Genomic DNA, 72,089 nt, shown 5'->3' on the forward strand with positions numbered 1-72,089 from the left:
GTCGTCAGTCCTGGTGTGTCAGAGAGTGGTGATAAAATCAACAACCAGTTTGTAAACAGTGGGATGAGAGAGCTTAAAGGGATAGTTCACCCAAAATTCAAATTTCACTCATTATCTACTCACCCTCATGTCAACTAAGAGCTGTGAGAATTTTCAGAGTCCAGAGGCAGTATTTGTCCATATAATGGTTGTCAATGGATATCAACTTTCTTCGTCCAAAAAGACACACCAAAAAACATTCAAATACCTCCATACTGCTCGTCTGTAATGTCCCTCTTCCTATTGAAGCCCCAACATGAGAAATTGTTCTGAAAAAAATTAAATAAGTATATATTTTAAGCTTGTTTGTAGCAGAAGCTCCCAGTGTCTCGGTTCACTGCTCTTCCTGTGTCAGTGCAAATCTCTCGTGATTTGCACTGACCGGCGGAACAATTTCTCATGTTGGGGCTTCAATACAAGAGGGACATTACAGACGAGCAGTATGGAGGTATTTGGATGTTTTTTGGTGTGTCTTTTTGGACGAAGAAAGTTGGTATCCATTCACAACCATATACTATATACCAAATACTGCTGCACGGACCCCCCCCCCCCCCGTAACTCAGAGAAGGGACGGAGGACTCTGAAAATTCTCACAGCTCTTAGTCGACATGAGGGTGAGTAGATAATGAGTGAAATTTGAATTTTGGGTGAACTATCCCTTTAAAACTGCCTATTCACATTCAAAACTGCTCAATAAAGTCCAGTAGTGTTGGTGGAAATGCTTTGACAGCTGAGTTTTCTGCAGTGCCAGGATAAGGCGACCAACGTATTGCCCAGAGAGGAGCAGCAGAGACACCAGCGTGTCAGTACCATTTCCCTCCAGCCCCGGGGTCAGGTGTCAAATGTCTATTCACTACGTGTGCGTCAGAGTGTGTTCAACAGAGGCAGGGCTTGTCATAGCAGAGTGTCCACACAAACAACCGCGGCTACGGAGATGCACTCAAATGTCTGGTATATGGCCGGTGATTCTGTGATATGAGAACGATGACAAGTGCAATAAGTTAAACACAAGGGAAATGGCAGCCTTGATGAGTGTCAATCAAAAATGTGACAGCCTGGCAGGAGTGGCTGCAGGATTCCTCAGAGGCAAAATGTCACTCCTGCTTTTCGAGTTAATCGTTTTGAGTTATTCAAATTGTAACCGCCGTCATCATGTTCTCCACTTCGCGGCACCTCCGGCTCAAAGCTGTGTCTTCCAGTGGCCCAACAGTGGCCAGCTGTGCCATATGGCCCTACGATCTGAGCCAGGGAGTCAAGGAACACCAAATTAATTCTATGAACTGAAGGATTAAATCGCTCGGCCTCTATCACACTAAAGCCAGCGGAAAATGTGTTGCTTTCTTACAGTCTCCCAGAAACACACAGCTCCCACTGCACTGCATGCACACACTCATCAAATCTGCTGCAGATGAGATGTAAATGCACCCAAATATAGCCTACAGATGGTGCTCAAAAAGACACACAAAGACAAGAGCAACTATGTTCATTGTTTTGATCAATTCTGCTCAGGCAAATGCATACGCAGCTGTGCCTTAAGAAAATACAACAATCCACATTGTAGTTATTTGTTCAACTCCTGTTTTACAGAAACTACAGTTAGAGGCTAACCACAAACAACTACTGAGGTGTTGAGTTTTTTGTTGTGGCGGGCCAATTGATGATCAGCAATGTTTTTCATGTTGTTGAAAGAAAGTATCCCCAAGCATTAACCTGCAGAACAAACAGTGAGCTGCATGTCGGGCTGTTTTTAGTTATGTCCTGAAGGAGATACAGCAGCAAAAACCTGTTAGAGCACCCTCAAAGTTATGTGACCTACGTTGAGTGAACAACTCTATCCTCAGGCAGGGTACACACACACTACGAGTGAAACCAGAGGTGTCAGTAAACAAGAGTGGAACCAATAAACGCAGCGCAGACTCATCAATCACTCCTCCGTATAGGCCTTACAGGTGAAAATATAACGACTTGCTCTGTGATGACGTAGCAGGCTCCTGTCTGTCTGGTGACAGGATTTTATTAGGTGTGAATAACAACATATTCAGTTCATTTGTGTTCTGCTAAATATGCACAAGTGACACAGAGATATGATGATGAATATCTAAGAGCCTGGAACCTTTAAGCAATTGTTGATGCTTTCAATTGTATCATATCATTAGCAGAGGATAATTTGACATAGGAATGGAGAGGATCAGGCGAGCATCAGAGCCAATCATTTCTCTAAAGAGGAACATCAGTCATAATTCTGCAAAACCGCAGGGGATATACAGTAAAATAATATCTGCTACTTTGAACTTCTACACAACTACATTTCAGAGACAAATATGTACTTTCTGTTACATTTATTTGACATGTGTAGTTAAACAAGCAAGATACAATAAATATTATCTAAGTCACATTCTGTTGATGCGTACATCAAAGAACACTTTTACAGTTCACTTAGGCCCAAACATCTGCAGATTGTGTAATTTGATTGCTGTTAAAAAGCCAGCTCTGAACAACTACTTTGCAGCTGTTCGGGGCCTAAAAGCATAACACGGCTCATGTGAGTCCATCTTTTCCCGCTTAGACAGTGATTTGCAGCTTGTGCCCTACATCAGAGCCAGGTCACTGAGGGAGCTCTGCAGAAGGTGCAGATGGTATTTCTCCTCCTCTGGCAGAAAGAGTGGGCCAGAAATTTAATAACAAATTCTCAAAGAGTTAGCTCCCAGAGCACGCCCGCCAGCCAATCAGCGTAATCCAACCCAGCGGACGGTTATAACCAAGTGTTATTTGTTTTTCATTGCATCGTGTAATTACTCCCCTACTCCCTAAAGAGAGCTGGGGCCAAGACAGCTGTGGATGCAAGGAGATCAAAAAGAGGTAGGTAGGTAGGTAGGTAGGTAGGTAGGTAGGACTGGCCATAGGGCAATATGGGCAAATGCCACAACAGCCACGTGAAGACGTGACTGAGGTGGAGACGCAGCCGTGCTGATGTGACGGCATACTTACGTTTTCAAATTAAAAGTCAGTCGGAGCCATCTGGTTTATGGCTGGCCAGTCCGTCACTGGCTTGGTAGGTAGGTAGGTAATAACTAGGTAGGTAGGTAAGTATAGGTAGGTAGGTAGGTAGTTAAGTAGGTAGGTAGGTAATAGCTTGGTAGGCAGGTATGTAGGTAATAACTTGGTAGGTATAGGTAGGTAGGTAATAACCAAGGGGGCAGTTGTCGGTCTGAGAAGTGAAGCTCACTTCCGTGTTAAAAAACTGCAACCCCCTCGGCTTCCTCTGGGGGCTGGTGTCAGAAGGGAGCATTCTCCATAGACCCCCATGTTAAAATCGCTGACTTTACATCCTCAATAGACATGATCAAAGCCTGGTGTCAGAATGTTTTTTGGTCTCAATCGATAGTTTCTACCCCCGCACACACTCTGAGGGGGGTGAATTTTTTTTAACTCTACCGTTTTACTATTATTAGGTTAAAACTCTGGCCAATTAGGGCGCGGAAACGTTGAGTGACAGGTCCGGAGCGGTCCGGAGACAGGCTGCTTCGAGGCCAGTGGGCGGGTTCTCGGTTAGCCAATCCAACATGGCGCTGTTCAGGCCGCCATATTTGAGTCACAAAAACGACTCCCCAAAACCAATGGGTGACGTCACGGATGCTACATCCATTCTTATGGTAATAACTAGGTAGGTAGGTAGGTAGGTAGGTAATAACTAGGTAGGTAGGTAGGTAGGTGATAACTAGGTAGGTAGGTAGGTAGGTGATAACTAGATAGGTAGGTAGGTAATAACTAGGTAGGTAGGTAGGTAGGTAATAACTTGGTAGGTAGGTAGGTATGTAGGTAATAACTAGGTAGGTAGGTAGGTAGATAAGTAATAACTTGGTAGGTAGGTAGGTAGGTAGGTAAGTAGGTAGGTAGGTAGGTAATAGTTTGAAAGTTAGGTAGGTGAGTAGATGGGTGTGTTGAGACTGGGTGTGCACATTTAACTGATGATATCACATCTGTTATCTCAACAGGGGAACATTTGGTGAGGGGCCAGTGTTTAGAGATGAGGGAGTTGGAGAGAAAGATGGAGGGATTGAAGGTGGGGTTAATCTACTGCGAGAGAGTCTTCCTGTGCACATTGGAGAGGACTCATTACTCACAGTCGATAAAGCCATCCAAGTCACCTTCTGCACTCTCCGTGGGCCATCCCTCCTGCTCATCTCAGCTGCGTACATCAGCCCGCAAGCCAAGCATGGAACAGGGTGTGTAGGGCCTTCTGAGAGTACAGTATCACTAACAGCATGAGACACTTTGGCTCGAGTCTCCCTGACACATTAATACTCCTTCTCTTCCATTAGAAAAGCCCAGAGTAAAATCATGTTAAATAAACTTTGTTTGTCTGACGTGGGTGGATGTGCAAGGTCACACTGATCAACTGGTTTGCGAGGAGAAGCAGTCCATCCACAGCGCTTCAGAGGCTGGAGGACATGACACGTGCTCTCTCTCCAGCGCTGGAAAACAAACTAAAGGTCATCTGAGCTAATCAGTCGCACCATTCCAGCGATCTCGGTTCAGTAATGAGATCATGGAGATTCCCCGTGAAGAATGCCACTTTCAGTCAAGGCTGAGACGAGCCAGGCTGAATGTGAAAAATCACAGGTTCAACAGGAAGCGTGTGGACAGCTGAATAATGTAACTGCAGCTGATGTGACTGGAGGCCGAGACCTCTCTCTTCAGCCGGCATCGGGGATTTCAGGCCTGCTGAGGGGGAATCCAGATTGCACCGATAAGTGAAGGGTTTCTCTCCTCACTATATAACACACAATGAGGACAGGTCTTTTCATTCAGCAAGAAGGACTTGGAGATAAGCGTCTCCTTTCTGCAAACTGTGCAAGGGGTGAATGATGGAGAAACAAAGGATGAAGAGGGGGAGTGTGAAGAGGTGAAATGTAGATAAATTTCTCAGGTTTGTCATCACAATGGTCATGGATTAGCACATACCAGGTGGTGAGCAATGCAAGGGAAAATGAGGGGTTAAAGGGTGGTTGTAATGCAGAACATATGCAAGTCAAGGGACGTGGTCAGAGGGGAGGTTTGTCTTTACGAGGACACCATTCCATCATTTCTGGAGCGAGTGTTAAAAAATGCAGCTTTTTCCACCGTCCCACATCCAATCCCATGGCCTCGGATGGCTCAGATCCCAAATCAGTTTTTCTGTCGATGTAAACACTTCCATATGTGTGTAAAGTATGTTAAGGTGTGGACCTCAGGAGCAGCCTCAATTCTCCAAAGTATGGACGTCCAACAAAACATCTGTGATGATTCATAATCCAAGTCGTCATTACGCATGCAGGACTGTGCACATGGGGATGGATGGTTTGTAAGTGAGGAGAGAAAGAGAGGGGTGCGCTAAAGGGATGGGGGAGTGCTGGAATGAAAACTGTCTTGTCGACAAAAGTGAAATGTCTGAGGCTTGGCCCAGGACCAGAGTTTGGGGTGGGGAAGTTTATTGTGATATTCTGCTGTAGAGCTACAGCACTCGCTCTTTGCTCTGGAGCGTTAAGTGGTCATGGAGGTGAGGCCCTGGTTGTCTAAGGGCTTCATGACCAAAGGGTTTTTACTAAAGAGCGCTTTGTGTCGGCAAATGCGGAATGTGATAGTGGGTAGCGTTGCTTTGATGATTTCCGTCTTGTGGATTGAGACAGCTGGGTGGACATTAAGCTGTGGGATGCAGTTTGATCTGGTCAAGGCTGTCTGTGGAGGAACTGGCAGGTGTAGGTGGTGGTCTGACACGGTCTAATATTATATGGTCCGGAAATGTCCAGCCCCCTCACTGACTTCAATGCAGATACTACACTGGCACAGCTAGGGTGTCAACATCCAGCTCCAGTGGGGAAAAAAAGTTTCTTACATCTGGCAAAGAATCTGAATCAAATTTCACCAGTACCTGAAACAACATGCCCCCTCTAATGCAATCCCATATATGTTGTTAATTCAGCACTGCTTTCAGTCTAAATGGGCTATGAAGCCTGAGAAACCTGAACACACCCTCCAGCCAACCTATTCAGTATTGCTGGAGGAAAAACAACGATAATTATGACACGTTTGTTATGACATGTTACATTGACACCAAATATTCTGCACAAACTTGAAAGTTTGACTTGAAAGTTTGTTTCATCTTTGATAAACATAGTTTTTAAAACTCCCACAACGCTTGGATTGGAGTTTATTAGTTGCTGCCATATTTTGTTAGTCATTACTAGTCTGAGTACAACGGTCTGAGAGGCTCTGAAGGGATTAGACACCTATCGATCAAGCTGACAGATCCCTGAATGTATCCTCCGTTTGTTTTTTTTTAATGGAAAAATATTCAATTTTACTGTTCATCAGTAAAAATGGAGGATTTCTCATCGATTTGGAGCCAGCAATTGTAAGAGGATCTAACTTCTAGACTGCCTGCAGTACCGAGCCTTGTCTTTGATTGGTGTGATTACAGTTATATCCAGTTATCAAACTCTTATTTTATGAGTGTGAGTGTGTGAACATTTTTTGTGTGTGTGAGGACTGATAATGTGCTTGCGTGTGTGTATAATGGTTTGGTATGTGAGTTCTGATGACAGGAAACCCCTGGCTGCCATCACTCTCCAGTTTTTCTCCTCAACTTTATCTGCCTCCATGAAATCTCACCACTTTAAGAGGAGCAAGGAGAGACTCCAGCCTCAATGGTGAAACATAAAAACATAACATCTGGAACATGGGATGCATTCAATCCCTCCCTCGGCCAATAGAGTAAGAGTGTAATACCCAACCTGTGACAGCAGACTAAGTCTGGTTTCACTTAGCAGTGTTTCCCAACCAGGTGTAGCTACTTTTACACAAGGGAACTTCAACAGTTGCCAGAAACTACTTGGACACATTGTAGAATTCCTTCCATGAAAAAATAGAAATGATTTGATTTAAAAAGAATGATAAATAGCATGCTGACTAACGAACAACACCTGAATGCCACATGATGTGAAAGCAGTTATTCAAGAAAAGTTAAAATAGTTCCAATAATATTAGCCAGAGGTCATAATGTGAAAATTGAGCACTAAAAATGAGTAGATTCTTAACTTAATTCAAGCAAACAATTGATATAAATTGCTTAAAGTAATGAATAAATTGTCGAAACAGATTATGTGAATGGATGAATGGTTGGAATAAACAGCTGGGATTAAACCAAACCAACCCCCATTATGATAAGAATTTTCTAACAATATCAAACTATTATGCGTAACATTTTATATCATATTATTATTAGGAGGAATAAGTATTTAAAGGGATAGTTCGCCCAAAATTGAAATTTCACTCATTATCTACTCACCCTCATGTCGACTAAGGGCTGGGAAAAGTTTCAGAGTTATCCGTGGCTTCTCTGAGTTACAGGGGGTCTCGGTGTAGCAGTGCATGTCCATACAATGGTTGCAAATGGATACCACTTTTCTTCATAACAAAAAGACACACCAAAAAACATCCAAATACCTCCATGCTGCTCGTATGTAATGTCTGTCTTGTATTGAAGCCCCGAAATGCGAAATTGTCCCGAAAAAAATGTAATAAGTCTATATTTCACACCTTCAGCTCCTCTTCCCAGTTCGTCCAAATTTGACGAACCGGGAAGAGGAGCTTTGAGGAGCTTCCGCTACAAACAAGCTTGAAATATAGACTTATTTAATTTTTTTCGGGACAATTTCGCATTTCGGGGCTTCAATACAAGACGGACATTACATACGAGCAGCATGGAGGTATTTGGATGTTTTTTGGTGTGTCTTTTTGTTACGAAGACAGTTGGTATCCATTTGCAACCATTATATGGACATGCACTGCTATGCCGAGACCCCCTGTAACTCAGAGAAGCCACGGATAACTCTGAAACTTCTCCCAGCCCTTAGTCGACATGAGGGTGAGTAGATAATGAGTGAAATTTCAATTTTGGGTGAACTATCCCTTTAAGTGTTTAAATAAATTCAAACTAACAAATGTGGAACATGATTGGTGGTGCCTGACAGGGTTGTGGGGGACATCAGACAAAAATGGATTGTTGAACATTTCCACAGAGCAAAATCAAATCAGGCATGCAGCAGGGCTTGGGGGGGGGGGGGGCAGATAGTGGCAGGAAAATGCAAAAAGAAAGGTCGTATTTCATGCTGTCATCCATCATTTTTACAGTTGGGGTTGCAGATTTGGGGTTTTGCTATGTTTCAGCAGTGTTGAGGGGCTGGTAAAGGGGCGGGTGAGCTGTCAGTGAAGTGTAAGTTTGTGTGTGTGTGTGTGCGCACCAGGGGAGTGTGCACTGTTAAGATAAACCGGACTGATGAAAGAGGAGCCCTCGGCCTTGCAGTGGCCCCCATCATCCATCTGGTGATGTCACCTGCGAGTGTGTGTGTGTTGATGAGCGTGTGCGTGTCCCTGTGTATGTCTGTTGCTGTGTGGAATTTCAGTCCATTAAGTGACCCTGCAGTAAGGCCTGTGGGAAGTGAGGAGGGTGGTTATGGGTTGTCATGTGGAAGGATGATGTTTTTCATCTCTCCTCTGCCCCAAACCCATTTGTGTGAATACGTGCACGCTCCCACGTGCACACTGAAAGCATGAGGGTATTGTGATACGAAGCATTTATCGAAGAGCGACTCCACCCATGTCCAGCGGCAACCTGGAACATGGCGAGAGGAAAGGAGCGGAAAAGAGGAAAAAAAGTGGAGGAGACATTTAGGGGCCCAAAGTGGCAAAGGTGTCATTATGTTTCCATTTCAGTTGATGAAAGCCATTTGGCTGGATTAGTTTCACACTCTCAATGGGACCCCGAGGTGAAGGGAGCCTCCAACCAGGATTAGCAAACTGCTGGGTCGCAGACAGACAGAATGGATGAAGAGGAAGAAGAGCCTCTGTGTACTGGCTCCACCTTCCTCCACAACAATGGGACGCTGCTTGTTTCTGCCGACTGGCAGAGGCGGAGCTTCGTGCTTGGCAGGCTACAGGCTAGTGTGTGTGTGTGTGTGTGTGTGTGTGTGTGTGTTTGTGTGCGTGCATTAAAAAGAGAAAGTGTATCTGCACCAAGAGCCAGCCAAGTTGCCAGTCTGAATGAGAGTGAAGGACGATGATTGGACTTGCCAAATTGGAGGGGATATTAAATCTAGGAAGCAAAACCACTTGATAATGAGTTTTTGCTGGAGTCTGTGTGTGTGTGTGTCTGTGTGTCTATGTATTGTGTGTGACGATGTATGTGAGTATACATAAGTGTGTGTGTATGTGTGTTTATGTTCACACCTGTGCGCTGTCATCTTTGCTCCTAATTATCTGCAGCATAAATCAACGGTGGGTGCGTTGCCATGGCAGCCGGGGGTAGGCTGGGTGCTGATGATGGTAGCAGGAGAGCGCCAGAGCTATTTCATTAACCTTTAAAGTACTTGGTATTTATTTTAGTAGGAGCACTATGAATATAAATTTGTCATTTTGAAAAGGGAAATGACCAGGTAATAAAAAGTCTAAAGACCCTGCTGAGGTCTCTCTCTCTCACTCTCTCTCTCTCTCTCTCTCACTCCTCTTTCTGTGTCAGTGTGTTGGTTGTGTGGTCAGACTGCCACTTTGGTTCAGACTCAAATATATCATCAGATATCTGATGAATTGCCATGTAATTTTGGTGCAGACATCCATCATGTTCACAGGATGGATGCTAATGACTAATTTGACTTTTCCTCTTGCACTGCCCTGAGGTTGACATATGCTGGTTTGAGTGAAATGTCTCGACAACCATTGTATGCAGTGCCATGAAGTGTGGTCCACATATTCATGTTCCCCTTTGGACTTTTTACCTGGCTCAATATTTTGCCCAGTACTTCAGTTTATTACCAAATTTTACTTTGCTATTTGCTATTTAATTTAATTGTGTAAAAAAGTGAATTATTTGCTAATTAGCAAATATTAGCATGCTGACACACATGGCCAGGATATGGTAATATTGCCACATTAACAATGTTTAGCATTTAGCTCAAAGCACTGCTGTATTGTGAATGTTTTCACTTTTACAGTTGATAAAAAGGTCATACGCTGCTTATTCTCTTTTGATTAGTGCAATATTTATTACTCAAGAACTCCTTGTGCTGCTTTAGCTAGCCTATTAGCTGCATGTTACCCACAATGCAAATGTAACAGTAAATCCTAACATTGTAGAGGCAGATCTATTGAAATCTTGTGGGAGGGCCTTCAGTATCTTGGAGCGGCAGTGGCTCAGGTGGGAGAGCAGGTTGTCCAATGGTCAGAGGGGTTGGCGGTTCGAGTCCTGCTCTGTCCCAGTCGCTGTCGTCGTGTCTGCTGGGTAAGATACGTCTCCTTACCTCATGTGAATGAATGTTTGGTGGTCGGAAGAGCCGTTTGACACTTCCGTCAGTCTGCCCTGGGGCAACTGTGGCTACCATCATAGCTTACCACCACTGGTGTGAATGTGGTATGAATGAATAATGGTTTCTGTAAAGCCTTTGAGTGCCATTAAAAATGCTATATAAATCCAAGCCATTCAAAACAAACTGAACTGAACAAACAAATAAGCCAATAACCAAAACAATTAGTTTGTTTGTTCAGTTCAAGCAACTTCTACGGAAGTCTGCTCAAAGCTCTTGGTGCAAAGAGCACATTACCTAGACTAGAGCATTCAAAGAATGAAGGAAGTGAAATTGAAAGCAACATTAGGCTTGTGCTGAAATACAAAAGTACACTTTTGTATTGACCTTTGACTTTTGATAAATATGTGCAGTGAAATAATTTATATCTCTTCACAACAGTGGCAATGCATTCCATTTACAAAGAGATAAGAAGATCCAAACAACCAGGAGCCAATGTCAGACAAATGACTGGTCTGAGAGTCCAGAGAAGATATTGTTTTCACTGCAGTAGTATATTTTCTAATTTATGTCAACTGCCTGACATGCCCTGATACCATGCCACTCTTATAAATAAGATTCATTTTAGTAAAAAAAAAAAAAAAAAAAAAAAAAATCAACAGAATTAGTCTATTCAAATTTAGAGAGGCACTCTCATAGTAAGGTACATTTTTCTCCACCTTTAAATTGTATTTATCTGGTTTATGTTAATTTTCTGCTTTGTATGAACTGTTATAAAATAAACAGTTGCTGCATTGGGATCTTAGAAAAATTGCCAGGACTGCCACAGAGATGTGTGTCTTTGTGCTTGCAAATGATGAATAGTTTTGTCAAGACTGAACGAGGAATCAATAAGACAGCACTGCAAACAAGAGCAGCCTTTAAGTCCTCTGAGTAAAATAATGGAAAAGATTAGAGGATGGAGTCTACAAATCTTTTGAATGATAACATACAACCACCATGAGACAAATAGGATGAAACTTAAAGTGTGGAATACTCGTTCAGTGCAGATATCAGAGTTGCATGAAATCTTTGTTGGAATCCATCAGACTGAACATCTGCTAAGCCATGGATGGAGGCCAGTCAGCCATCACTGCATCCTGAACTGTAAAGGAAAAGAGAGGAAGTCAGACAAAAACAGCCTTATAAAAGACACCTGAGATCCATCATTGAATGTATTAAAGTAAAAATGTAGTATCATTAAAAAAGCAATAGGAGCCATTACACGTTGACTGCGCTCTCTGTAGATTCCTCTTGTGCACATATTCGATCATCCTGTCGAGGAAGAACATCACCAGCAGGAGACAAAAAGCCACCATTTGCAGAAGCGCCTCAGGGGCAACAAGGGCAATGGAGAAGGGTCTCTTTGTGTGCTGAGGTCATGGACATTTTAGCTGTGATTGGCTGGTTAAAAAGAGCATTCTCCAGATGCCTCTGCAGTAACTGAAGCCTCTGTAACCACTGGTAATTCAATTGTGCCACATGATTTCTTGGTGAGTAATCCACAAATAGGCACTCAGCGAAAACAGCATGGCATCCAGGCTTAATGAGCCAGAGGTAGTGAGGAAGAAGGAGCATAGGGATGGGGGGGTTGGTGTGTCGGGAGGACAGGGAGGGGGCAAAAGAGGAGAGAAGACTAAAAAAAGAGAGGAGAAATTTTGTGCAGAGCAAGTTGACAGAGAAGAAAAGGAAATGAATGAGGCAAAATAAATTTAAAAAAGACAGATGAATCAGATCATCCATGCCTGTGGGAGGAACTGCATCAATGGCCAGCGTGCAGAACTAAAAAAGAACCAAGTAATAAATGGGTATGATCAAAGTGTGCCATTGTTTTTATGTGATGTGACAGTCAGATCATTGAAAATCTGAGCTGCTTATTCGCCAGGCCTGATACTTTAACTGACAAAAAGCATGCACACACACACCTATACACACACTCTCCTTCAACTGCAGCCGTGTGTAGAGCTGCAGAGCTCTGACTGGGAGGGTTATGGTTGTGTGGATCTGGATTGTTTCAAGCTAAGTGAAGAAAGTCCTTTCTGAGGCAGCCAAGAGATGACACCCTCCTCCCTTCACGGCTCCTCTCCAGGCCCATTCAGAGCCTGACGAGGACTCTCATTCATACAACCGGTAGAAGAAACACAATAAACGAGCCGTGGAATCCCATGGAAATGCTTAATGTTGATGGCTCTTGGCCTACTTCAAATTGGCCATGATTGCTGCCATACTACATTGATTTCCAAAGTGATCCAAAGACTAGATTCTTTCCCACGAAAAAGAGACAGAGATCTGTGAAGAGAGCGAGTTCTGACATTGACTGACCTTTAACAGATCTTTAAGGCTGTGCTGGCAGGGTTCCCAGTCATCATTATTTCAAAACAACATTTTTAAGTGATCGCTCCAGGGCTGTATGGAGGAACATGGGGCAAGGGGTGGTGTTAATTTGTACCCACTGTTACACGAAAATGTGCGACTCCAAATGGACAAGTGGAGAGGAAAGAAAGGCACAGTTTCCATAGTAACCATTTTTAGACTAAGTGGCTGTCTTTGCTTGCTCACAGTTTTCTGTAGATTTGTTTTTCTTTTTCTCAATTCCTCTCACAGTTTCCTCTGTTTTTTGGTGGTGGTGGTGGTGGTGGTGTTGAGGGGGGATAAATCAACCACCAATGAGTTTAGGAAGTAAAGAGTGCAAAGGTGGGAATTTATTTAAACTTAAACAAAGGAGATGAGAGGAGGGAGAGGTGTGTTGCTTCTGAGAAAATTAAAAAGAAAAGGAAACATTGACAAAATGACCAACTCAAGCAAATAAAGACAAATATAGGCACACCTAGGGGGGGAGCTTCCAGTGGCACAGATATGGAGACGCAACATGGCACAACTAAATCTAGACATGCAGTGGCACAACTACCACTGCCCTATATTTCATATTTAATCTACTGTGCTGGAGGATTTCTTGGCCCAGTGCACTGTGTAATCTTGTCATGGGGCAGATGGCACTCTCACACTGTCAATCGGATCCTCTGGATTGAAACGGTGGAGGAGGAGAGTTCTCCAGGGGCCGCTAGCAGACGCGCCAGGATCAGCAGGTTTGGCTGACCAGAGGCAGCATCAGCAGCTAGAAGCAGAGAGACCCTTCACCTTTTTTCCCCAGACTAAGCCTAGACCTAGAAATGACTTTCAGCCGAGGGGTTGACAGTGGACACAATTGCAGGCTTGGATTAGGATTAGCTCAGGATCCTGTGTAACAGGCCTGTCTTATTCCCTCTTACTTCTTACATGAACACATAGCCTACACAGTTCTTCCACACACATTTAGACCGCCGTTTTGCGTGCTTGCCTGGGCACAGATGCATCATCCGCCCCAGACAGCAGAGGTAATGAAGTCCTAGTGGCCACTTGCCATCACCTCGTGCCAGCTAGAGTTCTTGTTATGAGAAAGGAGTTAGTTACAACTATTTGCCTGCTGCAAAAGTCGGCAGTCTGAAAAGTGATAAACACATTCACACTCACACACATTTTTGGGCTGTTTCTGGAACACTAGAGGTTGAAGATGGTTTTCAGCCAATAGCAGCTCACTGCTGTTGTTTAAAGCAGTGTTTACTATGTTTACCATCTTAGTTGAGTGTGTGGTCTCGCTAACATTTGCCACGTTTTTTGATAATGTCAAAAACGGATTATTGGACTCACTATTGGACTTCCCCATTTTATATGCAAACAATATGTTCTGTTGTTTTTAGCCAATGTCCAGAAGGGTCTGTTACAGTAATTGTCAACTGTGTGATGTGTCACATGTGGCCCCATCACCTCCAAATGTAGTCTGAATTGGAAATGGTTTTGGGTACGTTGGAGCTGTCCACTTGTAATCAGATAACCTGAGACAGATGTTAATGGTACAATATGTAAGAATGTGGCCAAAAACGGTTACTGCAGTCAAATTCAAAACACAGTGATCTGTTTTTTTCTCCCAGCCGTAGTGGCAGCTCAGTGGAAGCAGACCGGAGGCTGAAACGCCACTGACACCGCCGTGACTAGGAGAGAGGGCTAGGTGGCGCAACATGTAAACACGTAAATTCAAAACATAAACATGATTTGCAGTCTGCAAAAAAAGATTTTTAATGGAAATACTCTGGCTGTACTATTGTTGTTGGTGAGTTCATCATGTTATATGAACATTATTCCTGAGTCTCTGTGACATATTAGGAGGATTTTATGGCCAGTTGCTTTAGATTTCTTACATACTGTACCTTTAATATCAGGTCTGAATGAGGTCCTGAATAGTATCTTGTCAAAATTTCATGATAACCCATTCAGTAGCTGTGAAAGAACACATTTGTCATTTTGAGAAGAAGAATCAGAACTGCTACCACACTCATGTTTGCAGGCTAAATATGTAGCTGTTGGCTTCATGTAGCTAACGTAGTCGCTGTGGAATGGGGAGAAATGTGCCAGACAGACTACTTCTTGGTCAGCAGCACCAAGAAAGACTTAAGGAAATTCCTGCTCCCTACTAAGATGCATTTAACAAATGAGATGGGACATAGAGAGACCAACTCAGTCAAACTGTCATTGATATTGCCCAGAGCCACAGCCACAAACATGGCTGAAAAGTAGCAAAAGTAGAGAATCACATCAGGAAACCAAAGAAGGGGAACAGTAGCCTATGCCTTGAAAAACATTAAAATAAATAAATAAAATATAGAAAATTGGGCAGAAAAATCACATTACTAACAAAGTGTAAGAGGTTGGTCTTTTCTTAACGAATAAACATTAGTCAAACAGAAGTCCTCACCAGACCCTTAGCCTTGTCTCAAGGGAGCATTCGCAGTGGTCTCCCTCTTGGATTCTGTAATTTACAAGGCAGATTTATGTAACAGGCTAGCTAGTGTCAGCTTTTATTCATAGAATAATGGAGACTACCATGAAGTTTTGACAGTCTAATTTGCATGGCTGCACACAGTCAAACTCAGCTCGGCCTCGCCTCTTCCCCCACCACCAAAACAATCTCACCTTCAATTACCAGACATCAGATGAGAGGAGGGAGTGTGTGGTCCTCTGATTAGACCAGGGAGGGAGGGAGGAAAAGAGGGACAGAGGGAGAGAGAGAGAGATGAATGGGTCCGTTGGTGTCCTGGAGCAGCAGAGAAGACTGAGAATAAATGAATGAAGGAATGAATGGGACAGTAATGAAAAGGGGGGGAGGTGGAGGGGAGAAGGGACGGAGGGGAACAGAACATTCAGAGTGGTTGGTCTTCCTGCTAAAAGATTGGAGACAAGGATAAAAATGAACTAGTCTGGGTCGGAGGATGAGGGCTGTATATGTTGTGTCTGTGGGGTTCATCTGGAAATAGGTGTTTTGAAGACTTTTCAGAGTTTCAAAAAAGAGTTTGTTTTTTTTATTCTACCCTACTCTGAAACAACTCACACATCAGAAAAAAATGCTGGAAACCCACTGAATGAATTAAAGCACTCCTACACTGAATACTGCTCTATGAGTGCTCTCCACATTGTCAAATATTAATGCAATGAGACATTTAAGAATGCTATCCAAAAAAAATACAGTCTGATATGTAATAAATTGATATAATTTGACAGTCCACCAGTATAGAGAGCTAGATTCATTCAAAGCTTTACAAACTATTGTACTTTCCTATGGTCCATCAGGCATACGTATATCATAGGCAAGTCTGGATTTTTTTTTATTTTTTTTTCATCTCAACCTCCCCTGATTGGATTTTGTTCTGTGCCTCTTTTGAAATTCCACATACCGATTATTAAAAAAGAGTCTTTTCAATTGAGAGAAATTTGTGTGCTTGCTTTGTTTTTAAGAGTTCAGTCCTCATATAAGCTTCCGTCAGATGCTGGTTAGCTTACTTTAGTACAGAGAGCAGGGACAGGAGGGAGCTGGTTGGTGGAGTTACCTTTACACAGAGCCAGGTTTCCTCCCATTTTCAGTATACTAAACTAATCCAACTGGCTGCCAGCTTGACCTTCGTATTTCACACTCAGACACAGGAGTGGCATCAACAGATATCACAGCATTGCTTTAATGGAAGTGAAAAGGCTGATCACCAATGTCTTTAAAGGACCTGAGGGACCTGAACTGAACTGTACCAAATTATAGGCCCAGGCTATGTGTGCAGGTTCGGACTCAACACAATCTTTCAAATAAGTTTAAACAAAAACTTAAAATCACATACCACTGCAGCTCCCGTTCACACAAAGTGCAGATTGAAATTGGCAGACGGTGTGCTGTGTAAGAATTTCACAGGGCAACCAGGCTCACTTTCCCATATGATGGAGAAAGACACACAGAAGAGAAAGACAGAGAAGGATGTAAAGAATAGCAAGGGGCTGTTCGACTAAACATTTGCCTTGGCAGGCCTGGAGTGGAGGGGCGGTGTTCTACTAGTCCCCTGACATGCATCCAGAGGAGCCCCTCTGTCTTGACCATAAATCTGAATGGAGTGGGAGTTATCATGCTTTTCCCCCTGCCGTCCCCTCTCTGGCTAAACCCTGCATTCCTCCCAGACACCGCTTCATACAAACAAAGTGGCCAGTTCCCACCGTCGACATTGGGAAAGGCGATGGTTTGTCATGGAAAAATCCTGAGGCATCTCAAGAGCCCTTTAGAAGTTTTTTTCTTCTTCTTCTTTCCCCCCACATGGATCAACACTTAGCCTGGTGGCTGCATTTTTCTGTTTTTGTGGTAAAGATGAAACTATATTGGAGATGGTAGCTAGTTCACACGTAGATGTCAGCTATCAGACAGACAGTAGGCTAGAACTAACTGTCAGGGTGAGTCAAGTCCTCGCATATAAACATTTTATGGACAAAATGTGGCACTAATTTTGAAGATGAATGAAACACAGAGCATAACTCATGCCAAACACACACACACACACACACACTGCATGAAAGGGCAAAGATGCAGGGATGCACACACACACACTCGCTTATGAAATGGGTGTGAATTCAGAGGCCAGTTGTATAGAAAACCCTGGTAACACATTCCATAAGAGTCTGCCTCCTCCCTCAAAGGGAGTCTTTTGTGCTTATTGAAAGGCAGAGGGGGTTACAGGGTTTCTCCCTTTAGGGTGCCGAGAATAATACTCGCTCTCAAGACAATGACCTCACCCTGACTCTGTGTGTGTAGGAATCTGTGTGTGTGTGTGTGTTTGAGTCACACACATGTAGAGGTGCATGTGTGTAACTTGGTTTTCATGTATGACAGTATGTGTGTGGATTAGGATAGGAATGAGAGAAAGTCAACGGGGCAAAAAGAGAAGGAGGAAGTGTTCGGTCAAGGATGGATTATAAGAGGAATGGAGGGGAGGGCACGGCACAGATATCCCCAGGAGGGAAGTATTTCTCTCCCCAGTCTGATTGACTTCCACCTCACTCATTGTCCGTCTAAGGTGAAATGATCTGTATACACGACATTGGCGGGAGCCGGTGGTAATGTAAAGCACACACACACACACATACACACACATGCAGAGCTGCGGGCCCAGGGAGCGTTGGGCTTCAACAGGAAATTCCTTTACAGCCTTTCTGCTGACTAAGGCCTCAGAGTGGGAGCAGAGTGAGAAAGAATGTAATGTATATGGTGTGTGTGTGTGTGTGTTATTTGGGGTCCGCTTAGAGCAGCATAGAGCAGCATATGTGCAAGTCATTAACACATGCATGAGAGGGTGTAGGTTTCAGAATAAAAGAGCATTAGTATCATAAACATAAACATTACAACGACACATGGGACAGTTTTGTCCACAGGAGACGACTGTAAAGTGTCAGTAGCTGTTAAGACATGGATCTTGTTTTTAGTGCAGCCAATTTTATTCAGCCCGCTTAATATTATATGATTTATAACCATCAATATACTAGCAGGAGGTCAAGGTTCAAGGTTGTGTTTATTCATCCTTACAAATGCCAGAAATCTTAAATGGAGATGGGTATCGTAAATGTTCTTTTATATTGGTGCTATGTTAGTCCTGACATTGGCAGAGTGGACCGATGATCATGCATCAGAATAATAATCACCTTGTCTCTCTGTATTGTCATCAATTCGTCTTCTGACCACACCCACCATACACCCCCACTACTGTGCATGTGTAGACAGTAGCCATCTTTACAGACAGCGTCCATGTTGCAGAGGTACAGGTGTCCCTCCGCTGTGACCTACATTAGCCCCGGCTGATAGCAACACAAAGACCCCCATCAAGATTTGAGTGGCTCCTCTCTGGAGGTGGCCAGTGAGGGCAAATAAACTGAGATTCTGCATGAAAATGAACAAAAACAGCAGAAATGAGATTATAAATTCGACTGGTGATGAACAATGGTGTGTGAGAGACACATGTGGCCAATCCATGTCTGTGAGATGGATGCTGCAGCTGAAAGAAAAGGAGTGGCAGGTCGGTGACTCGGTCCGTCTTAATGGAGCAACATCGCCACCAGGTGACACGTTGTTTGTACTGCAGACATTTCAACCTTTTTTTTTTTTTTTTAATATGCAGATGCTGCTTTTGCGAACAAACTAAATAAATCTTAACATGAAATCCCAAAGGAATCTTGGACACACGCACTTGAGACATTTGGTATAACCTCACTCACCACTAGCGGTGGTACCAAAGTTTCCAAAGATAGCACAAAATGCCACGCTGGGTTATGGGGGAATGTGCTGAAAGTGAATATTTCCATATGATGATATGGTGTAGTCATAAAGACAAAGTTTTGGGTTTGAATACTTAACTCAGTGTGAACAATGCATCAGCTTCAATGAAAAGCTGGAAGAGCTGATTCAGAATACATGATACTATCAAACAGGGCCGCACTGGACTTTTCCAAACACAGCAGCTTAAAGAGGCTACAATTCAGCACACAGTTTGAGACAGAGAGAGACCAGGATTTTCCTTCAGCATTTTTTCCCCATATATGGATTCATGCACTATCTTGAATTCATAAAAACAAGGTGTTAGTGACTCTTATTCCTCTGTGAACTCCCAGCAATGTAATTCTGAATGGAGGCAGATACAGAAATAAACACCTCCTCTCAGGTAGTGCCTGAGAAAATACTCACAAAAACTAGGTAAACTAGTCTTTCTAAAGGTTTTACTTAAATCGTGACATTCCTGCTTATTTTTAAATTCAATAGTCCTGTTGTCCAGCAGCCAAACAACGCGGTTGCCGTGCACTCATTAGCTGGTGGTATGAGCAAACAGTTCTGGTATGATTGTTGGTTTCCTGTGCACTGCTCACACTGTAATTGAAGATACTCAGTGCTCCACTAATGACTATAATGCCCCTGTAGCCCAGCGTGGTTTAAATAGACTTGTTTTTCCTCTCTGACAGCAGAAATGGCAAAAGTGGACTATTTTGAGAGGCAAGACACTAAAGTCCATTAGCCATGAATCCTTTAATGACAACGATCATTTGAAAAATATAGTGAAGTACTTAGACTTAAAAAAAAAAAAAAAAAAACTTGGACAGTTTTGAAAACAGACATGTAGAACAGCTCTGATTAGTTTGATGTGGGAATCTGAGGGAAATACACAGCCAAGAATTATAGACATGCAACACATTGTCAGAACACAAAGAAGCTGAAGACCAAGCCAATGTCTTTACCAAAAAAAAAGAAACCATACAACTCAACAGTAACTATCTGCACAATGTTTTGCATAATGTTATTGCACAGACATGCAATCCAAAGCACATAATACAATAATTAAGCATTTATTTTAGTATAAATATTACACCTCTAGGCTTTTTTTCTCAGCTACATTACAGTTGATGGAAAAGGAAATCATAAAAGCATGGAGCGTGCTCACGTTGCTCTTTCGTCTACTTGGCACACTGTCTGCTGAGCTATTTTGTTCCAAAAATGGGCCGACAGAGAAACAGAAGAACATCACAAATTTGACGCTACTCGCCAAAGAGTCCGGTGCCGTGACACCGGGGCCAGTTAAGTCAAATATGACTTCTCTCCTACTAAGCAGTAATGAACTCCCTCTAACCAAAATAAGACAGACCAAAGTGAAACATTTAAATATGACAGAAATAGAACAACATGTAGCCTGCAACAAGCTCATATATTCAAATCAATCACCATATGACAAAGAGAGGGGGAGAGAGAACTAATAATGAAACGTTTGCTGGTTGTGTTTCAGATGACTGACTTGTTACAAAAACATTTGGATAACATTGTCACACTACTGTGTGTTTTACAAGGCCATATATCTACATTTGGGAGTGAATCCAAAATGAAAAGTGCTCCGTGAATGAAGGCCAAAATATACTTTTTTTCCATTTTGAAGATTCACTTGCATATTAAAGACAGAAAGAAAGAAAGCAGGGCACAGGTAGAATCAAATTAATTACCATCATTCAGAGAATCACTTGCGAAGTATTTCATCTTAGAAAGGTTTTGAAGCAGCATTACAGTTTATGGCTATTGTGCAGCCTGCAGTTAAGTCATTGCCCATCTTGAAATACACTCGCAACGCATGATGTGTTTAATGGCATAAAGAAAAAAGGGAAAACAGCTCCTCCCCTGCTGCTGTGAAGCATTCCACATTCTGACTTGTCGCTGCATGTCCTTTAACCTCTAAGGTCAGAATGATTATAACCTTTGCCTGTTCCTAGTGTCATAGTCCCTAAGCCAGAAGTTACTCCAAGAAATAACCAAGACCCAAGTCTTTACCCTCGCGAGCGGCCAATCTGTACTAAACTGACAGCTGACGGAGCAGTCTAATTCTTATTGCCTTGGTCTTCCCGTTGCTCTTTTCAACAGGTTTACCAATAAGGTCCAAACCCGCCAGCGAAATCCCCTACTGACAATCATGACATGGTGACAGTGTGGACAAAGAGTTAAAAGACGTTAAGCATGGTTCATCTGCCGAGAACTAGCTTTAATGGCGGAACAGAGTCCGTGTAGCTGTGGCCTCTCAGTCCCAGTTCTCCCAGTCTTCATCCAGCTGGTAAAAGATTGGGAAATAGGGGTTAGTGACATATCCACAATTTTCACACACTGACTTAATATACAAAGGTTTGATACTGTGTAAAGTGAGATGTTTATGTGTTTCTTGATTATAAAGAAGGTTGAGGTTCTGAATCAACGTACTCCATCCACAGAGAAATGCACAGACTGTATTCAGAAACTGAGCCCTAAAATGAGCTGCCAGGGGTTCTGTGACTTTGTGATATCACAACAAAGCAAGTAATGGATCACCACCCTGCTCCAAGCCCATCCTACCCTGATCCATGATCCAGTTGTTCACGGTTTAGTTTGCCTGTGTTAACCTGAAATCAACTATATTTTTATTCAATCTCTCACAAAAACAGTCAGCCAATCAGAAGAGATGGCTGGCTCTTCTGCTTTTACTAGAGCTTCATAGAGAAGAGGTAAATCTAGAGTTAACTTAAAATAACAACAAACGTACCGTCTTATGGATATCGAAACTTCAAATAAAATACAGGAAAAGTGTAAATTATGGTACCTTTAAGGTCAAAATCAACACTAACCTCTCCAGAATCTTCTATTTTTGAGAGTGCCAGCTGAACTTCCTCCTCCGTCATGTCCAGGTCAAAGTCTTTCTCCCAGTCCTCACTCACATCGGTGCTGGAACCTGGAGAAGGGAAAGACACATTTGGACCTTTCTATGACCTCCTTACTGCTGCTGCATCTGAGACTACGTAGTGGAAAATCATATTACTGAACGGTAAAACTCTCACTGCTAACAGATGTCCTTAAGTCATGTACCTTTCTTTCCATTGTTAGAAGGCGTAGACTTCCCGCTATCAGAGTTCAGCTCAAACACCCTCAGGTCCTGCGGTCCCTCTTCCTTGGCTCCTTCTGGTTTAGGAGCAGTGGTCCTCACCGACGGCCCGTCTACAGCGACTTCAGGCTGGGTGACAGCTTCCACTTGAGCTTCACGAGGCGAGTCACTCTTCCCGGGCTTCTGCTCTTCTTGTGTCTTATCTACGGCGTCTTCCAAGCTAGCCTCTGTTAGTTTCTCAGCCAGCTGTGCGGGGACAGGCTGTGGCCGCACCTCCACCTGCGTCGGCAGGCTGACGCTGTCACTGCTGACCGAGAGGGTGGCGTCACGCTCTTCACTCGGAGACAGGACAGGACTCAGCAGAGCGGGAGCTGTTGAGGTCGTGGCCAGCAGAGTTGAGGTGTTGTCCAGAGGGGGTGTAAAGTTAAGTTGAGATGATGATGAAGCCCCAAGGAAGTCATCTGACAGCAAGAATATCCAAACAGCAGAGTAAGTGAATGATTCGAAAGTTTATCAGTTTATCGTTCATACTGCATATTTGATTAAAATTGAGATCAACATACCCTCCTCTTCCTCTTCCCAGCCCAGGGTCTCTGTGTGTGTCGTCTGTTCTGCTCTCTGCTTTAATGCTATTCTCCTTGCCTCCTCCTAAAAAGGCACAATCAGAATCAATTTTTACCCCCTGCAATGATGCAGCATCATCAACTTGTTCTTGCATCATTGTTCATAAGAGCTGAAGTATGTTAACATCTGTTACTATACTTCTTGTACCTCTAGTATTACGAAGGGTGGAAAATCCTCATCATGTCTTTGCCCTGCAGGGCTCCAGACTGCCCCTAAGTGGGGGCATTTTGCCCCTAAAATTTGAAACAGTACAAGTAAAAAAAAATGTATCTACTTGTGCATGTGCAACCAGTAAATTTGCTGTTTTTTTTAACACCATTTAAACATGGAAGGGGGAAGTCAAAGAATCTGGTATCTGTCATTACAGGTGGCAGGCCAATATGTGTGAGGATCATGAATGAAAAGGAAATGTGAATATTTGCTGTGTCCATTTATGGTGTGCGCCCCTAAATTTTCTGCTTGTACTCCTAAAATTTTAAGTTAGAGGCCTCTGTGCTCTGAGTAAAAAATGTTAGTCTGGAGCCCTGCCCTGCAATTAAAAAGCTAAAGCAAGTGTCCAGCAGGTGGCACCAAAGATAATATCGGACAACAGTCTGCAGAAAACAAAAAGCTTACCTGGTCCAACTGGAAGACTTTGTAGAAATACCTCTGCCAAAATTCTGAGTGGGCTACAGCTGCTGGCACCTGTGGATAAAATAACAGGAATATAAAACACTCCTTATCTGTTTTATTGATTCAAAGCAAGCTCAGAGGCCAAACGCCATAATAATAAATGTTGATACATGAAAAAACAGATACCATTTTGGTATATAGCGCTCGTATAGAGGGACTGTTGACCAAAAGCTCTGAGATCTCCCCTTTCTTTTCTTCCAAACTGAAACTTGACAGCCAGTTGTCGAACTGCTCTGGGGGTCCTACACAAAAAAATACAACAGAAATGGATAAATAAGTAAGCATGCATCACCCCACCTCTGTTTACAGCCATCTCAAATGTACCACATTTTCCACACAAACATCAATGGTACTTTTTAAATATTTCTGAATGAAATAAAGACATCACACAACTCCAGCAAAGGCTCTGGCTAAAAAATCTCATTAGCATAAAACTCTTGTTGATGCTTTATAAAATGGTTGAGGAAGAAAAATGAATAAAAGGGCAGCTTTTAAAGTCAGCACCGATTTAAGTCACTTTTTTCTAAGACTTTAAATGTCATCACAGATGGAGGAAGTACAAAACAAAGTACAATACAGCTTCCTGTGGATACAGAGGAACTTAAAAAGCTAGACTACTTAAAGTGTCAGCATCATCCAACTCCTTGGATGTGTACTGTCTTACCATCAGGTTCATTGCAGTATGTAGCAGGGTCAGCTTGCAAACTGTAGAGACGTGCCTGCAGAGAAAACAAATGCTCAGCAGGGCTTGTTTTGTCTCTTCAAGCACATCATGTGTTTTTTCAGTCTTACAGGCTCTGATAACACTAAGATCAGCCCTGAAGCATCACATTGTTAATTGTTTTCAATGAGATTAACCAATAAGAATTCAAGTGGCCCATCTCACAGAGTCAGAGTCATTTAGAAACTTGTAATTCTGTGGTTCTGTTACAAAAGTTGGTAACTCCTCATGTCAGCTCACCTTGGAACTGTCGTAAACCTCGGTAGTTCCCGCCGGTGTCGCCACCAATGTGATGACATCACAGTCAATGGTTTTATCAGGGGGTGGAGCAAGTGTGTCTGTTATGACTCCCAAGAAACTTGAGAGGCTCTTCTTCACCTTTTCCGTGGTCTCCGAGGAACCTTCCACCTTGAAAGCAGAAGAAACACACACATCAGATTCATGCTACTGTGTGTACATGACACTAACACTGATACACGGTCAGGAGCCATTTAGAGGACAAAAACAAAAAACATTTCCCCCATAAGGGCTGCAACTTACTGCAAGCTTGTTTCTGACAGCAGTGGCTGTTGCCACAATTGAGCAGGTTGTGTCATGCTGCACCACAGTGGAAAACTCTGTCAGGTCTCTCTTTATGAATTCTAAGGCCTCAGTCGACTGTAAAGAAGAAGAGAGTACGCAATCAAGAGCAAAACCTAGATTCATCAACTTATAATAAAATTATTGTTTTTTACGAAGCAAGGATAAAAGCCAAAAGTCAAGAATTAAAAGCAGCTATATACAAGTTAGTTTTGAGTGAATTAAACTGGGATGAGTCAGCATGCCTGATTACCTCAGGCAGGGCAAAGTCTGCAGCTCTGATATTAAATGCTTTAGACAGATAACAGTTTAGCCTGAGGAGCTCAGGCAGCATGTTTGGTCATAAGGAGATAGCAGCTCTGACATACAGGATGGCGTCAAACCAGAAAGAGCCTAACAAGTAATTCAAGTATTCCAGAATATCTTTTAAATTTTACAGGTTGTAAATGCCACTTTGATCAGAACCAATTAAGCGTTTGCTGCTATTTGTTTCAAAGAGCAAAGAGATTATTGAGAGAGATGTATGTAAGTGGAGTGCTTGTCAAGGCATGATGAGATAAACGCATGAACAACCTTTCCAGATCATTGACTGACACAAATGATTTGAGTGACATTACAAAGCTGTTAAAAAAAAGGTTAGCCACCCTTTCACAGGAGGTCCAGTAAAATCACAATGAAATATTCCACACCAGCATTTCTGGAGGTGAGATTTAGACAGCTCTATAAAGTTGATGAAATACAACTCTGAGGAAACATTGTAAATACTGACAGATGAATGAAGAAGTGTTTATTTCCACGCTGTGGACGTGGATTACCTTCTCTTTGACGGCCTGGATGCTCTGCTGAAACCAGCCTCCCCACCAGCCTTCTCTGTTAGCACACACAATGACACGTTAGCTAACTTATTTGGTTCAACAAAATCAAACAGACTAACGTTAAAGCACAAACATGACACCACAACTACTGGACCGCCGCATATTTACCAAATGTACAAATTGACCTGTCAGTGTGGCGATACCCCAGACTCACTGGCTGTCAGCTGTGGACTTTCTCATGCTATCCTCCTTAGCTAACTTACATACACAGAGCCTAGCGAGCCAAACCAGTTTGCTAACGCCAGCTGCCAGTGCGGTACAAGCACAGAAGCTGATTTAACGAACCGAGCCGCACGGTTACGGTTGCTTAGGCAACACAGAAATGCTAATCACACAAACAAGCTGCGTGTACAGTTCACTGTTGATTACTACGTTATTTCAGCTGCTCCACACCACAGCTAATCAGGCTAGGCTAACGCTAGCACTGGCTATGTTTTGGTAAACAAATGCACTTCCTGAACGGATTCCGGAGGCTTGTTTGAACGACGCCCGAGGTAAATAAATCCACTAAATACAGACGCGCATCACAACGAGGAACACGAAATGTGTACGGTGTCGGCGCGCTGTCTTACATTATATTTTAAAACTAAAACAAAAACTGCGAGTTCACTCTTACCCTTCAGCCATCTTCAGACGATGACATCATCAGTATTTACTCAACTCAAGCCCTGCCTGCATGGTTTTAGAAAACGCACACGTGATGCAATATGACTTCCGTACTGTTGTAAACAGACAGTCACAATCACAAATGCACAATTATTTTCTTTTCAATGTAAAAGCAGCAAAATGTTTAATTGTGTTCGAGGTGTCTACGGTGGCTGTAGGAGACCAAATAGGACAGCAACGCTCCAGACTGAAGCCAGTGTTGATCTGAGAGCAACAGGCTGGTCTCAATAGAGGTGGTGAGTTTTTCTCCATTGTTTTGTTTTATTTATATATACTATAGGCTATAATGTTATATTATGTTATGTCGCGCACACACACACACACACACACACACACACACACACACGCGCACACACACACACACACACACACACACACACACACACACACACACATTCAGGAAAAGAGGGCTCCACATTTGAAAGCCAACTTTAAATTAAATCAAATGTGGCATGAAAACACTAAAGCAATCATTCTTCAGTTGTTAATAGCCTAACTGATAATTGAACAATAACTGAATTGATTGCTCCAGCCATACCTGTAAAAAAAATTTTAAAGAAAATGTACAAGCTCTGTGTTTGTATGCAAAAATTTGTAGGCCTAATAATGAAGAATCTGTCATTTCTGTTGTGAAATAAATATTGAGGTTTACCTCATTTACACAGTAATGAGCCAAACACAACAGAAATATCCTATTTCTCTACAGGCTACCATTTGTGCCAGAAAAAAATCTGCCCAACTGAACATGTGACAAAAAGTTGTCTGTGTCTATTAACCTTTGAACTGTAGCCTACTTCAGTTGACCAGATGTGTCCAACGCTCTGGTGTCCCTTTTTCCAGCTTCTCCCAGCTTGCCTGGGGCAGTAAGGCCAGGCAGCCTCCATCCACGCACTGCTTCATTATTGTCCATGTCCTTCCAATATACCCTGCAGTTACTATTAGGCCCTACACTACATTTGTAAGGGAACCTTATCAGTATCATACAGTCAATCAGAAAACATAGTGGTATACATCGATAAAGGTAACTAGTGAAAGTTATCTGAATCTATATATATAGGTCCTATTTTATACTAATTTTTTACAAAAGACATTCCATAGTGTTGTATAATGCAAAAGTTGTTATGTGGATGATTCTACCAGTACAGCACAAATTTTGAGCTATGATGATATTTGGTTCCAGACATACATTGGTGAATGATCCTCAACTACAGCTGAGCTATCTGTTGATGGAACACAAGTAAACAAGACCAAGTTACTTGGAATAGTCTTAGGGTAGGATTAATAAACTTTCATGGTCAGAACATATTGATCGCATTATGAAGAAAATGGGTAAAAATATTGCCATGACAAGGAAATGTTCTAAGTATGTAGAATCATATGTAGAATCAGATACACTGAATCAAGAAATCAAGGCTTTAGTGTTGTCCCACCTGGATTATTCCCCGATTATTGGTCATCTGCAGCCACTAAAGACATTAGAAAACTTCAAATTGCACAGAACAAAGCAGTTACCGTTGCTCTCAACTGTTCACTGCAATACAAATATCTTAACAATGCACCAGAATTGATAATGTCTTCTGGTTGAAAAGAGACTCAAATGAAGTCTTCTAACTTTCATTAGAAATGTAATTAATGATAAAAAAAACCCACAATATTTCTTAGATCAGGTGGTGTACACCAGGATGTAAACAAATATGTAACCAGACAATCAAGATATGATAACTTACACCTAAACCCACCTAAACAAACTTTTACAATCATACTGTAATGTACAGAGCCAGGATGGAACACATTACCCAATAACATCAAAAATATTTACTCAAAACACATTTTTAAAAAGGTAGTAAAACACATTTTTAAAAAGGTAGTAGACCATTTAAATAAATCGTAAATTAAATGAATGAGAAACATACCGTGGAATAGGAAATTTTTGTGGGGTGACTGTTCTGGTAATGTGATTAAAGTGGACTTGCATATCTCTGGGGAAAGTACTGAAAAAGTACTTAGATTTATTTAAAACTTGTGTTCAAAGCTCTGCAAGTCATGTTTTCTATGTAAATGAATGTGTGAAAAGTAAAAAAGGAAACTGTGAAAAGAACCTGCAGTCATCAAGTGATGCACATCTTCACCTGCTACGCACATAAAGTGACCTACGCACATAAAGGTTTTCTTTTTAGTTAAACCCTTACATTTAACCAATAAGACGCGCATCAAACCAAAGAAATGTATCCTGCACAAACCTTTGCTTTTTGGCCCATTATGTTGGCTAATCAGTGTTTAGTAATTCCAACCTGAATCCCCACATCAGCCTCCTCCTTGGTGCATCTGTGGACGACGTGCATGTGAGCGTATAGCATATGCACATGGAGCACCAGCAGCTGTGCTTTCTCCTCATCAGTATTCTGGGTGAAAAGGGGGCTGTGGGCTTTACTGAGCACAAAATGAAAAAGAACAGGCAACAAGCCCCTGGAAGTGTGTTGTCTCTTAATTGAAGTTCCCCTTTATCCAGACGCTGCACAATGTGTGCGTATGTCCTGCAATATGTCTCCCCTGTCCAGCCCCTCAATCCTCTTAATTGGGTCTTTCAGGCCCCTAATTAACTCTGTTAATGCAGGTTGTGCCGAGCCAAGTTAGTACAAGTGCTCTTCATTGATCAGTATCTGAAGCAGTTAACTTATCCATCTGCCTACATGTGCATGGTGTGACAGCGTTTGCATGATATTCAAGTCACCAGAATGTGTGTTATCATCAGTGTGTCTTTTGTGCTGTTGATGACTTTAGTGGTCAGCCTACTGATGGGACATTTGGGCTGGGCGCTTTTATTTGTTAGATATTTTTTTATTGAAATTATACCATTATTTTTTATTCAAACAACTTTTTCTGTACAACATTGAGCTTTTGTATATTAAACTGCCAATAATGATTGAAGCAGTTAAAACCATCATCTGGGCCAGTAATGAAAAATGCTGGTCGCACATTAATGATAATAATCCTGTGATAATTTAAAAAACAATACTATGAAAAAGTGCTTTTAGTTTAGTTATGCAGGACATTTATTTGTGGTAAGCCTTTTAACATCATGTTGCCACGTTTATTTAGTACATGAATATTTCGTCCAGCCCTGCTGAAATGACCCTTTTCTGTATCATTGTGTTTAATCTTCAGAGTTAATTGTGCACAACATTGTGACTAAAACCAGTGCTGCCACTGCTGGTTAGCGTATGCTAAAGAGCATCATGATGACAGCAGCGGCTGACCATAATGGCACACAGAGGACCTGCCCATATTGTATGATTTAAGAAGCATATCCATTACACACCACACTCATCACACACACACACACACACACACTCACACACACACTCCAGACTGCTGATGCCATACCGTGGGTTAACACCATCTGGTGCCGATCAGGAAACACCAGCTTTGCACAAGTCAGTGTCTCTAATTATCTACCTTGAGCAAAGGGAGGCAGATCCCCACTAATCTCCACAATGTGTTCTGCTTCCCATTCCCACCTGTGCCCAAATAAAAGGGGGGGTCTTGTGGGAGGACCAGAGGTCTCTGTGTCAAGGGACCAGGGACCAGGTGACGCTGCAACGCCGGTCCCCATGACAGAAGCTCTACTGCTTGGTTTGGCTGGCAGCTGCCTCCCCCCACTGAGACATCCCACAGCTGACAATCCCCCCGTACTGACAGGGGCTCTTTACAGTGTCAATAGCCTCATATATTAGAGCTAACCGCCTTTGTGGCGAGCGAGGGTGTCAGGCCTTTTGGCCCGACAGCGCTTGTTACCATGATGAAATGTAGATTGAATGGAGGGGGTCTGTGTCCCAGGCACGAGAGCTTGGACTCCCCCAGCCTTTGTGTCCCACGCATGGCTATTGTTCAGACCCATTCAGGGCTCTCAGGAGGAGCAGGAGGAGGGGCAGGAGGGAGGTGGGTGAGAATGAGTGTTACATCTCTTCATTTCTCCCCTGATCTCCAGCTCATCTGTCAGCCGTGGGAGGATAAGCATGTATTTTACACGCTTGATTTGTTGCTAAGTGAAGGCCAGCCATTGTTGGGTCGTTTGACTAAATCATGTTCATGGCAATCACTGTGTACAATAGTTGTGTTTGTGGTTTAGTTGAGTAAGCATTGTTATCAGTCAACTAGAAGTTGATTTTTAACACCAATGCAACAAAATGTGACTGCAAGTTTCTGCTGCTAATATGCAGATATAATCATTTCCAGGGAAAGTGTAGCTCTTCCAGAACTTGTGTTAAACTGCCCACATTATGTGCTCTGCTTTAGATCTGCCCTTTGTCCGTGTTCTTATGAGACATTGACAAATCGTTGGCGTGGAGCTAGGGACATGGCCATGTCTGCGTCAGACAAAAGTGACGGGCCTTCCTGGCGCCTGTGTCGCCCTTTCATCTCCTACACCCTGTTGAGGTGAAGATGGATGGTTCCCCTGGCTCAAGAGCACCACATTCAACCTCTGTGCCGGCGCATTGTCTCGCCCTTCTGTCCCTTCCTAGCTCTTTAGAGGTTGCTCTGTCCAAAGCTGGTTAGCAACCAATGACACCCTTTCCTAATCATCCATTCTTGCACAGGTCCCTTGTCTCTCAGCACCCATAAAACCCCTTCTGTTTAGTTAAGATGTTGCTACATTGTTCTCACACAGCTGATGTGTATTTGTGAGTAGATGTGTAAAATCCTTCCAAAAGACTGCCTTGTAAAGAGAAAAGAAAAACACCTGACAGAAATTGTTCAGCTATATGACTTGTTGTTCAGACTGAACAATCACCAACTAGAGAAATAAACTTCAGTATAAATAGTTTGGGCTTATATCAATGAAAAAAAGAAGGCAAACAACAGTTGTTATTATAAAAAAGAAATTTTAATTTAAGAAAATAGAAATCCTGCACAATAGGACACACCAGTTCCTTTTTCAGTCAGTTTTCATCATCACAAATATCAGATAAATTACAGTCTTTGCTCCTCTCATAAAAATCCCTTGTGCATTTAGAATATTTCTGTATCAACAAGAGACAACTGATCAACAATAGCAGCATTTTGCATGGCAGAGGATATATACAATATGTACAAATTGTGGCACAAGCCATTATTTTTCAGAAGTTTGTTCAACAATATTCTCTGTTTGGGTCAAACAGCAGAGGTCAGTTCTGAGGAAGCCCTGCTCACTTGTTCATAGCCAGGCTGTGTAATGTGGAGGTAGTGGTGGGCAGAGGCTGGCAGAGCGAGCAGGGGCAGGGCATGCCGGGGAAGTGCCTGTAGGAGCCGGTCAGGTGGAGGGGATCCTTCAGCAGACCCTGCACTGGAGCATGAAAACCCAGGAAACTGGCGGATGGAGGGGAGTGCGGGGCCGGCGCTGAGGATGGAGTGGATGAGTGATGCTGCAGAGGCGCACTGCCCACCAGAGAGTGCAGGGACTGGGCCAGAGGATGCAGAGGGAGATGGGCTGTGGGGGCTGCAGGGGTGATGGAAGGGTGGGTAGCAGTGCGGCTCTGGACGGCAGCACTGCCTCCATAAACATCCCCCACCAGCTTCTTCATCTCTTCCAAAGAGCTGGACAGCATGAGGATGTAGTTGCGGGCTAGCAGCAGGGTGGAGATCTTTGACAGCTTGCGGACCGAGGGGCCATGAGCATAGGGCATGACCTCTCTCAGGCCGTCCATCGCCTGGTTCAGATCATGCATCCTCTTCCTCTCCCGACTGTTAACTTTCAACCTCAGGTCTTGCACCTCTTCCTTGCTGGGCTCAGACCTGGTTTTGGTCTTACCGACCTCGTCGCAGTGCTCCATCCTTCTCTTGCTGGCCTCGCTGCCTCTGTTTTCTTGGCAGTACGTCTGGAACATCTTGTTGGAGAAGAAGGTCTCAGCTGAGTCATCCACCACCAGGTCTGGGGATGAAGAGCGGCTGCAGGTGGAGCCAGCATCAGAATCCATCTTGGTTTTCAGTAAGAGAAATGAAAAAAAAAAAGATCCAAAAATTAAATTTGAACTCTAAACAGCGAGCTTGAGCTGAGGACTCAAATTCTACAGATGCTTCCTAGTTCTCAGTTTTCAGGCTTCCTCAATTCCCTGTAGTGTCGCCACAGTCTCACTTCTCTCAGTCTGTGCTGTTCAGTGTGAGGAGGAGTCTGTCCACAGGAGTGAGTCTGTCTAAACTGTCACCCTCTGGGCCCACTGGGGTGTATTTATACCGCAGACACAACAAAGGAACAATAAGCTGCATAATGAGACACTTAGAGCCACAGCCAATCGCAGAGGGGACACACTTTCACCCCCCCTCTCACACCTCCTTCCTGCAGCCCCCACTGCACCTTCCCACACCCACATTTAATGCCCCCCCAACCCTGATGAACCCCCCTACACATTAACCAAAACAGGGGGATGTTCACATGTTGTGTTAAGCTGTCCACCTAGGAGTTGAGCATTTTTTAAATAGTATGCGTGATTATGAAAGTTCAGTTTAACAAGTAGGCTATCCCCCGAAAAGTGAAGTGAAAGTGAGAGTGAAGCCCAGATCTGCTCTATAGGGTAAAACAGATCACCATTTTTACTACCCTGCTCCATAAAGCCAAATATATGATGCCTTCAAGGCCTTATTTACATATGGTAGCCATGAGACATCTCGGAGAAAGGTATGAGGCACCATATGAGGTTTTTAAACATTTAAAGAGCAGCGTTAATGGCAGACTAGGTACAATTCAACCAGGAGCTCGAGACAAAGGGGGTCAGATAAATTTGACTTGGCTCCCCAAACAGTCTGTGAAATCACTTCACTATCACTGGAAGGGGGTCCTTGAGATGGGGAGGAGGTAGTTAAAAAGATACTAAAGAGTGGGCACAGTATTGTCTTCCACTAATTCAACCGGAAAGCTACAAGCAACTTTCTCAGTTTTTTTTCTTTTTTTGCATATCCTTTCTGTTATGATAAATGTTGGATAAACTTTCAACAAACTATATGCTTATCTGAAGTAAAGTGATATATGGATTCCTCTCAGGCTTGATGTGAGACGTGTACTGTATCTGCTGAGCGGATTTTGTGGCTGGATCAAACATCTCTCTCTTGCTCTCTGGTGTTCAGAGGCTGGGTTTCTCTGTTCGGCTCTGGAATTTCCTGCCTCGTCTCTGCCAAGCAAAGCCTCCAGTGAGGCGTTGCTGTAGGGCCAGGAGTTTGAAAATATGATAATGTAGCTCTCATGTGTTACACCATCCTGGGCAGCAAAAGAGATTTGCAAAAACACTGGGTTGTGTGAACCTTGGATGCAGCATTGATTGTTGCCTGGAGCACTATTATTGTATATATATACAAGGTTTTATTCAGTTCAAAAGGAGGAAACAATTCAGGGGTGTCATGGCTGGAATGTGCTGTGTTTCATCATCTGTTTGTTTTTCTCATCTTGGTGCACAGTAGGACTCCCTGGTTTATATTTACCCAACGCTCTCCTCCAGCCATCGACGTCTTTGTGGGATTGTTGCAGTCTCTTAAAGTCAATTTGCAGTGACCACTGATTTAAAAAAACATAGTGTTCACTCTTCTCCTGTACACCAGTGCTGTATTCACCAAATTCACCCTAATCAGGGTGGAGGGTGCTTCTTCTACGCTTATACAGATGTTAAAAACCATTATCAACATCCCTCTTTCAAAAAATATAATTACACATCATTAGTCACAGCCAATACAGAACATAATATATGACCATAAATCCAAAATAATACTTAAGGATAACATTTATTTTTCAAGGAGGCAACAAACATTTGTTATTTGTCTATTTGACCTCAATATATTCATTTATGATCTGGTGACATACTAATAATTTATTTTATTTGAAAACAGGTGCAGTCTTATAGAGGCTAGGAAGATGGCTGCAAGTCTAGTTCATTAATCCAACTTCTCAGACTCAAATAAATCTCCAAATTGGCAGTATCTACCTCTCTTTGACAACGATAGATTATCGATTGTCACATTACTGAATAATTTCTCATAGTGAAATACGCTGCAACTGGACGACTAGCTTTTTGCACTTTATGTACTAACTGCATGTCATTTACCACACACACACGGATATGTAAATAAATCAACAACATCCTTTGTGTTGCATGAAGTCATTCTGCTTGTTTCTCCTTGTTTGCTTGTATTTTTACCTGGATGGAAGGACCAAGCATGTGTAAAGCACATGCTCTGCATTTATAATTGAGAATAACAAGTATTCTGTTTTTACTGAACTTCCCTTGAAGCTCACTGTGTGTCTTCTTTAAGAACTGAAAAACATGGACCCACAAAAAGTTAGAGGAGTGGGAATCAAGAGGGCCCTCAGGACCCCCCTCCACAGCAGCATCAGGGGGCCCCGCAGGGTGCTTTGGCTCAGCCAACACTCAGTGATATTATAATTGGGAAACCTTGAGAGCCAACATGGGCCATTTATTTGGAGCATATGGATTTTCCCATCGTTAGGCCCGGAGCCAACATGGCTGCTGGACTCTTCTCTGTTAATTGGGTCAGGTCCTAATTAACTATGTTGGACACAATGGTCCAGATTTCATCCTTTTTCTAGTCTTTCAGACATTTGAATGGCTAGTTCTCTGCCACACCTTTCACTTTGTTTTACACAGTCCAGAGAGAAGGAAATGACCAATAATGTTTATTTAATCCAATTAATAATGAATCTATACTGTAAATCGAGTTGAAAAGGGCCAAAGGAACTCATTAACTGCACATGAAATTAGATTTGTGAGATTGTCACTCATATAAAATGAAGAAACAGCTCAAATGTGTATATGGGTCATTATTAAGGGCTCTAACCTAATAGAAGGAGTGTAATCAGACCCTCTCTTACTCCATTATTATATTCATGAGCCAGATAAATCCCATTCTCCTGCTCATTCTTATTCTTATTCATGTGTTTACAGAGGCAACGGGCCACACAGAGAGACACAAGGATCTCTGAGCTTTGCATTTTACAAATGAAAGCGTAGCCACCCTCCATGTTTCCACATAATCCTTCAATTTTTAACCCTGCATCAGGGTGTTTGACTTTCTTCTCTGGATGCCACCTTTCAGGACCCTTCAGCCAATTCAAGGGCTCTGTGACGGACTTATTTCGGGCTATAGAGACCCCCTTTCTGCTGCCTCACGGGGTGCACTCCAATGAAAGTGCTCAGGTGACCAGAAAATGAGGGCATTATCACAGGCATATGCTTGTTGCGACAGAGGATCAGGCTAGATTAGGGCCTATCATGGCTCAATAAAGCACTAAGCTGAAGAGCAAACCTGCACTGTGTACCGTAAGGCCTCCTTCACTCTCCGCTGGTCATTGTTTAACAGGATCAGTGGCTTGATCTTCTGTATACACACGCAGACACACACACACACAGAGCTTTAATCTGAGCATGTGGTCGAGAGCAGAGCGGACATGCAGGAGCTTTTGTTTGCCACTATTTTTCTCAATGTTGCTTGGATATCAAGGCTCTGAGATCAAAATAGTTGCAGGAGCAGTGATCAGCAGGAGCAGATATGTGGGATTTGGTCAGCATCCTTCATCTATGGATGTAAGTGTTTCCAATGTCTGGGGAGAGAGATATAAAATTGTTTCACAAAGTGTCTGAACGGGCTGACAAGTGTTTCTGAGAACGGAGAGTGCTGCCCTTTGTTATCTCTCACCGCTGGGACAAACCGCTCGGTGATTTATTCATTTACACTGCCTGAAACAATTGCATTATCCCAGCCACAACAAAAAGACACAAAGACACTATGAAAATCCCCTAGGATGTTTATGAGTCACTAAAGAGTCCAATAACTTTCCCCTTCATCTTTAAGCGGCCACGGAGGATTGCATGCTGAGGAGGGCTTCAGGGCGAGGGGAGTCAGGAGGGGGATCCAGGCCCAGGGAGAGATGCTGATTATGGGGAGGATAAAAGGAGTCCAGGCCCTCTCCTCTGGAGCTGAATGGGACTCGGTCAGCAGGCTGTCCCATACACCGACCTACTCCATGCTGCTAGAACTTCATAAATTACCCCACAATTACCCCGGGGGGACACCGAGGAAGGAAAGACAGGCCAGAGGGGGAGAGAGTGAAAGGCAAAAGAGCAGAACTGGTTGCTGAGCAGACCGGCATCAGGAGTACGGACCAGGTCCAGATGTTGGCCTTCAGGTTGCAGGGACCCAAATGATGGCAGTCTCCTGAAAACTGTCACCACCAAATGAGGAAGATTCACATCTTAAAGCGAGGCTAAAAGAAACAACAACAACCTCTTTTAATGAACAAAAATGTGAATTCTAAAGCAATAAAGTCACTTTTTCACTATTGATTACATTCATCAGTGATGCTGCTATGTGCTGGTCTGGTAAGATTAGCAGGTAGCTAGTATTGGTTTACATTAGATACATTGGATATTGCTGTAAAATGGCCTTATACTGTCAGACTGAGGACTTTTCCTCCAGTCTTCTCTCATTGCAACATAAGATCTATGTAATCTCTATAATATCTCATTAGAACACATGTTTATCACATGTTACAAAGCCTTTCTTTAAAAAATTAGCAGTTAGTAAATGTCTAAGATGCCTGTAGTTTGATTGGAATTTGATTGGCCAGTTAGCTAACTGGCTAAATCAATTGTCAGCTGGTCCATCTAAGTCAAAAACTCAGAGCTTGTCCTTTTTCAGTATTTGGGAATCTCAAGCTTCGAAGACCCAGTTCACCCAAATTCTGCAAAAACTTACCAGTAACATTTTGGTTTCTTGTTGTCTCCTTACCAATATGATAACAATGGATGGAAATTATATGAAATAGTTCACTGGAATAATTGAAGTAATTCAGTGCATAAATGCAACACCTATTTTCAAGTGTCTGTATAATGCTTGACAATCCATAAAGAATCATTTACAATAACACTTATCTCCATTACTTTGGGATGGAGACACTAAACACTTAATTATAACCCAAACAATCTACATTAGATTAGACTAAACAGTATGTGCTTTTTGTAATGTGCTGAACTGACCATTTAATAAAGACTGATTTATTTTTTGATTGTTTAACACAGCGAGAGTAGACATTGACTTAGAAATAACAAATTTCAGATATACTTGAGGAAGATACAGATGCTGTGAATTTGGATTTAAACAGTTGGTAAATCCTAATCAATCAAGAAACTACATTCACATGCCCACAGGCCTATAGAGGCAATCACACTTGCACACAACACACACTCACACAAAGTGTATCTGTTTGGCATTGTGCTGGTCACACTTTTGAACAGTTGGCCACTCACTGGTGCATGGGGGTGGCTTTGTGTCGGCGGTCTGCAGACTTCTGCCGCTCTGTGCCCCCCTTCTGTCTCCTCCATCCCCCTCGTCTCCGCGTTCTTCAGTCTGATAAACCGGGGGACCTGCTCGCCCAGTAATTTCCCTCCCCGAAGCCCAGGCACGACTCCTGCCTTTCATCAGCACCATTGTTTCAGTCTGTTACCTCCGCTGGTGCTCCTTCACCACGGCAACACATGCACGCACACACACACACTCAGACACCCCCCCTCCTTGTCCCTGTCCCATCTGTGGATAGGCCTGCCATGTGTCTATTCATAAGGGTGCCGGCGGCAACGCCACTGTATGTGGAAAGTACATGATGCTGTCCTTTTGTGAGGGGCTCAGTCCTCAGCTACTTACCGCTGACCCCGGGGTCAACGCACACAATAACCGGAGTGTTGGTGGCCACTGGCTATCCTCATTGGCCGGTGATTGACGAGCTGATCAATGGTGTGCGTGTGTGTGTGTGCGCCCACATGTGTTTGGTTTCTATACAGCCTCCGCAGAGCCATTGAATCAAGTGTGTCTGTTTTGTAAGTATTGGTCTTTTGAAGGCATCAGACTAGTTAGTGACACACAATTGACTTCTTTGGCTTTTAGCATGATGCAGTGAAATGGAGAACTGCAATTTAGCTCAATAGGCACACGCCTCGTCTGGGCATTTCAAAAATTGTGATTGTTGGCTTCAAGGTGTGTTGCTGTGATATTCTTTTACAATATTTCAAATTCAGTCATGTCCCCTCAACCTGTCATTTTCATATCTGCTTCCTCTTTTTTATTTTTTTTATAGCACTCACACACACACACATTCACTCCACACACACACCCATCACCCATAGGCTCAGGTGGGCGATTACAGACGCACATTAAACCTTAATTCACATATGGCTGGATCTGAATACTGATGAGGGGATCTGCTCCTCTGCCACATTATCGCCTGGCGTCCAACATGGCTAAAATATGGACAAGCCCCCCCCCCCAGCAGATCTGTGACTGCATGTCTCATCAGAGTGAAGGGAAAACACACACACACTGGCTCTCGGAGATAAATAATATTAAGGACAAAGTCAGAGGGGTTGTGTTGTTCTTCTCTGCAACATCAGGCCATGACCCTGCGGTTTAGAGGCCTCCTGTTGTTTCACGAGGTGAAGGGGGGGGGGGGTGTTCTTGACCTGTCTCCATCACAGGAAAGCTGTATCATACTGCTCTCACTGTTTCAAAATGTTTTCATATTGTTCTTCATTATTGCTTCATATTTGACCGTGAAGTCAAATCATTGTGCTCTGATTTAACATCTGAGCTCCTAGCCTACACCTCATATGGTGGCATAACACAAATCAAACAACACACCAAGTCCTCTGACTGAGCTGCTGGCAGTTAAAATGCATTATGGGTAATGTAACAAGTGCATGCTCATGATGTAAGAAAATATGTAGCTAGCCCCAATTTTTTTTCAATGTATCTTCGGTTGGTCCAGACCTGTTGAATGATCAGCCAGTTCACTAAGTGGTTGGACAGAGTGCACAATGCCTCTGTGACCATGTAGGTATTCCTTCAAAACAGCTTTGAAAAAAGGCAAAATAATCCTTTATTACAGTAATACAAAATCTACATTTAAATACATTTTAAAACACTTTTGAATAAACATTTTGCCTTGTTATTTTTCTAATTCCATTTAATGTATTTTATTACCCTGGGGTTTGCATCATTAGTGCTGCTTGCTGTATTAAGTTGTTTTTTTTCTATTGGCAACTGCACACATTGAAATTACATTGTTTAATGTGTGTGTGTGTGTGTGTGTGTGTGTGTGTGTGTGTGTGTGTGTGTGTGTGTGTGTGTGTGTGTGTGTGTGTGTGTGTGTGTGTGTGTGTGTGTGTGTGTGTGTGTGTGCATAAGGTTATACATCTTAGTATTGTAATTACCATTATTATACTTGCCTTTTATTTCATTTGTATGTGGTTGCCAAGCAATCTGTGCATATTTGTAGGCTGCATATTAATATGAAATGTTGTAGTGCAGTGATGTACTTTGTATTTTATTGTGGTTTAGTGGTTTTCAAAGTGTGGCCCGTGTATCTCCAGGGGAACCTGAGGGGGCTCCTGGGGGTCCCTGAAGTTTTCTTTACGATCATGAGTTCCAAAGTGACAGAATGTAGCCTGACTGTTTGATCATTAGTTTCAAACACTTTCTTTAATACTGTAGATAATCTGAAAACAAAAATACATTGGGATGAAAACGAATGAGGCCTTGTGGTGTAATTTGTGCCAGTGCCGTGATGTGAAAGAGTTTGAGAACCACTCTTATAGAGGGTTCAATCATCAGGACTAAAGACTTGAACTGGAACTGGAAGAAATGCTCACAATAAAAATACAGAAACAAATTAGTGACCAATTCCAAATAAAGAAATATAACAGCGAGTGAGAAATACAGTTATAGTTCAGTATACATAACAACATCTGAATGATTTTCTCTATCACAACTGAAAATGATATGTACATTCTCATCAGTGCATCACCATATCTGTCTTTAATGAGACATCAGGCTATTATGTGACTCTGGTTTGCTGTGAAAGGGAAAAACTCTATAACCCTATAAATACCTGCTTCTCACACCAGGCTGCTGTCATACGGCTGAGTGGCCTCACAGTGGCATGAGGGCTCAGTGTAGGTTTTACAACAACCTTTGTTATTAATATCATTCTTTGTCTCACTTTTCCTGTCACGGAGAGACACAGGCCTCTAAGTTTGGCCCCAAAAGACCCTGCCCCGCTGAGCGCTGCATTAAATATCAATACATGTTTACGAGGGCCTGTAAATGCTCGATGCAGAGGAGAAGCACTGAAAGAGAGAACCAAGCGCCGCATATCTCCGATGTGCATAAAGATGGAAGGTGGGGCAGAGGAGGAGAGGACACAAAATAGAAAAGAGACATAAATGTAAAGGAATATGAAAAGAGCCCAGCAGGGGATCAGATAACTGTCCATGTGTGGCGGCTGTGGTTGGTCTTTTTACCTACCTGAAGCTCCATAATTATTAAACAGAACATCTTCAATTTTCATCAGCCATTGGCTTACTGTATGTTTACCAGACACCGAAGAGTAGACATCCTTTTAAATTTTCATTCCAGCTTAATTTTCCTAGTAATCTATTATTCACGATGCTAGTTCCTAAAATGATTTAAGATCGGAGAGTAATGAGGCACTGCAGACTTACGCAGCACTTGAACAAAAGGTGCCATAAAAGTACAGCTCTAGTGACTGTGTGGCAGTATATTTGGGGGACAGTGGGCAGGAGGGGTTGAGCCTCTGCTCCGGCCTTTAAAAGATTAACCCTGAGCCCACAAAGGCACAGGGGGCTGTGGGGCCTGGCCAGGACGTGAGTGGGCCGCTCACTGGTTAAACATTGGCCGTCTTGGATCTCCTGTCATTGTCTAGTTAGGAGCTCTACCCGGGCCCCTGTTAGCGCCACAGACACATATCTTGGCAGCCGGAGTGAGCCGATACAAAGGCTGTCGGTGCCCGAAAGGCAGAGATGGAGATGTATGGGTCCAGGGTGGGGTACTCGCCACGTGGGGCCCGTTGTCGTAAAGCCCAAAGCAGGACAGATTGGACAGCAGAGCCCCCCCTGAGTCCTTCTCTTTTTGTGTGTCTCCGCGCTGTGACAGTGATAAACGGGACACATAACCTTCCAGAACAACAAACAGACACTGCCTCATTTCCCCAATGTGGGCGAGGGCAGGCATAAAGGAGGTGCCATCCCATTAGAGCCTGGGCTCAATGTTGCTGCGGTTGAGGCAAAGACAGGCACAGGAGCCACTCGAGCGAGGGCCCCCCAGCAGAGAAGGGACAGCTCTGCTGTTTTGTTTTCTCAAAAAAGTGTCATATAAACTCTCCTTAATTGGTGCTCCATAAAATTAGCATCTCCAAGCTGATTAGATTTCCTCTCTCCTCCGATTCTATTGTGTCTCTCAGTGACCCCATCCCTGCCATTCACTTTCAGCCCTTTCACAATTTTATTGGGCATCAGAGAAAGAGGAAACTCATGTAAGATTGTGCCCTTTGCCCTCCACTTCTCCTCCTCTCATTTGACTTTACCAAGTCCCTTTTGAAACGACTGCCTTCTGCTCAGCCACCGAAAAGTAAACTCATGATAATACAATGAATTTTGTTATGTTAAAGTGGCCTCCAGTCATCTCACTTGCTGGCTTTCACTTTGTCCCACAGTTTGAGTGAAACCTTTTGTGCTTTTGTTTATTTATGGTGCAGTCCACATGCCTTTTTGTCTTCCCCTAACCCAAACCTGCAGAACTACTTGAATAACCATTGGGGACAGGGTGAGCAATTGAAAATGCTTCTAAATAGATTAACCACACTTCCTGAATGTAGAGCCGTTGTGTCTCGCGAAATCAGGATTGCAAAAGTTTTTCCTTCAGCAAAACCCTGTTTATAGACACGTCAGAGCACCACAGACTGAAATATAATCCCATTAACGTTGAATGGCAAGTCTATTACTCTGTTGCATAATGTGTCTCGCACGGCATGGATAATCACCATCTCAGTGGAAATGGCGGTGAGATAAAGGGATTTGTGATGCTTTGACATCTTTATGGATGGAGTAATATGGTTGGTGGGACCATAAGCTCCCAGCAAAAGTCCGGGACGTGTACTTCAGCTGCTCTAAAATGCCGTTCAGAGAGAGTGATGCTCGATAGAGTAAGTTCATTATGGGTCGTAATCTTTTCCCGTCATTTTACTGGACTGGATCTACAGTATATTCTGTGTTTGCTTTAATATGAGACAAACGCGTGTTAAGGCGGAAATTTATGTCCACTGATGAGCAGCTTTATGCATTTTTATTGAAGGATTAGCATTTCTAAACATACAGTTTATGGGCAATCTCTACGTTTCTGAATCATGATAAAAGATGACATTCAAATTAGCTGGTCGCTGCAGGAAGATTATAGGAGGGATTATTTTGCTGCGCTGTAAAGTGTGTTGAATCTTCAGATCTCATACCCAGATAAAACGCTTTGATATTCAGATTCACTGTTTGCTCCAAAAAATAGTGTTGTTCTAATTTGTGTCTTTGCTTTCGTAAATTAGATTAAAATCAACAGTTTTAGCCAAAAATGAACCAGAGTGTGATCAGCGTGTCAGACAGCAGTAGGAGGGACACATGAGGTTGTTGAGGTCGGGGGGATCATTCATATACGCATATCATGGGGAAAGTGAGGGTTAAAGAGTGGGAATGTATCCAGACATTGTGATGCAAAGGGCACGGGAGGGTTAAATCAGGTTCTACTCAGCCCCCTGACCCAGGAGCTCTTTGATGCTGCAGCCTTCAGGACATGGGTCCCCAAGGGGGGGCCTCAGTGTGCTGTGGCCCTGGGACCGGACCGCTGCCACAGAGTCAGCGGGATTTGGGGACATGCTTTTGTCCCCAAAGAAAATGTACGTGGCTTTGGGTGGGGCCGGGGGAAAGGTCACATACAGGGAGCATGGGGAGAGAGGGGTGAGATCAAAACAAACAGATCACTTTCTCAGAGCCCCGTTCTGTGAAGCAGGAGCATTATCATATATTATCACACACAATATAAAACAACTAGTGATAATTTTGACACCATTGTCCTATCACAAAGTTTAGATTGTAGAAAGATTCTAAACGAAAATTGGGAATATCATGTTGCATTCCGATTAACAATCTTGTCTTTAATGTAACCACAGACAAGATTCTTAAAGAAATGTTTCTACAGGTTTAAATATCAACCCCTTGATACCCAGAGTGGATTAAAACCCCTCAGATCAATACTGACTGATATGTGGAAGTAGGTTCTCTATGACACACAGCATCACAACAGTGAAGTCCTGTGAAAAGAAGACACCCTTAAGACCATACACACTGATCACCTGTACTCTGATATATCTTTTAACTTGACTGTTGAAAATGCTCCTCATCTTCAACTTGCATTACTGTTGTGCGCTGAACTACAGATTGCTACCGCTTATTGGCATCAGTTTGTTCGTACGACCTGTGTGTCTGCTACCAAACCACATTTCATTTGAGATACATTGGTGAATTTAATAGCGGCACCCAGGATATTAGGAGATAAATCAAGTGAGAAATCAAATTAGAAAAGTGTCATTCACACAGATCCTTTAATCTGGGAGTAAATTATGATTTAACAACAGAACTGTAGAACCTGCTGTGCATTTAAACTGCTATTTGGATGATTTTGCCCCCCTCACTTATGACTATCATTGCATCTGATGCTGTTTCATACTAGATTTTTTTCTGAGTACTGTTGTTGTGCTGTTAAATCGTGTGTGGGTGTATATGAGTAGTTTTTAAGGGCAGCCTTAAAAAACAAGAAAAGGCGAATCAGTGTTTTTATCAGATTCAAATGTTTAGATGACCATTCCTTCACTGTGCACCTGTTAGAGGCTTGAGTTTCATTTATCATTACTGTAACTGCAAAAGGTTTTTTAGGAATTACAGCGCCTTCTAGTGGTTGCATTTAAATAAGTCACCATTTGACCAGTGAAACAGAAAACAGGACTCTCCAGCCCTGAGGAAACATAAGTCTATGCACTGACAGTGAACAAACCTGAACTCACCAAGTGAAGCAGAAAATGATCTCTCTGACATTTATTTGACTCATTGCATCATATCATAGATTCAATTTTTACAATTTGTATTCATGGCGTTCACATCAGTCATTTACTAATGCATAGTAATACAATCATTTTATTGTCTGATTCTCTTTTTTAAATCTTCCTGCAGTAAATGGGTATTTTGTGATTTCCCACTTTGACCTCTCTCTCTCACTCACACACACACACATACACACACACACACGCACGCACACACACACACACACACACACACACACACACACACACACACACACACACACACACACACTCCCAGCTCACATCTCTGTGTGCACTACTCTGCCAAAGGCTAAGACATTCATTTAAGATAGATGGAGTGTATACGAGTCAGTCATTTTCACTCTTTCCATGAATAATGCAGTGCAGCCAGCTGATGAGGCACATTTGCTTGTCAAGTTGAGAAGCAGGCGCACGGTTACATAAGAGGGCTGTGGCTGAGGATTTCCGACAAGCCCGCCTTTGAAGACAGTACCCCCAGCACCTTCACCTCCCGCTGGGACACAACGCCTGCCTCATAGGGCCTGGACTCACCACACTGACTGGGTCTAAAGAGATAGCGCTGGAATGATCAAAGAAAACACTCTGAGGCTAAACTATCCCAGAAGAATAATTATTGTTTAGAAAAAGCTCTACATTTCTCTATGCTCTGATTGGTGGTCTGACTGTCTCTTTGTAACTCATCAGATGGGTATTTACAAGATCATAAAAGTGGACATTGTACAGATACAAGCATTTTCTCTTTGTGAGAATTTTAGATTTACATCTCCATGTTGCCCACTTCTTCTCATATCCGTGCAGGAGCTATGGGGCTTTTCTTTTATATTTAATAGCGTCAGTGAGTTTCAAGAAGTGGCCCAGACCGAGGCCAACACGTGCCTCCTCAATCATTTATGAGAGTTAATGCAGAGAGTGAGGGCAGGCAGCAACAACCTGCTCCCCTAGGAGACCTGCGGGCACAAGGAAATTACAAATCAGATGCAATAAACCACACTGCCAGCAGAGAAGAGCTGAGGACCTGGCTGGTATTAAAACCTGTTCCACTGCTTTCTTTATGCATATGTTAAAGAAGTGCCGATAAACCGTGAAAGACCGGCTCTCCTGTTTGTGCACTTCCAGGCGCTAATCTCGTGCATTTCTGATTAAAGAGCAGCACCAGTAAACAACTTGACTTCCCTCGGGGTGGGGTGTCGCTCCTTGCAGTGTGAATCTTATGTAATTGCAAACTTTTTACTCATTTTTTATTTACACAGGAGACATGAGAGACGTGTGGAAACAGCAGACATTCACTCAACTCCAGTCAGTGCTCATACACATTTAATTTACTCTATATTCAAATATCATGGAAAAAAAACACAATATCAACAAAGATATAGCACCTGGCCACACCATTACCAAAAGCACAAAAACCATTCCATTCATCCAGGTGAGTGCTGAAGCAGATTACAGAATTCCTCTCATATTTGGCAGATAAATTGTCACACTATCTCCTCCCATTTCTCTCTAAATCTACCGCTCTAAAGCTCCTCAACTTTGGGGAAAAGAGACAGCGGTGATATCCTAGGGCAGAGGAAGCCTCTTTCTCTCTCCTTCTCCTCCTCCTCGCCTCTCTCTTGGAATAGTAATTTAATTCTGCTGACAGTTTATCCTGCGAATAAAAGAGATGAAGAGGAGTAAAGGAAGAGCTTGAGGGGCTCACGGTTGCGTTAACTTTGTCCTTCCCTTTTTTACCGCCTTTTATGCTAAGTGACAAAAGCTTGAAGCTAACTAGGATAATTACAGCTATGGGTGTTGTGCAACATACAAATCCCATGTATCTGTCTTAGCTCATGGGAACAGCATAATTCACTTAAGAAGTGTCCACAAATACACAGATACACCTCTAGGTTTTCCAGTTACACCTTCATATGACACAAAATTTAAAAAAAAAAAAAGTTAAAGAGAGACTTTCTCACATTTAGTATCAGTCATCACACCCTGACCTTAACCAGCGTCCGTCTGGGGCGGCCGAACCACCGCCTGACAGAAAAGGTAAGTTCCTGATTGATGGTATTTCTCAGAGGTGGAATATTCATCTGTGTACAATCTCGTGCCACCATCAGCGCTCTCGGCCCTGGCTCAGCAATGTCACTGTGACTTTGCAGAACCTCTCCTCACTTCAGGACCATCTATTTTACGGTGTGTTTACGAGTGAATAAACATTATGCACCGTTTCAGTGACCTCAGAGGAGACGGAGAGAGAGATGTGGAGAGACAGACAGAGAGGTGGGAGGTGGGAGGTGAGATGTAGCACTTGAGAGAGTTTATAGGACTTCACAATTTTATCTTAAGTGTGTGCTCTTTTTTTTTGCCTCTGCCTTTTTCATATGCGCATGTCTAGCTTGTTCAAGGTTAGTGGAATGTAATAAAATGTGATAGTTTTCAAGGTGCTCTAGCTTATCTATCTTGTACTGTCACTACTTACTGACAGGGGGAGCTGTGGATCTCCTCTCAAGCCTGATGTGGACAGCAGGAGGTACAGGAAGCAGACCTGACATGTTCTCACATACAGAATCACACATGAGCATCTACTGTACCATGATACATGCTGTGTTATGTTGACGTCCCTTGCAAAAAAAAAAAGTGTTTTCATATATGAGAACATCCTCAGCAATCACAGGGTTTTACTGCAGCATTCATAGTTGCTCATTGTAATTGGTGAAGAGAAAGAGAAAGAAAGAGAAAGAGAGCAGTATTATGTTCGTATCAAATGTCTCTCTACGGGGGGTTATAAATCTCCTAAAACACCCAGCGGTGCAGGAAAACCATGGAGCGTCCCTAGAGGCTTTTTACCTGCAGAGAGTGGAACAGAGGGAGAGGGGGGATACAGTAGTCAGTCAGTATGCCCATAACAACCACATGCCTCAGTAAGAAGAAGAATGAAATATATTTTTAGTAACCACAAATTCTGTTCCTCCCATCTCTGCTTTTTGTCTTGTGAATGACTAAATGTTAAAGTTTAATCCAATTTTCTCTTTTTATTTGTAATGGCAGTGATGAAAGTCACAGGTGATTGGTAGTTGATCTGGTCCTTGACATGTGTCACATGTAGACCTTTCTTAGTTTCAAAGAAGTAGCCTATTTCAATATTTTGAGAAATATACTTTGTTTTCATCTCACAGTGAGATTCTCTGCTGGATTCAGTAGGAGATTAGCCTTTAGCATTTACAGGTAATACTCAGAAAATTAGAATATCGTGAAAAAGTTCATTCACTTCCCCATGATTGCGAACTGTACTGAACCAGACAGAGAGCTTTTAAAGGCTCAGGAACCCTTTGCAGGTGTTTTGGATTAATTGGCTGACAATTTGAGCTACAACATTGAACTTTTTCACGATATTCAAATTTTTTGAGATTCTGATTTTGGGGTTTTCATAAGCTGTAAGCCATAATAATCAAAATTCTAACAAATAAAAGCTTGAAATATCTTGCAATGCCTGTTATGAGTCTAAATAATATATTCATTTCACCTTTTAAGTTGAATTACTTAAATGAATGAACTTTTTCACGATATTCTAATTTTCTGAGTATTACCTGTAAATATAGATAATAGTAACTATAAACCTTACTCACATTTTTTATTTGTTGTTTTATCCGTAGAAGAATGGGGGGGGGGGGTTATTTTGGGGTTAGCTTTGTGCTGTTTGGCAGCTTAGCAGCTGGACGCATACTGTAGTTTGGCTACATGCAGTAACTTCTGAGAGTTTTGTTGCTGCCTGAAGATGAGACTCTAAGAAATTACTGCACCAGCAGAGGGGTGATGTAACCCCTTAAAAAGAACTGTTTTCACTTTCACACTTTGGCTTTGTGCTTTTAAAGCAAACAAGTAACAAGATGTTAATCTACTGGGAACACATTGCCATAACTCCTGCAAAAAAAGCATGCATATCACACCACCTTTGTCATTGGATTTCTGAGAACACAGCACGCAGCTGCTTAGAATGGTTGAAAAATGAATACTATGATATAAGTATAGTGTATGTGTCTGTTTCAGTGTTGCTCGTATGATGTCAGTGTGATAGATTGGTCTTTGGCATGTGTGAAAAATAGGCAATTTCCTCCATTTAACAGTGTTTTTGTTATCACTGCCCAGTGTACCATTTCGGTAAGAAACTCTCAGCGGGAGATTACAGAAGATTCCCAAATTGTTAATTATTCCCTCAAAAACTGAATATAGTAACATTCATGAAAATGTTATCAATCTCATACTGTTAAATTAGACTGCATTAGTTTTAGACAAAGGATTTTCATCATGCGCAGCTTTCAGTCAAGGCCTTGTTGGGTTTATTGCCTTGCTGTAGCTCGTATGGGCCTGAATTCCTGCACAGAATGTCTTTAAAGATGAAAAAGGGATTCGCCTCCCCTAGTGTGGGGTACTTTCAGTCCTGCCATGTCTCTTGGCTCCTGGCATTGTCACGGACATTTCCTAGCTTTACACCAGGCCACACATCTCTCATAAATATCCCCCTCACGCTCACTCCACCGTAACAAGCCCGGTTCACTGTAGCTTCTATTTTTACGAGTCTGTTAAGCAGAGGGCTTTTACGACGGTGTGCCAGCCCTACCCCATCACTGAAAGACACCTGAGAGCACATTTTTGAGGTAAATTTTTATATTTAATAATATCATGTTTTATAGAAATATTGATAATCTGTGGGTGAAAGCAGTTGGGGAGGAGCCGAGGAGATAAAGAGAGGATTTGTAGATTTACCAGAGAGAGGAGTGGAGCTGGAACAGCCATAATGTTGGGTGTCAGCTTGAGTTAGGGTGGCCATGTGCAGCTTTCAGTGGCCTTGCGCCAGCCAGGCAGAGAAAGAAACACTCTGTTCTGCTCAGTAATTCTCTGCCGTGCTCCATATGTGACTGTGTAGAGACCTTTAACTGTAAATCATGGACATTTTAACCGTTAAAAGGTAGAATGACTCCAGTGTCTTAGAGTATATTGCATCAGAACACTGTTTGGATCAATGTAAACAGGCATGTGATCAAATCAGATACCAGTGACTGATCCCCGGGCTAGGAATAAAATCAGCTGCTGCTGCTGCTGCTATCAAAGCAGCAGTAGCCCCCCGGGTGTTAGACTTATGTATAATCTAAACATGTTGGTGTCAGATAGCTGTGAGCTACTGTATGTGGATAATGGTATCAGAGTGCATATAAAACACAAGTCTCAATGCACTGAGACGAGGACAAAATCAAACAGACACATTCTGCATATGAATTACAGTGATTGCCCCAGGGAGCACATGCTCAAAAACAAAGATACTGTGTGATTGTTTTGAGGATTTAATTGGGTCTCCGTACAAAAAAGAAATATCATGTCAATCTGGTAACCAATGCAAGAAAAACAAATGTTTAAGGTAGAGGAGAATTTTTTACTGTATTGCTTTAAATCCTCTTCACGTGACCAAAATGAAAAATGTCTGTCACCTATGGCATGTACGATCCTGTAAAAACACCATCCAATCATTTTGAATGCCACGAACAAATTCATTGGGTCGTAATGCGTCTATCAAACTACGGTAAAAAAAGAGAACTTGCAACACTGTCTTCTCCCGAAAAAGAAAATATATTTATTCAAGGGCTACATATTAAAAGAGACAACCCTTTAGCCACATCATTGGTCCTTCTCTGCAACTGAGCTGAAACACCAGTGTAAAGGTTAGGATAAGAAGACTCGAATTTCTCAGGGGAAGAGCTCTTGAGCTCACTGGTAATGTGTCCCATAGGGAAGTTATCACGATGTGCAGTGCATATGATGACATAGTGTTTGAGCACAGTTGAAACAGTCTGAGATAGATGATCACTTGAATTACTACTGTAGGATTTGTTAAAATATTGACTTTGCCTGTTGCCAGACTTGTTGGTTTTTGCAGATTCAACAGAGGATGTTGTTACATCACGTTTCTTATGGAGTCTTGGTGATTCATTTCTTCGGGGCAGTTAGAGGGTTGGTTCAGATGGGAGTCCTGCTTCAAGGTGTTTCTAGTACAAAAACCAACCTCTTTAATATACATCAGAAACTTTGCTGTTGAATTTGGGACCCACAATTGTGTTACTGTCGGCAAATTATGAAATTACAGGCAGAGGAGTGGGAGGTAGTGAGAAACCCATATGGAGAAATCACACAGACAAACAACAGAATATCACACATGAGATTGGGTTGATTGAATAAATGAAGTTTTACAGACAGAGTTGCCAGTAAACTTGAAGAAACCTTGAAGTTTTGTCTTTTGTTTTTATTTCTTTAGCTAATTGATTTTTTATTTTTTCAACACAAAGCAGCCTACAACATGGAAAATGTACCACTGTTGATTCAGTGAATCGAGCAAACTTGACTCTTAAAGCTTACCAGACACTGTGGAGGAATTTCAAATGGGAGCAGTGATAATGAATTGATCATATATGAGTCTTTGTTTGTGCATCCTGAGGAGAAACACTGTGAGTTGTTCGGTGCAAGAATCTATGAGGCATTCAAAGGCATGTGAAATTAGTCTATTAGTGCAGGTGATAACACCATGTTATTGGAGGACTCATGTTATGGACCAATGCCTGCTGGGAGCAAACAACTTGCTGGGTCTCCACGGTGATGAGAGGGGGAGTCGAGGTATCCATGGGAGACGGTGGGCGTGATGGGATCCCCAGGGAGCATTGTGGAGGAGGTGAAGGAGAGCTTAATGTCTCAACTAAGAGAGAAAGATTCAAACACCCAGGAGGAGAAAAAGGAAACAGGGAAAATACATGTGTTGCAGAAGACATACAGAGAACCACTGTTAAGGTTTTGATAATATACATGTTGTACTGTACATGTGTGTGTGTGAGGCAGTCAGGCTGAGCTATTACATAATTACTGCCCTGAGGCTAACCCTTCATATTTGGATTATATGTGGATTTTGTTGTTGTTTTTATTTTCCAATATAGAGTTTCTTGGATTCAACAATATAAATTATTTAGTTTATTGTTGGCCAGCAAAACAAGGTATGAAAGTAACACGGACATGTTTTTGTTTTGTTTTTTTAAAATATATATATATATATTGTTTTTCAAAATAGAAAAGGAACACAGGACAAACAGACAAAAGAAAAACTCCAAAACTAACAAATAAAACATAAACAGGGTCACCTCATCATGTAAAGAAATAATAAAGGCCACAGTCATGACAATAAACTAAACATACATATTTAAAGAAAACTGCATGTGTAGAGTAAAATGAGAGGTACACACAGAAGGGTGTTTCACAGTGATCGACACATTAGTCCTTGAAACAGTTGCAGTACAGGGTCCCACATCTTTTTAAACATGTCTTCCCTGTCTTCATTATAAAGTCTCAGTCTCTCCAGGTGAAGCATACTGTATTTGCCATTTCTTGCAACCACAGATCGCACGTTGGTGCAATGTCCGACCTCCATGCCCAGAGGATTAACTTCTTTGCAATCACAGCTCCAAATAGGATAGCCTTTTTCTCATTTACTGGCAGAAGACAAAGGAGTAGTTGCCCCGAGAATGGCTACAAGCGGATCAGGCTCCCAACATTTCCCATAAGCCATAGAGAAGCAATGAAAAATACGGTTTACTGCAAAACCAAAAAGACTGTATCAAGTTACCAGTCACAGACTTGCATCTGTTGCAAATGGGTAAAACATCAGGAAAGAAACTGTGCAGTTTCTCTCTAGAATAATAGAGTCTACAATGTCTTAAACTGCATGAACATTCATCCCATACTTCATCTTCCAATTCTACATTCAGCTCATCTTTCCATGCCTGCTTACTTGCTGTGTTTAATGGAGTATTGTTGTGCAAGATCCGGTAAAAGAATGAAACTGTCCCTTTAGCTTGTTTGTTTATTGCCTCAAGGGTCTCATGCTCTACCAGAATTTCAAAGTTGGGTAAATGCGTCCTGTCATAATTTTGGATATGAAAGAATCGAAAAGGGCCAGATTGAAGAATGTCGTATTTAGCTAGAAGTTGTGGGTATGAGCCAAAAATGCCATTAATGAATAATTCACCTGTTGCAAAATGCCTTTCTGCTTCCAGAGGAAAATTCACAGTAAACCCGAGGTCAGCATCATATGATGGAACATCCAAAAGAGCAGAGATGACAGAGCCAAATACTGACATGTTTTTTTATATTCGATGGGAGTATTATGTATTTAAGGCCATTATTTATTCAACTTGTTGCCCTTGTTTGATCTTCTTCTTTTTTTATTGGTCTTGCTGCTTTATTTTGTGTTCACAAGGCTATGGTTTTGTTTGTCATTTGTTACTCTTGATGAGTAGTAAGACTGAACACAGTAAAGTTGTCGGCTGTAAAACAAAATACAAAAGAAGCGAAGAAGCCAAAAGATGCTGTCGAGCTGAGGGGAACCACACACATCAGGTGATGAGAAACTGACTTCACAACACAAAGTCTTTCTCGTAACATAAAACCATTGACTGGTGCAGCTTTAAAAATATTCCCATAATGCCCATTTTCATATGCATTCCTAATGTAACCTACTTTATCAAGCTTCCAACTCATAACAATACCATCCCTCCCCGTAGCTCACACACTCATTGGTGGCTCTGGCTCGGTGGCTGCTCCCTTGTAATCTTGTGTGCCTCGGTTCTTGGTCGGGTCTAATTGGCTGCAGTGTGTGCATCTGCTGCTCTCAGGAGCTCAGAGAGGTCAGCGAAGTCAGGGTTCATTAGTGTAGCAGTGGAGCTGCCGCTATATTCCCTCAATGTGTTCGTCTTCTATCTTATCCTCTCTCTGTCTCTTTCTGTAAACGCTGCCTCTTATTGGATATAAGGCAGAGTGGGATCCTTCTAGCAGCCATTCACAGGAGTATGCAGTGAACATCAACATGTACAGACATTAAATTACAAATATATGTCCCAAAAATACACAGAAATATATTGCAGGAATTTATTATAGCAGCAGCAATGTACACGCCCAGACCCTTTGACCCACCTCATTAAGATACACATCCTCTCTTTTTCTTTTTCTTTTTTACTGTTTTGTAAAAGCAGTTAACACAATGAATCCTCCTGCAGTGTTTCCTATCAGTGTTCTATTCTTAGTTTGACTCATTTTCAGAGATGGCAATGGAGGGAATCCCTTAGGCTGCACGTTTTTCCCACTGTCTCTCTCTCTCTCTCTGATGGTTTGCTAATGATGGAAGAGGTGAGCCAGATCCAAAAGCAGAGAAGATGAAGCTTTCATTAGACAAAGTGACCAATCAGTTGTCAGCCATCTCCAACACATCACCTGCACCCAGACAACAGCGCCTTTCAAATGGAATCAATGGATTGTTCTCTTGCAGCCACCTCTGCACTTTCATCCGCTGAACCTCGGGTCAATTTTTAGGACTAGAGAGAAGGACTGTTTAAAGGGATAGTTCACCCAAAATTGAAATTTCACTCATTATCTACTCACCCTCATGTCGACTAAGGGCATGTCCACATAACGGTTGCAAATGGATACCAACTGTCTTCGTAACAAAAAGACACACCAAAAAACATCCAAATACCTCCATGCTGCTCATATGTAATGTCCGTCTTGTATTGAAGCCCCGAAATGCGAAATTGTCCTGAAAAAAATTAAATGAGTTTATTTTTCAAGCTTGTTGATAGCGGAAGCTCCTCTTCCCGGTTCGTCAAATTTGGACGAATCAGGGTCTGTCCTCTTCCGGGTTTGTCTAAATTTGACGAACTGGGAAGAGGAGCTTCGAGAAGCTTCCGCTACAAAACAAGCTTGAAATATAGACTTATTTAATTTTTTTTGGGACAATTTCGCATCTCGGGGCTTCAATACAAGACAGACATTACATACGAGCAGCATGGAGGTATTTGGATGTTTTTTCGTGTGTCTTTTTGTCACGAAGACAGTTGGTATCCATTTGCAACCGTTATACAGTATGGACATGCACTGCTACGCCGAGACCCCCTGTAACTCAGAGAAGCCACGGAGGACTCTGAAACTTCTCCCAGCCCTTAGTCCACATGAGGGTGAGTAGATAAGGAGTGAAATTTCAATTTTGGGTTAACTATCCCTTTAAGCCTCAGTAGCTGCTCACTGGTTTCTGCTGGTGGAGTGGGGCTTTAATGGCCTCATACTGGCTGTATTAGTCACCCTTAGTGTAAAAAGCTTGAGGAGAGCGGGGCATAAAACCTAGCTGGATATATGGCCAGTGATTATTGATTGATAGGGAAAACATGTCGCCTGGGGACGCGATCAATCAGAAGACAAGGTGGGTGTTTACATACAAAGCAAGCACCACTTCCTGTAACTCAGAGGTGGATAAAGGACTCAGCTTTATGAGGCCAGTATTCTCTGTAGGGCTTTGCATGCGGTGAATGATGTAATCTAGTTGGAGGCATTCACACAGAACTTACCCCTCTGTCTGGCTACACCTCCGTCCCCAGGGTTTTTTTCGCCGTCCGGTTTTATCCACGCATGGTTCCTCCCATTCCATCAGCGCACAGTTTGGGGTCATGTTTTATTGCTGCCTAACACTTCATGAATGAAATTTTAATGCAATTTTCTCTTGACAACCTCACTATCTGTAAGTGCAGCTTAAGTTCAAGGTGAATGAAGTGTGTGGTAGCACTTTGTAAGAAGTGGGAGGAACAACTCATCTCTAAATATCCTGTTTGCCTCTTTGATGTTGCTTGAGAAGAGAAGAGAAGAGAAGAGAAGAGAAGAGAAGAGAAGAGAAGAGAAGAGAAGAGAAGAGAAGAGAAGAGAAGAGAAGAGAAGAGAAGAGAAGAGAAGAGAAGAGAAGAGAAGAGAAGAGAAGAGAAGAGAAGAGAATGATGACCTTGCTTCTTTATAACTGTTTAACTGCTACAGATGTGATAAAATATTCAGGTTATTATAAAAAAAGGTTGAAACCACATTTAGAGAATCTCTTTACTATTCACTCACTCTCCTCAGTCCCCCAGCCACCCCACCCCACCACAACCCCTTCTGTCACACAGCCAATAAGTCATCTTTAAATATTGATGGAAAATTCCCTGCAATTTTCCTGGTATATTGACACCTCTGATCTTTGCTCATTTGCCCTCTTCGCCTGTGTTTTTCTCAAATGTACTTTTCCTCTGGAGCCCATGCAGTGTTTCCAGAAGAGGTCAGAGTTGTACCGCAGCCATCCATGAAAAGTAAACACAGCTATAGGTTATGTTGACATTTTGCACATTTGCGTATAGTGTATTACTGTAAAATACAGGCTTGTGTTCAGCTAATGTATTGTGTGTGTGTATGGGTGTGTGTGTGTGTGTGTATGTGTGTGTGTGAATGTCTTAAATTATGGTGGCTGTTTCAGAAGCAATGAGGCAGTGTGACCCCGCTGGCTCTTTATGGGTCAAACCCATCGCTGGGGATGCAATTCAATCACATCCATTTAATCAGCGACACATTCACAAGCAAGGACTCTGTCTGTCAACACACGGGCTTCACGCGTTGACCTGATCGTAGAGAAGACACCTCACAGCACAATTACACACAGACACTCCACACACATCAATAACTCACACCAAGCACGCAGCCTCTTCTTACAGAGCTATAAACACTGTCTAATAAACTCCTGAGATACACGCTGTGATGATGAACGTCTCCTAAAACACACCCATTTAATTGGCACAGTGAAGAAAAATGCATTTCTGCTGTGGGATAAAATATGACGTAGCATGTTTAACAGTAGTGAAATAAATCTTTGTGGTGTAGTACTGTAGACAAGCACTCACAGCCATAGGAGCTGCATACCATGTTTATGTAATAGAGTGTGTTTTATGTTATACTTCAACATAATATAGGTCACCTATATGTACACACATATAAATACATCCATTTCAGTAATTGCATGAACATAAATATTAAAAAGGAGATGCACACCCTTGCCGTAAGGAAATAATGGAAATAAAGACTTAATCAATTAAATCAATTGATTGCTGCACACAAAACTCACCAAACACCTATAGTAGCACCATTAGACTGAGTTTCAAACTTATTATTATTACTTATTACTAATTTATAAATGGGGTTGCACAATTAGGATTTAAGGATTTTTTTTTTTTTTAAGAAGCGACAAGTACATTGTAATATCCTGTAAAAAAAAAAAACACAAAAAAAATACACACAACACAGCAGAGGTACTATTAAAGTAGTAAACACTTACAATCTAATAGGCTAAGTCTGAAAAGCTTGTCCAAAAGAATGTATGCTGCACGGCTGTTTTAAATTCTCTGCGTGGGTATAAAGGCGCGATATGATGTATTTATTTGCAGTTTTCACAGTACAATTGAGCAGCTCTCTTTCTTTCTGGCGTGTGAACTTTTGCGGTTGTTAGATGTGAGCATCTGGTAGAGTGTTAGTCTGATGAAAGAGGGATGACAGGAGGACGGAGGGATGGGAGAGGGAGGCGGAGTGGCGAGCGGAGGGGGGCTCGTATCAAACGCTAGTCTAATGAGCCATCTGTAGTGGCAGCCATGTGGAGGCCACTCTGACCTGCTCACTTCTAAAATTGTTAGCGACCACGCACAAGATGACACCCACACAACACCACATGTATCCACTTCTTGAGCTGGTACAGTGAATTACACTAAGCCAATATTGTTGTTCTACCACAAACAATACAAATCAGCCAGTGTCTGTTCTTCTCTGCAGTTACTGTAATATTATTATTTGCTGTGATGATTGTCTTAGGACAAACTAAAGAAAACCCCAAATAATGTATGTATCACAAACTGAACGCCCAAATCAGAGTGTTAATTTCTACATTCAAAATTAACCTAAACACATACCATTGGTTTGTCGCCTTTTTTCTCTACCATTCACTTAATGTTGTCCCATCTACTTGACCTGCCCCTGGCTCAAACACAATGTTATGACTTCAGTTTTATCACTACTGTAGTTTACAGGCCCACCCATCAAACCAATCTTTCTACCAATAGGGTGTCCAATGGAGGTCCAAACATGAAGCGACACCCAGGTCATCAGGGTCCATTGGTGAGTACAGGAAGCCAACAATAGCAGATAATTCTGTTTTTTGAATGAAGAAGTTTCGTTCCATCCATCTAACAGTAACATATTTGATGCTGTAGGAGTCTGGTGCTAGAGCTAGTTCAGAGCACAATAGTCTGGCTCATGCTAGTGTCTTTTGTTTTAAAATAACTCTGTAAATGTGCTGTTGCATTACTTTACACATGACATACAAAAAAATGTTTGAAATTGTCCTTTCATTTTAGTTGAGCCAGAGACACATAGGAAAAGGGTTTGTAAAAATTCAAGGTGTTTGACAAAGCACCCATGCATGAACAAAATATAAATTGAATACTCAATAGTTCATTCGAATACTCAAGCTCATTAAAAAAGTATGTATATCAACTGAACATAAAAAAAAGTGTATTTGCAGCAGGGGTGGAAACCATTTTGTCATCTAGAAATGTTTAGTGTCTCCTGTGTTATTCTCCTCTGTCATCATTAGTCAACAGTTCGTCAATAATTACAACACACAAATTTGTCCCAATGGAAATTGTACATACAAACAACGAGGAGTTTTGGAAAGCGAAGTGTTTTCATACTACATTTACCATGAGCCTCCGCGCGCACGGTGAAATTCTTGGACCGGTGCAAGACGGACGGGTGGCTCGCCCAGCATTTCCACCACTAATAATAACAAAATAACGATAGAGACAAAACGGTATATTTATCGAAAATGGAGCCATTAACAAGTGTGGGTAGCGTAGATTCATCCACATTAATGTGAGACTTTTTTATAACCAAATACAAACTCCTCTTGTTCCTTTAAATCTGTCTCTTTTGTTTTCTTTTTTTTCTAAATATGAGCTCCCTGTATAACCTAACCTCTCCTCCTTTCCACTCTCTGATATTGGCCTTCATATCCATCAGCTTAAGCAAGACAAGGTAACAACTCACAGCCAAGAATCATTCCCCCATTAAGATCCTAATAATCACCCTCTGGGGGCACTGAACTGACAGAACAGGATATAGACGGGGAGACAATTGGTTCTCAATACACCTAAGGGGATCTGAGTTGTTCTCGGTCAATCATAGCAGTGTGAGCACACCTTCAGGGTCTGATGAGCATGTACTGGGGGTGATTAGGTCCATGAAGAGGAGAGATCTCTAATTTATCCAATTTGGCATCGAGTGAAGGTGTAAATGATACAACGAAATATTATTCTTTCATGATATTAATATTATTATGGCGGAGGAATAGGAGGAAATAATTTTATATGCTCATTCAACCCAGCAGCGTTGTGCCCAACTGATGAAGAGGAACCACTGATGCATCTCCTTAAATATCAACTGCGTCAGCTCCACTTTCATGGAAACATGGTTATCAGCCATCCCTGCTGTGCGTCTGTACAGAGGCAGAAATGAGCATCTTCTCAGAGGGAGGGCGCGATGAATAGAAGCAAGCCCGATGCTGAGGAAGCAAATGCCAGCCTCTGTGCTGATGCAGAGCTGAACACTTAATGGAATTATTGTGCTTGACGTTACTCCAAGAGCAAGCCAACATTATCAATGCTCAGGGTTGAACAATCCAGAGGCTGTTTCCTATCCAGAGGCTGAATAGCCCAAAGCTATGGAAATGGAGGGATTACACAAAAAGGATGCAGAGAGTCTTCTACTTTCATCACAGTCCACTAACACGGAGAGGGAAGGGTGAGTCGGAGGGGGAAGGAGTCGATTCGTCAATCGCAGCACTGAATGGACGCCTCATTGATTGAGGAATTGTGATGATTACAGGGTCGGCCGCTGTGTGGTAATGCAATAGAAAAAAGTCGTCGCAGCCTTTACTATTATCAGGCCCAGTGATTTAGCTCCTGCCTCGTTAATGATGGCCATCCATTCTCTTCAAATGGCCGGGAATTTATCTAACATGACTCTGGCACACGTGAACAACACAGGGAAAAACACACACACTATACACAACACAACATTAGAGAAAATGAACTTGACAAGAGGATGAATACTCTCTCCTGTGAGTGCTGACGCTGCCTCCTGCATCCAAAAAGCTGCCATTGGCCTGTGGCACCGCATGATAATAGGCAATAAGGGAAATTTACGGCAGGCAAAGGGCAGTGGTGTTTGTGTTTAATCAGGTCATGTATGAGCTTTCGCTGCAGGGCTGTCCTGCCTCCGGCTACATATCACCACGGTCACTATAGGAGCTCTGAGTTGGTTTAAGATTAAGATGAATGATGAGTCGGAGCCACTCACACTTTACCATAAGCTTCATGGTTAAACACATCCATTTCTTACACAGCCGCCCCGCGAATGAATTACCTCGACTGTCAGACTGTGTAAAGCACTGCTGCGCCTAATGTCTGCAGCAGTTTACCTGCTCAAATAAAAGTAAAAACTACTCAGACAGACACTTGAATCTTTCCCAGTGACGCTGCACCTCCTCTCATTGGCATTCAGATCAAAGAGAGCTCGACACCCTTGACTTTATATTTGATTTCTTTGCTTTCTCATTATGTTTGTTTTCTTTTATTCTCATTATATTTGTTTATTCCAGTATTTTAAGCCTGTTCAGCACTTCCTTGAAATTGACTTGGAGCAATATGAAGAAGGGGGACAGAGTGGATGCCGTTCATAAAATGACATATGTGCCGCATTGCTATTCATGGGTTTTGTGCAGTCCATTAATTACACTCCGGAGCAGTTCTCTAAAAACAAGACCACCACGTGAAGAGCTTCTCCATGTTTGACAGGAAAAAAAGTCCCTCTCAGGATAAAAGCGTCGACTCACCACGGTCCACCAAGTAATTAAGGCTCAGACATTAATAACTCTGTTGAGAGGAAGAAATTAAATGAAACACAGAGAGGATTTATTTTCTCATTCCAACTTCTATGGCGAATCTTATTCAGACTCTTTCACGCTAGTGTCTATTTTTAATCTCTCTCTCTGTTACTCTGCTCTTTTTCCATAGCGCCTTCCAGGAAAAGCCCCTAACATTCCTGATCAATAATCTCTCTCTTTCAGTTTTTTTGCTTTTGTTAGCAGTTCCCTCTTGCAGATCAATGGATTTCAATTTCAGCAGCAAGGCATCTTTGTCTGAGGCCTCCACACTCCCACAGTGGGGGCAGAAACACCAGGACACAGTCATATTCATCTGGATGAATGGCCACGGAGATGATCCACAGCTCCAATCTAGCGCTCTGTGTTAGAGGGCTGATAGTTTTGTCCTGAGGCTTAATCACTATAACTCACTATCAACACAAAAGCCCCCTCCTCCTCTTTACTGTGATATTACAGATGAAGCACCTTTATTACTGCTGGTGTAATAAGTGTATATTGAGAATAATGCCGGTGGCAGTGCTCTGCTCCGCTCCACCGCGGCTCCCAGGGAACACTGGGAGTTGGTTATTATTTTGGGGAGCGGTCAGCTTGCAGTCCTCCCATCACAGGGTACCATTAGCATTCCTGTGCTGATGTCGGCGGTGATTAGAGGTGGGGTGAGAGGGTGGACGGGGAAAATTAAGGGGTGGTGCTGAGAGGTAATAGGGGCCGACTTACAGCCAATGATGAAAGAACGACAAAATTAGCTGACAGAAGGTCTGGGACAGAGGCCAACTCGATCTGATCAGGGACACACATTTGGCTTTTCTACCAGCTACTCGGTTGGTGTGGGTGTGGTGTGTATGGGTTTTTCCTCCAGGTTGGAAGCCCAACACTATAGGCTTAGTGAAAACACTGCACTGTGCCCATGTGTCACACATTTCTCACCTCAGGATTAACCAGCCCAGCATCCACAGGAATTACAGCGAGTCAATACTGGACAGGTCTGTAACTCACAGCTTACATCCAAAACCGAGGCTTAAAGGACAAGCACATCCTTATACAACATGGAAAATCACATTTCATTGTTTTTCATGCCAATAGAGTTTTTGGGGTTTTTTTTAATCAGTGATGTTTAGAGGTGGAATGCTGTGTTTATGCCAATCTTAGGATATTACAGAAACTCTTAAATGTTGTTATGTTGTTCTCTGTGTTTTTTCTCTTTCAGTCATTTGACAGTGATTTTCGTATTCCCAGTTTCCAGAGAATTTATATCATTGAGTGGGATAATAGGGTCTTACTAATGTGGCAGTGCGGTGGAGGGTGAGCGGTTGTCAACGATGCCACATGGGACACTTACACCCCCAGGTAATTACTATCCACTTATTATCCACTCCCAACAGAGATGGTAATAAGAGATCGCAGGTTCGAGTACACCAGAGACATGAGATGTGATTCCAAAAATAGATCATCCTTTTATTCCAAATAATTAGTTGAAGTGACAAAGAATCAATATTTAAAGATTGTTAACCCTGTGATGAATTCATTGTTGGCAATATTGTATGAGGATACATACCACACAATCCAAATGACACCAAAGTTTAAACTATACAGAGATCAAATCAACAGAACGAGAACTTACAAAAAAATACACAAAGTAATGATGATTAGCCACAGATCAGCTCAAGAACATCAAACCCCGAATCAATCTAAATGTGAAAATGCATGAAAACTGAAAACTGAAAACCCTACACAATCAAAAGGCAGGAGGACCATGCAGAGACACCTGGAGGCACCAGTCATACATCCACACCAGCACCGAGCTAATTCAGGAGGAGGAGGGAGCACACATCTAGGCAGGACACACGTGCCCAGATATAATGCACAAAGGCAGCACCCAGTGATTGGGACATTGGTGGATGATTGAATCCGGCCTGATGGTGAGTCAGTGCACCAGAGTGAAGGGGAAATAACCTCCGCTGCCTTACTAATAATCCCCAGCATCCTTCTCAGAAAAGCATGTCATAAGCAGCCATTCAGTTGAAATCCATCCTTTGAGCTTAATGTGAGAAGAGGACAGACCCTTCCATCTTCAGTGTTCATAGCAAATTTAGCTCAGCACTATTGCCATAGTGGTGTAAATAGAGAAAAAGCCTCATGTGTTTGAAAATGACCATGTCAAATGTGATCAGACTGACTCTTTATGGACGTATAAATGGAAAAGCCTCACATGGCCGTTTGAACCCAGACACATATTGTACAGTAGCAGAGTAAAACCTCAGCATACTACAATATAGGCTACTAAATAAACACCAAACATGAATGCAATGTCTTGTATGTGTATCATCTGGCCTTTGTGTGTGTAAATCTTTTTCCAATATGCTGCACTATTTAAGGAGCAGGCTTGATGCTCCTTTTGTACCGATCATAAATCAGAACCTGAAAGAACTGACTGCTCACAAACAGAAAACAGATACACACACGCCAACATGTTATCTATACAAACCGGATGGTTCATTTCATCAAGTTCACTGGTTCACTGGTTCATAAAATTGCACCAGAGATCACAGCAACTAAAGTTTAAATCAGTATGTTAAAAAATTCCTGTTTAAGCTCTAACAGGGTCACCTTTAGCATCATAAACATTAACCTTTTAATCTTTTTAATGTTAACCTAGCAGTGATGCTGTTAGGTACTCTAAGATTGTCACATTACTTCAGTGTTTGTGTGAGCAAAACAGAGTTCATCAACAAATCACTCTCTTGTGCTGACAAGAATAAGTCACTGGCTGTGTAAAAGGCAATTTTCTTGGAATAATTCAAGAAAAATGAGACGTGCTGCCTCACCAAAACAAAAATCTAATTTGGATTCACTATAATCTAATTTGTAAAAAAAAAAAAAAAAAAGCCACAACTTCTGTTTATTCATCACTTTTTGTCACAAACAAATGCAGTGGGATTTGTTTTGAAACACGGCAGCACCTCTGTGCGACGTCCATCACCAACAGCATTTTCCTTCAGGCGGTCGGACTATTGGTATTGTGTCACGGCACAACAACCTTCCTCTGCACTGCAATTAAATAAAGCTGGGCAGAGCTGTGGGCCTGATGAAATCATTAAACCTGCTCTTCTCTAATTGCTAATATGTCATCAGGCTGGGCCAGCTAAATGCCGCGGGCATGGCGGTTGGGGAGGGTGAGTGGGTTAGGTGCAGGCCTGTGGGAAGTGCAGAGTTCCATTTCACATGTCATTCACTTACTCACTCATGGCAGCTGCTATTTACTCAGGTTATGTACATAATAGCTAACTCACTGGGTGCCATTTGATTTTGAGCCAACGCTGTTCCAAACTCACAGCTGAAATCATTTTTGCTCTCCATCGATCCTTCCTCCCAGTGCGTGGAGCCTATCGATAAGGAACCTCCCATCAGGCCTCCATCTGGCCCAGTGGCCTTTTGAAGCGAGGAGGCGAAGGCTCGTCCATCAGTGACAAATGTCTCCCTGACACCTGACGCTCCCCAGCTGGAGGAGCAGGTGGGCCGTCGGTGGCATTTTCAACACAAAACACGCAAGAGTTCAAATGCAGGCATGTGTTTGTATTAAAATTTAGTTTTAAGAAAGACTGTTCATGTCGGGGATGTCATTGGAGGGAGGTCCTGAACAGAATTACACTGTGACTCCTCATTGTTTAACTTTCATCTTTGCTAATTGCTGGAAGCTCTCTTGTTGCCTGTCATCCTTCAGAGCAGAAAGACAGTGTTGTATCCTTTCGCACCATGATCAGAGGGTGTAAGTGGGTTTTTTTAAAGTCTAGCCAGCAATCATTGCTTTTCTGTTCATACTGACACCACACACACAAAAGGAGCGACATCATCACATGCACTTTTTAAGCCAACACACACGCACGCACACACACGAGCAACAGAATGAAAAGGGGGTTTTATTAGTTTAACTAAATTTTGCAGAAGCTAGCATATGTGCACAGTCAAATGGCCTCTTGTCTGGTCAACCACTGTAATTGAACCATATTCATCAACCTTGTGCGCATGTCTTTGGACTGTAGGAGGAGGTAGCTGGAGAACCTGCAAAGAACCCACGGAGACATGGGGAGAACATGCAATCTTTACCCAGAAAGGTCCCAGGCCCGGGAGTCAACCCCAGAACCTTCTTACTGGGAGGAAACAGTCCTAGCCATCTCTGTCGTAACGATCTGGCCGGAGAGCCTCATTCACAAGAGAAAATTCTGCCGCCGTTCACATGACTGGTCCGGTTGCCGGCCAACCAATAACACACGTCACAGTGTCATGGCGGCACAAACACACCTGGGAGTTGGAGAGACCCGTAAGCTAGGGCAGCAAAAGCTGTGCAGAAAGAGAAGTTGAGGAAGTTTTAGCCCTTTGTTCATCCAAGCCCAGCGTGCTACACTGAGGACGACTGACCGACTTACTGACATGATTTACCTTGGCTGAGATTGTTATTTTGTACTGGATTCAATTAGTTGAATTCAACCTGAACAAAACTGCTGTGGGAATTCAGGTTGGATTGTTATCATTCCTTGTTTTGTTTTGGGGTTTTTTGCAAGAGGAAGGATTTGAGTTGAGAAAGGAGTGCTGCATCAAACTGGTTGTTTTTGTTTGTGATGTCAAAATAATATGCTTTAATCGTGGATATCTGTTTAATATCTGAAGTCCTTCTTGTCGAGTTTTTGTTGTTGTTGTTTGTTTGTTTTGTTGTTGATTTGATTTGATTTTTAGGTTGTATGCAGTAAAATGTGTGTTGTATTAATTTAGGTTTTAACTCGTATTCATCCTTTGTGGTGATTTTTAACTAATTATTTTATGTGACTGACTAAGTGACTTTTGTCAGGATAAAGCACCTGACTGGTACCCTAGAAAAAAAGTAAAATAAAAATAAGAAGGTCTGCGCACACACAAAAGCCATTTTTGTGTAGTTCATGTGCCAGAGCCAAGGGCAGGCCTTGCTCATTTTGCACAACATCGTTATGGATAAAACCTCCTGAATCTCATCCTGAAGAAAAATGACCATGGTTGTACTGAAGCAGCCTGGTGTGCGTGTGTGTGTATTTGTGCGCGCGTACGTGTGTGTGTGGTGTCAGGCTCAGCTTCCTCTTTCACAGCCAGAAACTGCTTAAACCCATGCTCTGAACAAGCTATGTTGACCACAACCATGTGCACACACACACACACACACACACACACACACACACACACACACATACACACACTAGTTGATGATACCAAGGAAAAATAATCATTATATGATGCTGCACTGAGACCAGACTCACTAGGTTCTGTCCATGTGCATCATTTCCCTGTGCAGACATTCCTCTTCCTATAAATGTCACTTAGTGCTGGTCAGAGATGAACACACATGTATTACTTCATGAAAGAAAAACATGACAGAGCTGCACACATTCATCCATATCGTACCTGATCTTCCTCTCTACACACACCTCACTCACCTGTCACTCAAACCAACCTCATTTCCAACTTCCTTCTCATTCCCAAGTCTCTCTCCCGAGTGTCTTCTGCTCTGACTCCTCGCTCCCTCTCGTTGTAATTCCAGCCTTTTCTATCCCATAAATCATTTTAAGTGTGTGAGAAAGTCTCACTGGCACTGCAGACAGATATAGTCTGTGCCGCCCCCTCCATGTAATCCCTCCAGTGAATGCAACAGCGCTAATCCTGCTACTGCACCACATGAATCGCACAGGGAATTGTCCACGGCGTCACATGTTCTGCCCTGTGTTCTCTGTCTCACTGTTGTTGATTCTACAGTGTCATGTTATATATATTTGTACTAAATGTCTTTAAAAAAAAAAAAAAAAACAAGCACAGTTTATAGCTTCAAGGGAATTTAGCAGATACAAGTTCCTCATCGATCTTTATCAGGCACATTAGAAGATTAGCTCCCTTCCACTGAACATTGTGTTTGGTGGAAGAATCTGAGTCTGTTACACACATGGATCAGCAAATCATCCTGAAAACACCCCAGTTTACAGATGTGTCATACTACTGTCAATACTTCCATCTGGTATCACAGAGATGTTAATGTACGATTACACCATAGTTCTGACACGGACGATGGACATTTGTCAGGAGAGTAGACACTAGACAGAAAGCCCCAAATGATTTGTTTGCTTTGAGTTTTACAAAGACTAATTTGTCCTCCTCTCCTCATGAGTGATTTATAGTGTGAAGTCAGGCAGAAAACTGTGAAAGCTGTCAGTGTTTCTGAACGTGGCAGGTTGCAGAAGTGTGGCTCTGCTCAGTACAAGCTGAGGTCTGAGAGAGCACGCCTGCATCATACTTCCCAAGCTCAAAAATACCCCAAATGCATCAGAAAATCACTTTAAGAGGCAAATTTTTGTCCTGTGGAGTAAGTCATGAACTGTTCCAGTTACACTGCACACCACATTATAATCAGACTAAAAAACAGCCCCAGTTTTCTGCTCTCTGGGTTCAAAACCAGCAACCACAGAAAATTGATGGCGCTCACTCTGCATTAGTGCTGATGTTTTGACAGAGAGATGTCAAACCGCAGCTCTTTTTGAGTAAAGTGAAGCATCGTGCATTCAAAAATAAGATTGTGGTTGTTTTACAGGAGTTGCTGTGTTCCTGCCAAGTGGGACTCTGAGGCAGATTTAATGTTTTTTGACAGGCACCGCTGGCTCACTAAAAGCTGCTTTTTGTTGCACTGACACATCACTTTCCAATTTATAGATTTCTCAAAGAGTCTCACTGTTTCAAAAAAAAAGAAGAAAAAAAAGGTTAAAAGAAAGGAATGTCATTAGTCTTACAGGTCTGGGCATATACCGCCATTTATTGTAGCATTGTACATTTTGACCTGATGATGGTGTGAGGTGAAAATTCAATGAATCACCAAAATCATTACGGTTTATCAAGAAGGAAATATGAATGTGTGTACCAAGTCCCATGGCCATCCATCCAGTAGTATCAGGCATCTGTTTCATGCCTGAGCTATAGAGCCCATGACACAGCTGTAAGTTTAGTTCTCACCTCCTGAGGTGAAGTAAAGTTCATAAACGGAGGATTTCCTGTCATGTGAAGAATTACCTGGTAATTACCTAAGTAATAACCAGGTAAAACTCCGATATCACCCTGATATTTACCTGATAATTATCAGGGAGATATGGGAGTTTTTGCCAGGTACCATGTTCAAAACTACACACCCTGATGGGTGGTAGAGGATTATAATCTACAGTTACCAGGAAAGTACATGGTAATATCATTGAAACAATATCTACCAGGTAATTATTGAATAAATGCCTGGTAGTAGTCAGGAAAATATCTTGTAAATACTGAGTAGTTACCTGTAAGTACTTAGTAATTACAAAATAATTGCATTTTAATTACCTGGTTATTACTTATACATCTAATTACCTGGTAATTACATCCAGTTGAAGTAGCTTAGTTTGCTTCAAGGGGTTCAAAGGGTGACACTATGGTCAAGGCTTGGTTTAAGCAAGTGTCATATTTAGGTTAAAATAAGGGCTTCCTCAATGGTTACAATATAACCTGCTGATTTCACACCATACTCCCCTACCTTGTGTTTTGTTGACCCATTGATCCAAACCAACGTTTTTCTAAGGCCGACTCGACCACTCTTTACACTCCATCACCACACTTGTCCCTCCTGTCATAACAACCACAACCACTAGATGTTGCCTGAATCAAAATGTGTCATAAAAACTTTGTGGGTTCATTTTTACAGAAAGACAGTGTGCATCAACCATAGAGCTCCTCCTAAACCTAAAAAGATCTGGAATAAAATATTATTAGGCGTGTTTTTTTATGATGATGCGTTAGGGCTGTCAGTTTGCTGCTTGAGATCTTAAACCATTTTTATTGATTTTACTGTTGCGTATCACATTAGCTATAAAGATAATGCAGATTTAATAACCCTGTACATTCAATTTTGTGGGTTGGACTTGGTGAGAGGATGTTTCAGCAGCTGTGCACATTGATCCCAGGCTCTCAACTGTACAGTATGCCTAGATAAACTGATTAGTAAGGCATTACATGTTCTCCGACAGCCTCCACATACACCATGTACACGTCAAGCTACATGTGTCTGACTCTGCACTGTAGCGGTATTTTGTATGAGCTCTGTGATGTGCTGAGTGTGATGCAGTGTGTGCTGCTCGAGGCTACCAGATGGAGAAAGTCCTGCACCAGGCTGCTTGTTGATGAGAGCAGAGCAGCCAGGAGACACTGGCAGATGCTGCGCTGAGGGGGCACTTCAGAGAAAGCAGATTTTGGGGATACACTCTACTTTAAACTCTTCGCATGTCACTGTTATGCTGGTTGAAAGCATTTGAGAGGAACTCTAAGGATTTGTTTTGTACGGATTTTGATACTCAGAAAAGCAAAATTTGACTTTAAAGCAGAAGTAGCCTAAGCGATCCGGTCGTTTTGGCTAACTTCCCTACAAGGAAAGTTTTCTCCTCGGCTTACAGCAGAGCAGAGTGACTGACAGACCCGTGTTTTGGACCAAACACTCTGTGATTGCCATCGGAAGATATAACTATCTAAGACTTATATTAACACAAATATTCCGCTTACTTCTGCTTTGAAGCATATCTATAGATTTTGATTTGTAATGGATCACACAGTTTAAAGTGTTCATACTCAGCGCGCAAAACCTCTATCTCTTTACATCACACACTGTTCTCATATACTTGCCTTCTTACATCCTCCAGAATAAAATCGGTGGGTTCTTCCCTCCGCTGCTGCTGCTGCTGGATTAGATTTACCCTGGCACGTTGCTCCCGCTCATAAATCATTCGCTTTATCATTTCTCCGGCCTCAATGAAACTCCTCTAAATGGAAATGCACCACCATGGTCGCTGGGGCTTACTTTACAAGAATAACCATATAGGCCTAAATCAAGTTTGTTTTAAAAAAAAAATAAATAAATAAAAGAGCATTACAACCTGGTGTAGATGTCTGTGGCCTACAGATGATCAGAAACACACACATGTGAGGAGACAGGTAGTTTATGCTCTAAACTGACTGGCTTCCCTCTGGCATCTGTCCATACAAAAGTGGATTATCCACTGGGAGTTCAATCAGAGAGACAACACATGGCTACAGGGAAAGTCTTGCAAGTACTCTGGGATCACTTCTGTGTGTGTGTGTGTGTGTGTGTGTAGGATGGAGGAGGAACTATATTTAGAGCCACAATCTGGCATGAGGTGGGGCAGGGTGAGCGGTGAATGGGGGTTATATAAATGATTAATAAGCTCAATTATAATGTTGAAACTCTGCTGTAAGTAAAATTCTTCAAGGCCGCTACCCTGTGATTTTTTTTCCTCGTTTAAGCGAAGACACAGCTCATCATTAGATTTATTAATTTCAGTCCTCAGTGAAAATGTCTCAGAAGCAGGTGCGTTCAGTCGTGGTTTAGCTCACTGTAACGATTTATTGGTCCTGGACCTGGTAACATTTGCACTAAATCTGTAATTTGTAACAGATCTACAACCACAAACAGATAATGCTCCATCTTGTGTGTTCAGGTGTGTGACTATTAATCTCTCATGGGAGCATCATGACAGAGTGCTCTTCTGCACATAGGAAGAGGAAACAGAAAATAGAAACACTGAGACATCAATGTACAACTGTCCATTCAATGAAAACATTGTTTTCTCTATAGAATAAAAATCTTCTTAACTGCACATATATAACTCTTGTGTGACTCAGGAGCTCCCATTCTTCTCTGATGTTGAATGAATGTGACTTTCCCAGTTGACGCAGAGCAGAGAAAGAGCTGCCTCTGCACACCATATATACATTTCGTATAGGCAGAATGAATGAGAGATTGCAAAGTGTGGCGCCTGAGCCTTGAAGCATAAAGCAGCCAATCAGTTAAAATGAGAGCTTAATACACTGCTGGCATATAAGAAGAAAGACCTCCCAAAAGGGAGAAATAATTCACTGCTTGACCATTTATCACAGAGCTGAATGTTAAAGTGGTCAGATTGCTGCGGCCGCTGAGTCCCGTCCTCTGAGCGTGCCCACTCCTGAACAAAAGAGCCACTTTCATTAGGGAAAGAGTCTCTTTATTAGTACAAAGGGCCCACGCTGGTCGTTTCCCACGTTTCCCTCCTGCCTCTTCTGCCGTTGCCTTCCACCCTCAAGTTCATTAAGCACCGGGTGTTGATGAAATGACCGATCTGGGCTGGGCCAGAAGTAGATGCCACCAGAGGGGCCGAAGCTTTGTGAGGATGATTAGGTCGGTGTGGAGGTGGCGGCTCTGAGGACCTGGGAGAGGAACGTGCTTCATTAGGACGACCGAGGCAGATGGTGGAGCGGTCCAGTGATGGGCATGCAGGTCGCGGGGCGAGGAGGGGGACTAATCACAAACAAAGCTCCCCTTAGTTAGAGCAGATTTGTGGGCGAGGAGAAAGGCCACTTGTTTTTGTTATTTGCCTGAATCTAGAGCGATCTTTTGTTTCCCGCTCAAGACGTCAGCTGAACTTTTCATTTTAAAGTCGTCCTGACGGATGGATTTCAGGCAAAGATGAGTCACTTCAGATCAAGTCTCAAGTCACCACAAAATAATGCCGCTTTGATACAGCTGTCAGAAGACAGGACCACCAGACATCAAAAAAGAAAAAGCCCTTTGTTTTGACAGACACCCTCATTAAACACAGTGAGTCACTCAGCCACTGTCCTATTGAAGTTTCTGGAGCTCTCCTGTGCTTTAACGACAACAGAGAAGGCAAGATAACAATCTGATGCCACGCGTGCATTATTTCTCTTTATGATCAACCTCAGCAGCCGTCGGTCCTATCGCCAACCAGCTGAAGGGAGGTTTCACTGCCAAAGTCCACTTTGCAATTGTGTTCCTCATCATTCACACAGCAGTCAGAGTGTACTACAGTATATCTGGCCGCTGACGTTGACAAGGCTGACAGCCGGGTACACTATTTCAGCACTGTGGCTTTTAGTTCTCCTCAGTGGGCTGAAATGAATGAAAGATTGATCGGCTGCCTGATGGATGTCATATCCACACTGTACGTAGTTTATGACTCATATTAGACGGAGATGTACTTGTGATGGTTAAGAACAGCTCTTGTTATCCATCAATTGCTAATGACTACTTTATTGAGCTTGGACACATTAAATAAGAAGCACTTCATCTTTACTCTGATTAAACTGATCAAACTGACATACTTCACTTTCTTAATTGCTTCAGCACTTCTCCTATTATTTGCATATTTCTGAAGGGCATTTCTTCACCTAATGGAGCGGAGGCGAGCAATGAAGTATGTTTATGGCAGGGTTTAACTTCCGTAGGTGTTGAGATTAAAGGGCCGCTGCCAGACACAAATTCCAATCTGGAAGGTGCATTAAGCAAAGTTTAAAGTTTTATGTAAATGTCTGCAGACTTTACAACTTTCCTTCTCTCTAGAAGTTTGGCACCGTGTGACTTTTCTCTGTCGAGTGGACGAGTACACAACAGCTGCTGCCGGACCCAAATATCACAAACTGCGTCACACAGCTCGACCTGTGAATAATCATGTGTGTGTTACAGGTTGTAGGTGGTGCTAAAGTTGGAAATATCACTGGGTGAACAGTTTTTCCTGCTCTGAAATAAAACAGGAAAATAAATACATTTGTAAGAGAAGCATACATTATTATGATGCATATCTATGGACATAACATATGCATGACTATGTGTGTGCATACTGTACACATACTGAAATATTTATACATGTTTCACAAGGGAGCCTAGACAGAGTTTTACTGTAAAAATCATGTTTTTCTCGGTATTGTCATTTGTCACACCAAGACCATTTACATCTCATGCTGGTTAAAAGGTGAACTATTTGCTCTGCACTATAAGAGCAGCCCCCCCTACCATAGTTGAACTCTATGTTTAGTACCAATTAGCAAATGGTAGCATGCCA

General features: G+C 42.4%; 2 protein-coding genes across 3 annotated transcripts; both read right to left on the bottom strand.

Annotated features, from left to right (window-relative positions):
* Positions 1-19,998: 19,998 nt before the first annotated feature.
* On the bottom strand, positions 19,999-26,308 carry bsdc1 (BSD domain containing 1). 2 transcript variants are annotated; one of them, XM_085766533.1, is made up of 11 exons: positions 26,271-26,308; positions 25,595-25,649; positions 24,741-24,857; positions 24,441-24,608; positions 24,144-24,198; positions 23,606-23,721; positions 23,423-23,491; positions 22,747-22,831; positions 22,168-22,644; positions 21,930-22,033; positions 19,999-21,382 (listed from the first exon to the last, which is right to left on the bottom strand). In XM_085766533.1, the coding sequence occupies exons 1-11, from the start codon at positions 26,279-26,281 to the stop codon at positions 21,353-21,355; spliced, it is 1,287 nt and encodes a 428-aa protein (XP_085622659.1). In that variant the 5' UTR covers positions 26,282-26,308; the 3' UTR covers positions 19,999-21,352. The 2 variants fall into 2 exon arrangements, with proteins under 2 accessions (XP_085622659.1, XP_085622658.1); XM_085766532.1 differs by lacking the exon at positions 26,271-26,308 and adding an exon at positions 25,809-25,950.
* Positions 26,309-31,177: 4,869 nt separating this feature from the next.
* olig4 (oligodendrocyte transcription factor 4) lies at positions 31,178-32,330 on the bottom strand. The gene has a single exon (XM_085767172.1). It carries the CDS (start codon positions 32,272-32,274, stop codon positions 31,507-31,509), a length of 768 nt encoding a protein of 255 aa, XP_085623298.1. The 5' UTR covers positions 32,275-32,330; the 3' UTR covers positions 31,178-31,506.
* Between the last annotated feature and the right edge of the window lie 39,759 nt (positions 32,331-72,089).

The sequence above is a fragment of the Trachurus japonicus genome, chromosome 22 (assembly GCF_045865225.1).
Source record: "Trachurus japonicus isolate A0001 chromosome 22, Traja_1.0".
Classification (NCBI taxonomy): Eukaryota; Metazoa; Chordata; class Actinopteri; order Carangiformes; family Carangidae; genus Trachurus; species Trachurus japonicus.

What these genes read in the sequence shown, in the direction of transcription:
- bsdc1 (XM_085766532.1), bottom strand. Translation starts at nt 25,834, where the DNA reads ATGAGAAAGTCCACAGCTGACAGCCA. An exon ending in TCCAGGCCGTCAAAGAGAAG is followed by an intron (nt 24,858 to 25,594) that starts GTAATCCACGTC and finishes TCTTCTTTACAG; the next exon opens with TCGACTGAGGCCTTAGAATT. An exon ending in AAGTCTTCCAGTTGGACCAG is followed by an intron (nt 22,832 to 23,422) that starts GTAAGCTTTTTG and finishes GTGCCTTTTTAG; the next exon opens with GAGGAGGCAAGGAGAATAGC.
- olig4 (XM_085767172.1), bottom strand. Translation starts at nt 32,274, where the DNA reads ATGGATTCTGATGCTGGCTCCACCTGCAGCCGCTCTTCATCCCCAGAC.